At 48.1% G+C, this 72,089-nt stretch overlaps 1 long non-coding RNA gene across 1 annotated transcript; it reads left to right on the top strand.

The window, feature by feature from the left end:
- Positions 1-30,665: 30,665 nt before the first annotated feature.
- On the top strand, positions 30,666-67,317 carry LOC140409479 (uncharacterized). The gene is made up of 4 exons (XR_011940347.1): positions 30,666-30,797; positions 48,336-48,459; positions 55,812-55,901; positions 67,095-67,317. It is a non-coding gene; the product is annotated as an uncharacterized lncRNA (long non-coding RNA).
- Positions 67,318-72,089: the final 4,772 nt, after the last annotated feature.

Here is a 72,089-nt window from a genome sequence, read left to right as displayed (position 1 = left end):
TAAATGGATTGGTCTCTATTTAATAAATGGTTTTAATGTTAAGATAATTCCGTGCTTGCCTCAGTGGCTTTAGTGCAGGGTGCCCAGGCCAGAACCCGTGCGTGGGCCATTTGTGACCGCACAGAAGTCCAAACCAAAAGCATAAGCAACTGCAGAAAATCCAAACGTGTACTGGCACAAAAATCCAACCCCGCCAGATTAATATCTGAACTCCTGCGGAAAGAAATCTGGAAACGCACAAGACAATAAATGTGAGGAGAAAATAATATTGTCTATACACAACAAAACTAGATCCCATCATCCCAATATCCAAGCTCCTCCTTGGGATGTTGTAATGTGGACTATTGTCATCCCTGGGATCAGTCCCTTACCTGGACCCACCTCCCTACCAGTCAGGTGGCTACAGGGCACCTGTTCTGAACATGAAAGTGCTGCTGCTGTGGTAATGAAATGTGACTTTTCAATTGGGATCTAGCCTCCCTCCAGCGGAACTTGGTGACCAGGTTGAGCGACTCATGCCAGGATAAAGAAAAATCCCACTTTGCACTGCCAGGCGATTCCGTCTTGACTTATTGCAAGAATCCTTCTCCGAACATAGATAAATGTCACAAATCCGCCCCCCCACCCGCCGACCCCCATCCGTATCTGGGAGCACCAGATGTGCATTATTTTTGTGGAAGTTCCCTCTTGCAATTTGACCAATAACCCCAACATTAAGCATTTGTAAAGTCAGTGCTGTGGGTGATATACATCACTGTAAGTACACAAAGGGTTAATGTACATACACTACACCTAGCTAGACACTAGAGGGAACACCAGAGACATGACACACAGACATTCAACCAATAGGTCAGTAAGATAGGATACGACCAAAGGGCAGTCACGATACACACAGAGGTGACACTACCACAGGGGGGCATTACACCAACCCATGTAAAAGGACACATCACACATGCTCAGTCTCTTTCCAGTGGAGACTCTCAGTGAGTACAGACACAGGGTTGATTGAACATCACACCCACCACGTGGATTGTAGCAGACTGGTTCATCAGTCTGAGTAGCGATAGAAGGATTAACAGGAAAGTCGAATCCAAGTAGGAGAATTGTTAACAGTAATAAATGTGTTCAAGCTATCTCCAAGTCTGAACCTTCCTTTGTCAGAGAGCACATCAAGGAAGCAGCTTATGCTAAGTCAAGAGCATAACAAAAAAGGTGTATGGATAGAAATACGGTTCATAGAATTCTCTGCCTCACTTCAATTTTCTCGTATGATGAGCAACACCTTTTACATTGTCTGCAAGTGTAAAATGTTGTTGCCCTCGAGTTGTTTAACGTTCTCAGCAGCTGTGAATCATAGAACTTACAGTGCAGAAGGAGGCCATTCGGCTCATTGAGTCTGCACCAGTCCTTGGAAAGAGCACCCCACTTAAGCCCACACTTGTGACCTATCCCTGTAACCCCACCCAACCTTTTTGGACATCAAGGGCAATTTACCATGGCCAATCCACCTAACCTGCACATCTTTGGACTGTGGGAGAAAACCCAGACTCTGCACAGACAGTGACTCAAGCCAGGAATTGAACCTGGGACCCTGGAGCTGTGAAGCAACTTTGCTAACCACTGTGCTACTGTGCTGCCCTTTGCAAAATCTCTCATCAGTTTTGAATAGGGTGCTCCTAGTTAAACTGATTATTATAAATGCTGAGCTGAATACTGAAATCTCTGAGGTAAATATCTACAAAGGTTTCTAGCCCTCTTATAGCAAGACATCTGGAAGAACCGGTGCCATATTTATGAAGACCTTTGCCAGGATTATCAAGGTCCAACTATTCGTTTGAGCCTATTTTGGGCCCAGACTTGGTGCTGCACAGCCAACAATCTGAAGCAAGGTCCGAAGGATCGCTGGTCTCCGAGTGTCATCAATGTTCTTCAATGACCATGCCTCCAATGGAAGCCCACTCCATTGAAGACATGAATATTGAGCTTGCTGTCTCACCGGCCCTTTGTTATGCCCTGGGATTGAAGGTGGGCTAATCAAGGCTCCTGTAGCTCCCCCTCACTCAACAAGATGTTCTGGTTAAGAAAAAGGATTATTTTAAACTTTTTTTCAGTTCATTCTTTTTGCAAGATATGGGCTTCGCTGACTAGGTGAGCATTTGTTGCCCATTTCTAATTGTCCTTGAGAAGGTAGATGATCAGCTGCCTTCTTGAACCGATGCTGTCCGTATGACATAGGTACATCCACTGTACTTGAAGCTGGTCGGCCTAGGTGCCATTGAAGAGTCCTGCATTGGACCTGTCCCACTTGTCAGTGAGTGCATTTAAATAGAGTCCTTTGACAATTGGTAGGCCTCTAACTCATAGATTTAAGAGACCCAACACTAATTTTAGGCATCCACCTGAGACAGGGGTTGGCACGGTGGCACAGTGGTTAACACTGCTGCCTCACAGGGCCAAGGACCCAGATTCGATTCCAAACTCGGATGACTGCCTGTGTGGCATTTGCACGATCTCCCCGTGTCTGTGTGGGTTTCCTCCGGATGTTTCGGTTTCCTCCCAAAGATAATCAGGTTAGGTGGATTGGCCATGCTAAATTGCCCCTTTGTATTCAAAGGTTAGGTGGGGTTCTACGGGGTAGGCCAGGGGAGTGGGCCTAGGTAGATTGCTCTTTTGGCAGGTTGGTGCAGACCCGATGGGCCGAATGGCCTTCTTCTGAGCTGTCGGGATTCTATGAACTCTCCTTGTATGTACATCAAAAATAGGGGTCCACGGATTTAGCAGTGGACCAGTGCAAAATACTATCCCTTGCTAAACTAGTGTCATTTGCACTCATTGAAAAACAGCTGCAGTAACTAATTTCTATACCAGTACACAACCACAGAAAGTAGCACAGGGTCAGGTCTTCCAGATTCTGATGCTGTAGTCTTCATTGGTAGCGACGGCTGAAGTACCTGACCCATTCTGCTTCTCTGACAGTCATTCCAAACTGTGACTGATTGCTCAATGTCACCCACTTGCGACAGTAAGGGATCGAATTGAGAGGTGATGCAGAAAAACGAGCCAGCTTTTCTTTTTCAATTTTTGTTTGTTACGACTCGCAACCTGGTGCACCTGGACTGACAACCGCAAGAGACACATGTCAGCCTCCATTGAAGCAGAGATCAATACTGCCTCACAGCCTGGGATAAAAGATCCTTGGCTTCAGAACCTTTCATTATCAACGTGAAGAGAGAGAGAGAAAATGAGTGAAAAGAAGAGAAGAAAAGCTGTAAATAGGACTCGATTTACGGACAGCAGACAGAAGTCTTATTTCATGGAACTTCTGCCGAAGATTACAGAAGAACATGAAAGAGTGACAACGTGTTGTCAGAGCTCTGGCTGACATGTTTGCCAGTGAAGCTAAGGAGGAAGAATGATCCATCTTGGAATTTGCTGCAGCTTTAAAAGGCAACAACATAAGTTCTTTTCGAAAACATTTGCATGTTTAGATCACGATGGCTCCTTTAACCCATTGAGCTCTGCAGTTTTCAGTGTTATCTAACATGTGTGAGGTACCCTCAATAATGACGCTTAGAGTGTAAACGGTAAAGAAGGCTTTAATAGACTAAGAACTATGCTAGAGCTGAGACGTGGCTCACAGATGGGCAGAGCCAGAGGCGGAGTCCCCAGGGTTCCAAGCCCGGTCTTAAAGGGGACATCAACTTACACGATGACAAGGCAGTAACCGTTCATCACATTCACCCCCTGTTTAAAAAAAAGTCCGGCGGGGGTGAAGTGCCATCATAGGTCCATCCGTCTCGGTGGCCGGATCGTCCTCATCGACCTCCTCAGTTCGGGCAGTGGTGCGGCGGGCACAGACGTCCCGGTTGAGGGTACATCCGGGAGCACAGCGGTCGGAGCTTCGGTCCGGGTCGGGGCAGGGGGATTAGGCAGGGCCGGGGTAGCGGTGCCGGTGCCGGCGGGGTGTGTAAAGGGGGGGCGCGTGGTAGGTGCTCACCAACGGGGGGTAGGGCCGGAAGGGGGTGTGTTGTAGGGGGCGCCGGGTCCTGCAGGGGAGCAGCGCGGGAAGGGGGATCCAGCGGGTGCCAGATCCCGGAGGGAAACCGTATCTTGCCTGCCGTCGGGGTACTCAATGTAGGCGTAACTGGGGTTGGCGTGGCGCAGTCGGACCTTTTCAACCAGGGGGTCCGTTTTATGGCTCCTCGCGTGCCTCCAGAGAAGAACAGGTCCCGGAGCCATCAGCCAAGGTGGAAGCGAGACCCCGGAGGTAGACTTCCTCGGGAAGACAAACAATCGGTTGTGAGGGGTCTCATTCGTGGCCGTGCAGAGGGGTGACCTAATGGAGTGTAGGGCATCGGGTAGGACCTCCTGCCAGCGGGCAGTTGGGAGACTTCTCGACCGCAGGGCCAGAAGGACAGCCTTCCACACTGTCGCGTTCTCCCTCTCCACTTGCCCGTTTCCCCGCGGGTTACAACTGGTCGTTCTGCTCGAGGCGATGTCTTTGCTGAGCAGATACTGACGCAGTTCGTCGCTCATGAACGATGTACCCCGGTCGCTGTGGATATAAGCGGGGAAACCGAACAGAGTGAAGATGCTGTGCAGTGCCTTAATCATGGTGGCTGAGGTCATGTCGGGGCAGGGAATGGCGAATGGGAAACGGGAGAACTCATCGATAACGGTGAGAAAATAGGCAGAACGATTGGTGGACGGGAGGGGCCCCTCGTAGTCCACGCTCAGTCGCTCAAAGGGACCCAAGGCCTTCACGAGCCGAATTTTGTCTGGCCGATAGAAGTGCGGTTTGCACTCCGCACAGATCTGGCAGGCCCTGACCATGGCCTTGACCTCCTTGGTTGAGTAAGGTAGGTTGCGGGACTTGATAAAATGGATGAGCCGGGTAACCCCCGGGTGGCAGAGGTCATTGTGGATGGCATGCAGGCGGCCGTCCTGCACGTTGGCACATGTGCCGCGGGACAGGGCATCTGGGGGCTCGTTGAGCTCCCCTGGACGATACTTGATATCGTACGTGTAGGTGGAGAGTTCGACCCTCCATCTCAAAATTTTATCATTTTTTATTTTGCCCCGTTGCGTGTTATCGAACATATAGGCGACTGACTGTTGGTCGGTGACGAGGGTAAAACTCCTACCGGCGAGGTAGTGTCTCCAGCACCGCACAGCCTCCACAATGGCTTGTGCCTCCTTTTCGACTGCAGAGTGTCAAACCTTGGAGGCGGTGAGGGTTCGGGAGAAGAACGCTACTGGTCTGCCTGCCTGACTGAGGGTAGCAGCCAGGGCGATGTCTGATGCATCGCTCTCTACCTGGAAAGGAATGGTTTCGTCGACCGCGTGCATAGTGGCCTTGATGATGTCAGCCTTGATGCGGTTGAAGGCCAATTGAGTCTCAGCCGAGAGGGGAAAAATGGTGGTCTTTATGAGTGGGCAGGCTTTGTCCGCATACTTGGGGACCCACTGGGTGTAATAGGAGAAAAGCCCCAAGCATCGTTTGAGGGCCTTGAGGCTGCGGGGGAGAGGGAGTTCCTTAAGGGGGTGCATGCGGTCGGGGTCGGAACCTAGGACCTCGTCTTCCACGACATAGCCGAGGATGGCTAGCCAGGTGGTGTGGAAAATGCATTTTTCCTCGTTGTAGGTCAGTTAAGGGCTCGGGCGGTCTGGAGGAACTTTTCGAGGTTAGCGTCATGGTCCTGCTGGTCATGGCCGCAGATGGTGACATTGTCCAAGTACGGGTATGTAGCCCGCAAACCGTACTGGTCCACCATTTGGTCCATCGCCCTTTGAAAGACGGAGACCCCATTTGTGACACTGAAGGGGACCCTGAGGAAGTGGAAGAGCCGGCCGGCTGCTTTGAAGGCAGTATAGGGGCGGTCTTTTGGTCGGATGGGGAGCTGGTGGTAGGCGGATTTGAGGTCGACCGTGGAAAAGACTCGGTATTGGGCGATCCGATTTACCATTTCCGTGATGCGAGGAAGGGGGTAGGCATCAAGCTGCGTGAATCGGTTTATGGTCTGGCTATAATCCACGACCATCCGTTTCTTCTCCCCGGACCGGACTACCACCACTTGCGCTCTCCAAGGGCTGTTGCTAGCCTCGATGACCCCCTCTCCCAGTAAACGCTGGACCTCTGACTTGATGAAAGTCATATCTTGGGCACAGTAGCGCCGGCTCCTGGTGGCGACTGGCTTACAGTCGGGAGTGAGATTCGCGAATAGCGAGGGGGGTGCAACTTTCAGTGTCGCAAGGCAGCATACCGTGAGAAGGGGCAAGGGTCCGCTGAACTTCAGTGTCAGGCTTCGGTGGCTGCACTGGAAATCCAGTCCGAGCAGCAGGGGGGCACAGAGGTGAGGGAAGATATAAAATTTGAAACGGGTGTATTTGGCGCCCTGGATCGAGATATCCGCAATACAGTACCCCTTGATTTGTACCGAGTGGGACCCAGATGCGAGGGCTATGGGTTGGAATGCGGAATGGGTGCGTAGGGAGCAGCGCCTTACCGTTTCAGGATGGATAAAGCTCTCCGTGCTCCCGGAGTCGAAGAGGCATGCAGTGTCGCGCCCATTGACCTGGACCTGCCTCATAGAGTTCTGCAGGTGTTTTGGCCGAGTTTGGTTGAGGGTGATCGCACCCACTCGCGGGTAGTCCGCGTCCTCAACTGAGTCGGACTCGTAAAATGGCCGCCGCCGTCGGTCGCATGTGTCGGGTCGAGAAGATGGCTGCCAACAAAGATGGCCGCTCCCATGATTCGCATGAGGCTGATGACGCGTCAGAAGGGGGCGTGTCGGGCCGGTGCGCCGCCGCATTGCGAGGCCTGCAGGCCTGAGAGCCTGATTTTCAGGCCGGTTGTTCTTTGTTTTTCTGGCCCCTGGGTCTGGCCAGGCAGACCCTCGCAAAATGCCCCTTCTTCCCGCAGTCGCTGCAGATCGCAGAGCGGGCTGGGCAGCGTGGGCGTGGATGCTGGCCCTGTCCGCAGAAGTAGCAAGGTGTGCCCCCATGGTGAGCGGGTCAGCGCGGGGCGCAGGCCTGTAATACGGCTGAGTCTGAGGAAGTCCGGGGGGGGCTCGCAGAGTCCGCGGGGTACGTACCCAAATTATGTCGACCACCTCCAGCGAGGAGGCGAGCGTTAGCGTGTCCTGGAGGTCTTTTGTCCCATTTTCGAGCAGCCGCTGCCGGATGTAGGTCGAGCGGATGCCGGACACAAAAGTGTCTCTGATGTGCAGGTTCATATGAACTTCCCCTGTCACATCCTGATGGTCACAGTCCCTGGCAAGCGCGGTGAGTTTCTCGACGAATTTGTCTAGCGATTGCCCCGAGCGATGCCGGCAGGTAGAGAGCAGATGCCTGGCGTGTACCTCGTTGATGTGTTTGACAAACCGCTTGTGCAGTAACTCGACCGCCTCTTCATAAGTCGTCGCCTTTTCGAGCGTGGCGGAGATTCTGTGACTCACCTGGGCGTGGAGTAGGCTCAGCTTGCGTGGCCCCAGGATGGGAATCTCTGCGGAGTCCAGGTAGGCCTCGAAGCACCGCAGCCAGTATTTAAAAATTTCCTTTGCCTCCGGTGTCCGTGCTTCCAGATTGAGCTTCTCTGGTTTTAGGCCTGCGTCCATCCTGATCTAGTTTAGTCTATTAAATTGAGGCACCCTCAATAATGACGCTTAGAGTGTAAACGGTAAAGAAGTCTTTAATAAACTAAGAACTATGCTGGAGCTGAGACATGTGCTAACTGCTGCTCAGCCCACAAGGCAGCCCCTTATATATGGCTCACAGATGGGCGGAGCCAGAGGCGGAATCCCCAGGGTTCCAAGCCCGGTCTTAAAGGGGACATCATCTTACATGATGACAAGGCAGTAACCGTTCATCACAATGTGTATTAACTGGAATTTAAAAATTTGGAGATAAAGAAATATTGGTGTTCAATGAACCTTTACTGTGGACACTGCCATAGCAGTTGAATGACGAATGCCCTTGTTTAAACATTTGTTATTGGCATGTAGTCGTCGCTGGCTCGGTCAGCATTTGTTATCCATCCGTAATGACCCTTGAGAAGGTGGTGGTGAGCTACCGACTTGAACCGCTGCAGTCCATGTGGTGTAGGTACGCCCACAGTGCTGTTAGAAAGGATGTCCCAGGAACTTGATCCAACGACCCTGGCTAGAATCCATCACGTTACATGAGATTTGTGAGCAGAGACAGCATTGATGGCCCACATTTTAGCCCCATTCCTCCTGAACTCACTGCAAGAGCCTAAAGGAAACATCACTTAACCCCTTCAGTGTCCCCTGGCTATGTTGGTGATCTTTCCCCCCACACCCCACCCTGATGCCAGCATATGAGTCGAGTATCACTGGACATCTTGTTGTAATGTGTCCCCACCTACACTCTGAGAAACCTTGGGTGATATTCTCCATCCACAGGACGCCCAGAATGCATTTCCCGATGGGAGGGCGAATCGGGCGTTGGGGCAAAATCGGGAGCAGCACCCGGCGCCGACCCGAACGCCATGATCCAACCCCTCACTGGCGGCATGAACGACTTCCTCACCGCCTGCCAGCGGAGGAATGGAAATCAATGTAAATGGGTGGTAATTACCTATTTACATGTATTTAGCAGTCCCGGCAGCCTCTGCTCCACCCACCCGTGATTCTCTGGCCCCCGCAGCCGGGAATCATGTGGATGCGGTTCACTTGTGGTCTCTACAATCGTGATCCTGACATGTTGGACCATGCGGTGGGCCAAGGGGGCAACCGTTACCCCCTTGTGTCTGGGTGAGTTTCCCTCGGGTGTTCTGGTTTCCTCCCACGGTCCAAAGATGTGGAGGTAGATGGATTAGCCATTCTAAATTGCCCCTTAGTGAAAAAGGTTAGGTGGGGTTACTGGGTTATGGGGATAGGGTGGAGGTGTGGCTTAAGTAGCGTGCTCTTTCCAAGGGCCGCTGTAGACTGGATGGGCCGAATGGCCTCCTTCTGCACTGTAAATTCTATGATTCTATGCTCATTGCATTTCAACAAGCAGGCACTAAGTCCCAGTAAGATTATTCAAATATCGGAGAGCTTAAATAGTATAAGTCGGTCTGCTGTGAAATTTATGCAGCAAAGGGGATTAAACAGATGATTCTGGGAGTTCTAGCTATAAACTAAAATCCACAGGAGGTCATGAGAGATTAAAACATGGCAGACCAGCATGGGGAAGAAGACTCCATCCAATAAGAGGTTAAAGGAGGCTACCAAAAAAAGGTTGCTTCATTGTTTAACTTGCTCTTTGAAGCAGACAGTTCATTTTCACACCAACAGTTACTGCTTTGTGGGCAGGGCTTCAGCAGGCCAGGAACCCAGATAGAGAGCTTAACAGCACCATAATTGTAGTCACACAACAACCTATGACTAGCCAAGAAGGTGGTCGTTTAAGGTACTGCAACTCAGGGCTGTGAAAAGCCGGAATAGTTGTTCCAAAAACTCATAGTAACCATACAGAAAGGTTGACCACAAAATTCCCAACACTCAATTGGAAGGCAACAGACCTCGTATCTGAGTTTAATTTTTTCCGTTAACGCAATGGGGCTGTGTTTTCTGGACCTCAGTATTTCCAAAGCAGATTTACAAGCCATTAAGATTGAAACGGCTGCAGGCAATGAAGGCCTTTTCAGACCTTGTAAAAATCCAAAAACATGTCAACATTTGAAGATCAATAATGACTGAAGTTGAACTTCTCAATGCACAGCCTGGAATTCATGAGCTTTAGACAAGCGACAGCGACCATTGACCAACACCGAGACAAGGACCGTGATTGTGACTTTATGGCATCAGAGTTTGCCGACTAAATAATGGAGCTGGTGATAGGATCTAGTGCAGAGTGAACCAATCCAAAAAGACGCGTACACCAACCCAAAGATTACAGTGTGGGAGTACTACTGCAAAGAGGGCACAAATATAAAGCCATACTACTATACTGACAGCTACGCAAACTCCATTCACCATTGGCACGATAGCCAATACAGACAAGTCCAGTAAGCAATGTGGGTGGAGCAACCTCATAGACACACCCAGAAAGCTTTTAATGTTGTATGAAAGGCAGGTGGCACCAGCGGACATTGGAAGTGCCAAAGCAGAAAACAAAGGCCAAACAAGTGGCTCAATGTCATGAGGAGCTAGAACCAAAGGCCAGAGAGGTACCATATTCCAAACAGCCAAGAGTGCATATCAAACTGTCAAGGCAGGGTCCACAAAATATCTAGCCAAGCTACATGGACAAATGATGAGGATGACTGGCACTTTCAGTACAGTGAGCATTGTGAGGATCCTCCTGCTTAAACCCTGTCTATTCCCTTTGTCTCCTTTTAACTTCTGTTATTTTTTGGGCGATTTAAAATGTTGTATATGGCCAATTAATGTACCTATGCCTTTAAGATGGACGTCACCTTTAATTCGAGTGGCTGGTAAACTTAGGGTTGATCTATGACCCTAAGGAAGGGTGTGTTACAAGAAGCTGTTTATGTTTCAGATCAGCAGATTCCAGGGAGACCAGTGCTGACACACCTTGGTGGACTTGGCTGTCAGCCAATGGACTGTTTTGAATTGCCAGGCCTTGTCAATGGATCATGCTGTTTGGTCAATTTTTTTCTCTGGAATGTACTTTCCTCTGAGCATGTTTTGTCTTTTAGTTTCATTCCTGGATCAGAGACAGGAGCAGATATTGTGATTCTCTTTCTGATATTTTGAACCTCATTGAAACACCCAGTTGGACACTCTGTTTTCTCTTCAGTAAAGATGGAGAACATTCTAGTGAGACTGGAAACCAAGTAAGACTAAAAGTCAGGCTGAGGACTGCGTTTGAGGGGAGACAAAGACCATCTTAAGGATTAAACAGGCCTGAGGTGGATTCTTTGAGTGAAAGCCCAGGTTAATAGAAGTTAAAGTGACGCCCCAGAGGAAATCCTACAGCCTGGAAGTACTGACTCTATGTTACTGCTAGAGTATCTCCACCAGCAGTACACCGGTGGCTTAAATCACTCCACGTCCTGGGAGACAGCCTGCTCAAGGACTCCAACATCAGAAGCAAGGGCACTCACCTTTTATTTCATATTAATCATTTTTATTTTCACCCTTTCTCTCCCTCTGTGTGTGTCTGTCTTGTGTGTGTTTGGGTAGAGGGTGAGATGGTAGAAGGGAACTAGCTGCCTGTTATTCCATTATAATTACTGCATATTTCCGGTTTGAATAAAGTTATTCTGTTCAATTTACAAACCTATAGCCTTTCGAAATGGCGCCCCGATCTGCGAGGAGCCTTCCAGTTCACCAATTGGAAATCCCACTAAATCCGGCCTCGGACGGAGAAACTCCCCAAGGCCAAAAAAAAGGCAAAGTTCCATTTGGTAGCAGCCGCAAAGAAACATCCCGCTAAACACACTGTTCAGAGGACTTTAACTTCAGCCCGCTGAATTGCGCCAGTAGCCTTTTCCCATTTTGTGTTTGCTAAAACGTGACATAGCTTTTTAACTGCGTTAAATATTGTCATCAGCCCTGTTGATAAAGAATAAATGATACACCGACAATCTTCCTGCTTGGGCAGAACATGCACCAAATGACTTTTATTCATGCAGGACATACCCTTCAAAATGCTTTGACTTGTCAGAACTTTGATAACAAAGCTCTGAAGAGAAGAAGGTCCACTCTCAGATACAACGCAAATTGCTCATGGTCAGTAGGTACAGATAAAAGCATGTTAAACAAGCAGCGAGAGTAGTCAACCTGATGATAAACTGTGTGTAAAGAATTCATCATTGAAGCACTTACTACGCAGTCAGAGACAGTCCCACTGGTAACATCATGCTGTTCTGTAATTAGCATTTCAAGATTTATTTTCTCAGCTCTATACTGTGGAAGACTTTTTTTTTTTGCCGCTTATCCTATAATCTGAGGTACAGCACAGATTTTTTTAAAAGATAAATTTGTGGACTCAGACAGGACAACGTTGTTACACACACTCATTGTGGGAAACTAGCAAAAATAAACAGAGGCACTCATTCACAGCCAAAGGGCACTTGGGGCGGGATTCACTGTTGTGAGTCTGCCTCGCTAGTGCTACCAGTGGGACGGAGAATTTGGCACTCAGCCAAATCTCCATTTACTTCAGCGGGAACGGAGAATCCGGCTGACGTGAAAGAATGGAGAATAAGAATGGAGAATCAAAGTCTTCGTCTACATTGAGCTGCACACATGGACCTAAATCGCCTCCGACTAAGAGACTGCCAATGTTTGAAATCTGAATTAAGAAAACAATGTGCAACAGAGTTGGGTGTTGGCTGTTGACTTTTGGGGTTGGGCAAGGGTTGAAGCCCCAGATCTGGAGAACAACACAGGAGAAAACATTTGAGAAGAACGTTAAACTTACCTACAATTCTCCTGGCCTTTGTTCCAGTCTGCAGCTGGTTTGGGCTGGTGAGGAACCAGCAGGCTAACCCCCACCCCTCCCCTTGCAGGAGCTTGCAGAACTAAGGAGTTATTGTTTACAAATAAAGGGTCACCCATTTAAAACGGAGATAACATGATTTTTAAAACATTTTATTTAGAAGGATGTGAGTCTTTGGAACTCTCTTCCTGAAAAGGTGGTGGAAGTAGAGTCTTTGAAAAGGGATAGATTCTTGGTAAGCAAGGGGGTGATAGGTTATCTGGGAAAGGTGCAATGCAGATTTGAGGTTACCATCAGGATCAGCCATGGCCTTCTATGGTCGGCACAGTTGCACAGTGGTTAGCACTGTTGCTTCACAGTTCGATTCCCGGCTTGGATCACTGACTGTGTGGAGTCTGCACCTTCTCCCCATGTCTGCATGGGTTTCCACCGGTTTCCTCCCACAAGTCCTGAAAGACGTACTTTTAGGTGATTTGGACATTCTGAATTCTCCCTCAGTGTACCCGAACAGATGCCGGAATGTGGCAACTCGGGGATTTTCACAGTAACTTCATTGCAGTGTTAATTTAAGCCTACTTGACACTAATAAAGATTATTATCAAGTGGTGGAGCAGGCTCAAGGGGCTGAATGGCCCACTCCTGCTTTTTGTTCGCATGTTCGTGCTGTACTGTTCTATGTTCATAACATTATTCCCCTCGACCCCTCATCACGTGTTCTCTTCCATTATCATTATGGGAGGTGCTATTTACACAGACTCACACATTAACCCTTACAAACCCTAATACCACAGCACCCCCCCCCCCCCCCCAATGAAGAGGATAACCTCAACAGCACCAAAAAAAACAACACACGGTTAGCCCCTCGATTTAGGTGCTACAGATAATTATTGAAACATTCCTCAGAAGAGGCGAGAGAAAGTATGCCAGAATGGGGACCAATGGGCAGAAATTAGACCAGCATTCAGATTAATTACCCAACAAACGATCGGATTGGATTTGTTTATTGCCACATGTACTGAGGTACAGTGAAAAGTATTTTTCTGTGAGCAGCTCAACAGATCATTAAGTACATGAAAAGAAAAGGAAATAAAAGAAAATACATAACAGGGCAACACAAGGTACACAATGTAACTACATAACACCGGCATCGGGTGAAGCAGGGGTGTAGTGTTAATGAGGTCAGTCCATTAGAGGGTCATTTAGGAGTCTGGTAGCAGTGGGGAAGAAGCTGTTTTTGAGTCTGTCCATGTGTGTTCTCAGTGTACCTTTTGCTAAACTGAACGAACACCAGCAAGTGTGTAAGACAACAGATAAAAATGTCAGCGGCTATTTATGTATAAAATATACCCAATTGATTTAATTCAAACTACAACGTGCAATAGTTGTCTTTAACACAGAGATTATTCTATTAATAGAACAATCCGATATCCTCTTGGTGATTGTATTTTCTGCTTCCAGGAATTTCCACCCATACCAAAAATCTACAGCACGGGCTTTAAGCAGCAAAAGGAAAATCGCCTGGCGTAAAGGATAGCTGAACTCATCATAAACACAAAGTAAAGACCCCATCGCTTCAAAATGACTATTGCTGATATAAGCTGACAACACTTTTGTCTGCTTTTTATTCAGAGTCATTAAGTTAAACAAATGAATGTCTGCATTAAAGTAACAGACAGCAGAATATTCTATGAACGTGTTAAGCATTCCACATTTGATTGATTTTTACATTTAATTCGTTCATGCATCATTTGATTGTGGATCAGTGATCATGGTGGTGAATGGTGCAAAGAATCACCATCATGAAGAGCAATGGCGACAAGAACAATGTCCAACATCATGGGCACGATTTAATGGCCGCATTGCGCTTAAGCGAGACCGCGATGAAGCCGTTAAATCACGGGAGAGGACAAAATCGAGCACCTCGCCAGACGCCTATCTGTTTGCGATCTAACCGGCCCGCTCTTTTTGGTGAAATCAGGATCCCCGTCTTAGCATGGGGAGAAACAAATAATCATCACTTAAGCCCAATCTCCATAAATTTAATGGGAGAGAACCCCTATCTAACCCCGCCCCCCCCCCCACCCCCCCCCCCCCCCACCCCGGTGATCTAACAGCATCACCAGCAAGTGGTCACGTGGGCGCCGATTAGTGCTCATTTTTAAAAATGTGAAGTTGGCGGAAGGGCTGCTTTGGGGATCCGAGGAGGTGAGTGGCCATCTTCCATCCTGGACAATGAGCCTGGGGGCACGAGGGTTGCTGCCCCGGTGATCGGAGGAGGGGTAGGGGAGACACCGGGAGGCGAGCCTCAGTTGGGATGGAGGGTGGGAGGTGCAAAGAGGGGTGGCTGCCTATGGCCTGTGCTGGACAGGTGGGAGGGAGGTGTGGGGAGATGGGTGGTTCAACTCCTGTGGGTCCACCATGCCAACCCCTGGATCATGTGGCAATCCAACCCCTTGTCCGCCAGCCCCCCAACCATCCATAACTCCCACTGACCGCGGAGGCCTCTGGCCGTGCGGCTGAAGGCTATTGTTAATTGTGAATTGGCAATTGTAGTTAAGTGAGCACTTCACACATCCCAAGTAAGTGAATCCCCATGGGTAGGCGTGCCATGTAGCATGTAGGAGGTATTGCCTAGTATCCCAATCAGACCGTGATGCCTGAACACTGCGGGGGCAATACCACAGATGCAGCAGCCATGCAGCCACCCGTGCTGTCTTTGAGCAGTGCATCGGACTCCTCAATATAAGGTTCCGATGCCTCAACCACTCGGGTGGTGCCCTGCAGTACACCCCCCCGGAGGTGTACTGCTTTGTCGTGGTCTGCTGCGTCCTCCACAACTTGGCACAGCAGCGGGGCGACGTGTTGGAGATGGAGGAGGGTGAACATGAGTCCACCTCTGAGGAGGAGGACGACGAAGCGTCAGAGCAGGAAAGGCTGGAAGAGAAGCCCGGGTGGGCCCACAGGACCAGCCGTGGGCTGGAGGACAGGCGGCAGCGGCAAGCGTCCAGCAAACCCTGAGGGCCAGGGAGGCATTCATCCTCGCCCGTTTCACATAGGACACGGCCTAGTCCATCATTCCCCCTCTTCCCAACCCTCCCTCCCCCCATCCCTCAGCTTACCCACCCACCCCTGCCCCCACATTCCCCACCCTCACAGGGTCTGTGTAACTGCACTCCAGGGTGATTGGACCGTGTCAGTCATGTCAGCAGGTCACTGTCAAGGGCAGTGGGGCGATGATAAGCCGCTCAGAGCTGAGCACTGGTGTACCTCAGTCAATGCCATAGTCTGACCCCTGCCCGTCTGTTGAATGCTCACCACACCCATGTGGTGTGTCGGGTGGGGGGAGGGGATGCTGGGGGGACAGGGGAAGGGAAGAGGCATCCAAGACCTCCGTGTCTGGGCAGATGGGACATGGGATTGTTGCTCGGCCCGCATTGCGGAGGAAAGTGCCAGCGGCGCCATACTGGTCGAGGTCAATGATTTCTATTAATTAACACATGTCCCCAACTGCCCCAACCCCCGGATTTTGCAGCACCCCTATTTTACACCTCCCAGACCCTGCCACTTCCCCACACAACGCACTCAACCCCCTTATCACCTTCCCAACTCCCTGCCCCCATGTCCTCTCAGTTCTTCTCGACCCATTTCATGCTCTACTGCAGCATCTAGGTGCATCCCCAGGATGCACATGAGAGGTGGAGGCAGCCCACTGCATACCACGGGCAGAGGCCTTCGATGTCAATGGTTGGCATCCTCTGGGGTCTCTGGGGCCGCAGTGCCACCCTATTCTGGGTGCTGACTCCAGCCATCATTGCCACTCCAGAAGGTGGCTCCTGGTTGGCACCCAGTGCCCCCTCCTACTGGTTGTTGCGCACAGTCCCTTGGGTTCACCTCAGGACGGAGGGGCAGCAGGATTGAGCTCCGGCAGCATCTGGCTGTGCCAGCTCTGGCAGCTCCCCAATGTCTGCAGCACAGTGTCAACGCCCTCGGCGATGCTCCTCAGAAACTGTTATATGCTCTGGAGCACCCTGGCAATGCCTACCTGCGACTGAGACACTTCCCACAGCGACTAGGACATGCTGTGCAGCACCTCGGCTATGTCCACCTGAGACTGGGAGACATCCCCTCGTGACCAGGATGTACTCTGGAGGGCCTCATCAACTTCGGCCTGATACTGCTCAGTCTCCCAAGTGACTGCGACCCTCTGTCGAGGTGCTCAGCCATGGCCATCACTGACTGAGCTATGCCTTGGACACCTCCACTCGTGCTGCTGATGTTGTGCACCAGGTTCTCCACTGCGATCGCCAGCCGAGTAGTGTTGGCCTCGATGCCACACATTGCCGGCACCATCTCCTGTGCCATAGCCTCTGGGACTCCTTCGATTGGCTGTGGACCTACTCGAGGGTCGCTAACATCCCCCTCTGAATCTCACGGCTGCCCCCTAACGCCTGCATCAGCCTGTTCCAGAGGCTCAGCATCTGACTGAGACCCAGCTGGGTCCTGGGATCCACAGACCTCTGACTGCTGTCTCACCTGGGTGTTCCTGTCTCTACCTGATGTGCATCAGCAACTGTGTGGTGCTCACCAGAATGTGCCCCAGAAGCCTGTCCATTACCATTGCCCACCTTGGTGTGTGGAGGGTGGGGATGACAGCTGGTGGAGGGTGGGGTTGACAGTCTTGGCGGTGGCATCCTCCAAGCTCTTCTCCGAGGTATTCTCAAGGGAGGGGGGGTGGGGGGGGTGGAACACCCCGGATGAGCCAGCGTCGTCAGATGGATATCCTGCGGGAGAATGGACATGTGGTCAGTGGGAAGGTTGGGTCAGTCTGTATGACATTAACAACTCACATATGACAGGTCATCGGGGTGAATACTAACCTCTGCGCCGTACACCAACCTCTAACTTGGTTACAGATCTGTCCTCAGCCACCCCAGCGAATTCCAGGACCCATTCCTAATAGTGGGTGAGGACTCTGATGTCTGGCACTCCATTGCCAATCTAAGCCCTCTCCCATCTGTTGTGGACCAACTTCTCCTATCAGAACACAGAGGGGGGCACCATTAGCCGTACACATCATTCATCATGGGGGTGGGCTGGTGGGCATGGGGTGGGCGGAACCCGGGGGGGCGGGGTAGGGCCTGTCCAGCAAGAAGGGGCGGGGGTTGGGGAGGCGGCCTGTATGTGGGGGAGGAACGGGGAGTATTGGGGGGTGGCGGGCTGTGGCGCGGGCAGCACTGCTGTACATGGGTAGTCTGGGTCATGGAACGGTGCTAGTTGGGCTGGTACCTGGCACCCTGGCAGTGCCACATGGGAGTGAGCCCGGCACTGCTAAGCTGCCAAGCTGCCATTTTTGCATGGAAGCGATTGGGCTGAGGGTGTGTGCAGGTGTTGGGGGATGGGGCGCAGGGAGGCCGGGGTCAGTCCGATAGTGAGTTGGGGCTTGACGGGAGTGTCGGGATTGACTTTGGTGTCTCCAGAGATTGGAACGCCATTTTTAAATGGCATCCTGATCTCTGGCTACAGTGAAGAGTTCCGGCGAGCGGAGCTCCTCAGTGCATAAAAAGGGGCTGTTTGTGGCCTCGGCCGCACGTTCCCCGCTGAGCCCCCCAGTCTAACCCGAGTGCCGTTTTATAGCGTTGTTCTTCTCAGCCCTGCGAGCACCAAGAAACACATGGCTAAACATGTTCACTGTGGGACCTTGTTCCCATTTAGTTAAATCTAGCCCTATATGTATTTTCATGCTTTCCGCAAACTACTTATTAATGCTTCATAGAATTTACAGTGCAGAAGGAGGCCATTCGGCCCATCGAGTCTGCACCTGTGGGGGAAAGACCGAGGTTCAGTGCTCTTGGAAAGAGCCCCCTACCCAAGGTCCACATTCCACCCTATCCCCATAACCCAGTAACCCCACCCAACACTAAGGGCAATTTTGGACACTATGGACAATTTAGCATGGCCAATCCACCTAACCCGCACATCTTTGGACTGTGTGAGGAAACCGGAGCACCCGGAGGAAACCCACGCACACACGGGGAGAATGTGCAGACTCCGCACAGACAGTGACCCAAGCCGGGAATTGAACCTGGGACCCTGGAGCTGTGAAGCAATTGTGCTATCCACAATGCTACCGTCCTGCTTGACTGAGAAGTATTTCACGTTGCAATTCATTAGTTAGCTATAGGAAAAACTTAGCTTACCCCATATTAATACACACATTTCATTACAAGTGTGTGATCTGAGGTTTCTGTTAACATTAACCGCATTGAAATCGCTCAGGTGGCATCTAATTTTGTGCAGGAGGGAGTCACTTTGCTGAGTGGCCGCTGATGGAATGCAGCCTCACCCACCAAGAGCACATCTTAGAAAATCATTGACATCTAGCCCCTGATTTCCCAAGGCAAGTTCAAAGGGCAAAGCGTCATGTCAAGAAGGCTCTATCAGTAAACGGGACCTCAGTGTCAGGGTTGCTGATGTATCGTGATTGCCACAATGAAGGATTAACCCTGATGATTAACAGTTAATTGCAGGACAGGAAAGTAGTACATTCAGTATCATGTGACATTGTGTATTATTAGAACGTAGGAATGGGAGTAGGACATGGAACTGTTTGAGAATAGTGTGGTCCATTTCATTATTTGAAAAACAATATATATTAATTTATCTATAATACCTCTCAAACACACTGGCCTCAATATTAACTCCGCAGTGAAACCGAGGCCCATTTTATCAGAGTGATGAAAGGTCAGCGGGACTCATCTGAATGAAAATTCAGTTCCTACAGCTGCTTTGTCATTTGGGAATGCCGGAGGCAGGATTCTCCGGTCGCCGACTAAATCGGAGGCGGAGCCGCTTTGACGAAGCTCCGCCTCCTCCAAAGTGGAGTATCGACGGCTTGTTGCCTGAGTCCCACATCCGATGCTCCGCCCCCAACCGGCCGAGTTCCCGATGGCGTGGGTCTCTCATGGACTCACCCGCCGGGAACTCAGTGTGGCGGCTGCAAACTCAGTCCAGCGCCGCCACAGTCGCGGAAGGGCCGATCCACGAGCAGGGGGGCCATTGTCAGGGGCTGGGGGCACTGTTGGGGGGTGGTCCGGTGCTCGTGAGCTGCCCAAAAAGGGAACACTATTTTGCAGGCCGGGTCCGCGTGCGGCCCGCGTCATGTTGTACAGCGCGGCCGCCGCCATGCACATGCTCGGCCACGGACCCGGCAATTCTTCGGGCTGTATCGGCAGCTAGAGCTGGGTGCTCTACGCCGTTTGGCTGCTAGCCCCCAGCCAAAAGGAGGATCGGTGACCGTTTTGCGTCGAATATTTGGGCGTAAAACGCCACCATTCCCATGCCGGCTTGAGGACATAGCCTCACAATTAGAGAATCCAGCCCCTGGTGTGAGACCAGCGAGTTCTGAGTTCTGGCAGAGAAGCTCACAATGCCTTGGAGCCAAGAATTGGACATTTTTGTGGGGGAAAGACCGAGGTTCAGTGGAGGCAACCATATGTTTTTGAGAGAGCTGCAGATGGCCACCTGAGAGGAAAGCACTAGAGCATAGTTTCATAGAATTTACAGTGCCGAAGGAGGCCATTCGGCCCATCGAGTCTGCATCGGCTCTTGGAAAGAGCACCCTACCCAAGACCACACCTCCACCCTATCCCCATAACCCAGTAACCCCACCCACCACGAAGGGCAATTTTGGACACTAAGGGCAATTTATCATGGCCAATCCACCTAACCTGCACACCTTTGGACTGTGGGAGGAAACCGGAGCACCCGGAGGAAACCCACGCACACACGGGGAGAACATGCAGACTTTGCACAGACAGTGACGCAAGCCAGGAATCGAACCTGGGACCCTGGAGCTGTGAAGCAATTGTGCTAACCGCTGTGCTACCGTGCTACCGAGCAGTTGAGATTGCAAAGACCACCTAAAAGGGCTGTAGACAGAGGCTCAGCTTCCTGGGCCAGTTGGAGAAACAGGCTGAGATTGTCACATCAGGGAGTTGCAGACATGTGTAACCTGCTGTCCTTTACAGTGGCTGTAAAAATTACCATTTCACCCAATTTCTTTGCCTGCAGTTCAGGCTTTGGGACTCTGTGAGAGTTCCAGCACTGGCTGCTCCATTTGTACCTGTGAAGTGCAGACCGGCCTAGCGGAAGAGGAGGCAGCAGGAAGTGTGCTGTTTGTGGAAGGTAAAGGAGGTGTGCAAACTCTATGAAAGGAGCTCATGCTTCCATTCCCTTATTACCTTCCCACCGACCCCACCTCCAGACACTCCAACTACCATGGCAGCACGGTAGCACAGTGGGGGCGGCACGGTAGCACAGTGGTTAGCACAGTTGCTTCACAGCTCCAGGGTCCCAGGTTCGATTCCCGACTTGGGTCACTGTCTGTGCGGAGCCTGCATAGTCTCCCCGTGTCTGTGTGGGTTTCCTCCAGGTGCTCCGGTTTCCCCCCACAGTCCAACGATGTGCAGGTTAAGTTTATTGGCCATGATAAATTGCCCTTAGTGTCCAGAAAGGTTGGGTAGGGTTGCGGGGTTAGGGTGGAGGCGTGGGCTTAAGTGGGGTGATTTTTCCAGGGGCTGGTACAGACTCGATGGGCCGAATGGCCTCCTTCTGCACTGTAAATTCTATGATTAAACTTCCTGGGCCAGCAACATATCATTCAGGCCTCGGTGTGGGAGGACAACTTGGAGGAGAAAAGTGACATCTTGGAAGCCACGCCTAATCTCGAAGACAGTATAATAAGGCATCCTTGGTAAAATTGAACATTCACACATGCTGTAGGAGATTGTGCGTTTGTCATCTGCTGTTCCTGACTTATGCCACTATCAGGGCCTTTATCTTCCCAATATCGATCCAATTCATTCTGAATTTGCCAACACAGTCAACTCGCACTGTTTCCTTGTTTCACGTGCTCAGCACCCTGTTAAGACATTTACTCCACATTTTCTGTTCCAGGTATTTCTGAATGTAGCTTGTTCTGTGACCACTTGAAGAGATTTTGAATATGTCAGACATTATTGCGATTCAATTCATCGACATTTCTAATTACCTTGACTATCTGAGAATAATATTCCCACTAAGCTTCACAGCGGCATGGCTGTGCAGCAACCTGGAAGTTCCTGCATGGACCGTGCACAAGGTATCTATGTTTATTTTTAAAATATATTTATTCAAAATTTTCAACAATTTTCAACCAAACACTCCAGAAAGAAAGAAAGAAAAAACAAAATTGTACATGGGAAACTAAACAAGGATACATTAACCCCATTTAACCAATAAAACAAGGTATCTATGTTATCACATGCACGGCTGCAAAACATTTAATGGGACTGGCCATGCACTGAAATCACCCCTGCAAAAAAAAAACAGAGGGTAGTAAAGTCTCGGCCATACTTTCTCCCATATAAACGTTCCTAGTTTGCTTAGGCTCTCCTCCTGGCGCAGGTAGTGCCCTCTAGTGCTAGGACGTCCCCCTGGTGACAAAACTGTATATATTCATCCCTGAAGGGCTGGGCCAATGGCAATAACATTTCAGGTTTTCCACCTTACAACAGTGACTGCAGGAAAATTACTTAATTGGCTATAAAGCATTTTGGAACGCACAAAGTTCATGTAAATGCAAGTCTTTCTTTTAATTTCATATATAAATGTTTTTCAGCCAAGCCATCATATTGACACAGGCTTCTGAGCATGCCGCTAGTGCCCACGCAAACATATACACTGATTTACGCCAAAGGATCTCTTCCATCTGGGAAAAAAAACCTATGATGTTGTTCAGCCCTAGTGTGATGAATGTATGAATTTCAGATAATTTGTATTACATGTAGTTGGTGCAGTAAGAGATTAAAAACACCTGGGTCAGTATGGGACTGCTGCAGTCTTGTTTTTAAAAATCCTGGTTTGAAAGTCAGCTAGATGTTTTTGAGGCAGAGGTGCAATTAAAGCATTGTAAAAGTAAGATCATAATTCATTCCAGCTATGGATATTGATTGCTGAAGTTGAGCTAATGGAATTTTGTTTATATTAAGAGGGTTCCCCGGGGCATAGACAATTTGAGATCTTGTGTTCAGCTTTGTAAGATGATGTAGTCAATGGGAGGACCAGGGACTGAAGCAGTTTTTGGAGTTTTAGCTTTTCTCAAAGCAGTTCAGATAAAGAATTGAGTGTGTACAGAACAATAGTTTCTGAAAAGGCTGGCAGGTAAAAACGTAGTTTGAGACAGGCAGGAATCTGCAAGCTGGTTCTTTGAGGATCTCTCTTCCAAAGAAGTGGTTTATCCAAATCATCTATTTACAGCAAGTATTTCTGGGTTGGTTAATTGGAGTTTAAAAGTGGATTTTGACCTGAGATGAGGTTTAGCTTGAGTGGAGATAAAATATAGCAGTTAGGAATTAGCGTTTCATTCTGTTGTTAAGCTTTGTTTAACTAGTAATTGTAAGCTATTGCCTTCATGATATTCAAGTTAGCAATACTGTGTTAGTATTAAAGTTTGTTTTAATATACCATATCCCTATTTGTGTGTGGAATCACTCCTGGAGCGAAGTATCCTTTCCTCACAATCTTACAAATCAAATCAAATATTGGGGGTTCTGCCCAGTATCCTAGCAACTGTTGGGTCTGGTCTGGGATCATAATACTAGTAAGAGAACAGAAAATTTAAACCTTTGAAAATACAAGCCGAACCGATGTGTTTTAAATATCTCTTCTGTTTCCTTCTTTCCTGCTGATCAGCCGCTGTTGTGACGCATCTGTGCTGCTTGTTTCCTCCGCTGTGATATAAATGGAAGTTTGCTGTCCACCACTGTGAGCTGAACATAGCAATTCTGTCCATTACTGTGGCCCAGGTGTGAAACAACTTGCCCGCAGCTGTGAACTAAACGTAAAAGGTGAATGATAAAAGGGGAATGGTAAAAGGTGAATGCCGGGAAAGCAACGTGCAATTTGACACTCATAATGGTGAATTGTCTGAGTCTCCTTTATTGGTGACCAAGTCTAAAATCTGAACTCGCAACGGTTTAGGTAGGGTGGGGATGAAGTGGCTGCAGGGATGGGGGGAGGAAGCGGGAGAAGCAATCAAATAAATCCAAATGATCCATTTAAAAACAAATTCTTGCATATTTAAGGTTTTGTTTATTGGTAATGCTGATGCGTGAAATGCTGATGTTTTTCCAGAGCCTTTAAGCACAGTTGGATGTTGAAGAGTTCGAACAATTTTCAAGATCACTGATACCCATGTGTAGGGACACCATCCATCATTGTTGTGTTCTTCTTCCTTGGCAAAGGGATAAACTAAAAAAAAAAATCTAATTTACAGGGCTTTGATCAAACTAAGCCTCTGCCAGATTGGTTCTGATTTATTTTCAACTCGACGGTACATATCAAATAGTTACAATCCAGGAATGTTTTATATCTATAGTGTCAAGGACAACTTTAAGGTGTTACCTTGTATTGCCTGTGATAATTTATGGGTGCAATGTAACTAAAAAGAAATAGAGTCAGTTCTGGGCGGAATTAGCAGCACCGGGATCGACCAGGCTATCTAACAGCACTCAGTTTTCTTAGTGCTCCGGCGGGGAACATCCAACCTCCACGCCGCACCCCCCCCCCCGCCCCCCCCCCCCCCCACCAGCACGAGGCGACACCCAGTGTCATTTCCTGCACGCCGGAATTCCTCAGTGAAGGAAGAGATTGGGTTGGGACGTCATTTTTAAATGAAGCCCCAATCACTCGACCACCCCCCCCCCCCCAACCACGCCCCCCCACCCCCACCACGCCCCCCCCCCCCCAGATCCCTCCAACGCCCAAACTCACCGATTAGGGTGTCATCGACCCCCATGCACCCTACGTCACACGGGCAGGGCACCCCATGCGGGCCCGAATCCAACGTGTGCAAAATGTCAGCCTAGCACCTTGACACTACCAGCCTGGTAGTGCCAGGGTGCCAGGAGGCTGACCCTTCTGGGGTCTCCAATTGCTTAATAGATCCCCCAGGTATTTTTCCGTCTGGTCCCCATCTGTGGGGGCAAGTACTGAACGGCACCCGGCTGGGGTCTCCTTAGCGAGGCCGGTAGATGCCGGGTGGCCATTCGGCAGGAGCACGGCTATGTCAGTTCTTATACTCACTTTGCCGTGCGAGATTGGAACCCACCCACAAGATCTGGTTAGATCATGCAAGGAGTAACGGCCATCCGGAATCCAGGGGAAGGCCTCTCCCGAGATCTACCGGTTGTGAAGCATCCCGGTTCTGGCAGGACGCAGCCGGTAGATCGCGTCCAATATTTCTGTGCGAAATGTGGTATTTTTCGTACCATTTATTTTTCACATCCTTGCCCGAGCATTTACGAAAGAAGCTACATATCACTCACATTCACACACAAAATTAGGTACAGGTGAAGATACAAAGAACACTTATTAAAAAAAGGGAATGGATAGAGTCATAGAATTTACAGTGCAGAAGGAGGCTATTTGGCCAATCAAGTCTACAACGGTCCCTGGAAAGAGCACCCTATATAAGCCCACACCTCCATCCTATCACCGTAACCTAGTAACCCCACCTAACCTGTTGGACACTAAGGGGAAATTTAGCATGGCCAATCCACCTAACCTGCAAATCTTTAGACTGTGGAAGAAGGCCGACACAGACACAGAGAGAAAGTGTAAACTCCACACAGGCAGTCACCCGAGGCCGGAATTGAACCCAGTACGCTGGAGCTAACAGTAGCAGCAGTGCTAACCACTGTGGCACCGTGCCGCCCCCATTCCATCGCTCCGTCTCCATTCCAATGCAGGTATTTCATTGTCGAGTTGTTACATTGTGGGAATTGAAGGTTTTGAAATTGCGGAGATGTCTCAGCAGTTGTGATGGCTCCTTTCGTTGATCAGCCGGAGGTTGATTTCACAGGAAAACTTGATAAGAAACCAGGCAGGGAGAAAGAGAGGAGGTTTGTTATTTATCTTTCGAGGAAGTGCAGAGTCGCCTTTGTTTAGCCTGGTTGATTACAGCACTTCGATGACTGTGCTTGTTGGAACCTCTCTCTCTTTGTGATGAAGTTCTATGTTAAAGTTCTGTCTGGGAGTTCTGACTAGGTTTGTAGCAGTTTGCTATATTTTAACAGGGAGCAAAGGTGACTGCTGTATCATGTGACCCTGCAATAAATGCCAAGTGATCTTCTAAATAAGGCAACGAGATCATTTAAAGTAGCACTTTTCCATATTTAGTTTTTGTGCTGGCTGAGGCATAATTTACATCCTTACAACAAAGCATTGAAAATCGTCATTAACTTGTGGACAAGAGCATAGTGAACCATAATTATACTAAAAGGTGTCTTTGGATCAGAACATCCATGGGGAGATGGAAGGTCCAGCCATTTTCAAGCCAGAGAGAAAGAAGGTTTGGCCCGCAGATTAGTATTTGGTTGGGGTGGGGGCGTTCCAGCACTCAGCAGGTGGCACTCGGGGAGAACAGACACTTAAGGGGGTCAGGCAATTGGCGGGGGGGGGGGTGTTGGGTCAGATACTCAGGAGGGCCGGGCACTCAAGGGGTTGGACACTTGACGGGGTCGGGTATTCAGGGGAGTCAGCCATTTGGAGGGGGGGTTAGCATCGGAAGGTAGTGGGGTAGGTTCAGGCATGCAGGGGGGGGTGAACAGTTGGGGGAGCAGAAGGGTCGAGCAGTCGGCAGAGGGAGATCGGGTCAAGTCTGAAGAGGTAGTTGGGGGAAGTCCCATGGAGGAGTAGTCATGGGTTTGGGGAAAGCAACAGGTGGTGAAGTCCTTTGCTGGGGGAGTATTCAGGGGATGGAGGAACTCCCATGAGGAGTGTGGTCAGGATGTGGGGTGGTCTCCTGTGGGTTTGGGGGGTGTGAGGGGAGTTCGTTGGTAGGGTGGGGTTGGATGGGGCTGTACAAGGTAGAAGTGGTTTTAATTACTCTAACTTTTTCTGGGAAACTACTGTTGTAAGACAATTGGCACCAAATGAAGTTTGCGGTTTAAATCGCCCTTTCAGATGAATTCCAGTGCAGGCCAGCGGTTGATTAAAAATTGGCACTTCTCGGGCAATTGATGTAAAGTCCTTACTTGGGAGCATCCGAGGGCGGGCAGAGGGTTGATGGGGCGTTCCCCAGCGCATATTTGGTATACTGCACAAGTATACTGCCCTGGAGCTCAGAAGTTTGATCCTTTATCTTCTCAAATGATAAACAAAGAATGATCCACACATCTATCTGGTAGTTTGGAGCCATCTTGATATTCTGTCTTGTTAAAAATCAGGTCAAGGTTTTTAAATGTAATGTTAAATAAAAGATTTTAAAGATTTGAGATACACCTGCCTGCACAGCGTGAGAATAGCAAAACTTCCTGTATGGACATGCAAATGTGGTTGCAAACAATTCCAACTAAAATAAAATTGAAGTAAACAACCATGGGGTGAACTTTAATGTCAGGCTTCGAGTGGGTGAGGACCGAACATCTGCTCAATCCTGCCAGCAAAGGGTCGGATGGTGGGCATTCAATCATTAATCAGAAACGTTGGGGTTGGGGGTGTGGTGAATGTATAATTACTGATAATTCACCAGTGCACTGTGTAATGTTATTAACCCTGTGGGCTCCACCTATGGGCCATTGTGTGGCTTCACCCACAGGGGATATGTTGGGGCATGTCTAGGACCTCGCGCCCGCAGGCTCCAACACCTCTCCCACTACTGCATCCCCCACACTATGTCCCGTCCAACCTCCCAGGTTCAGCACCCCCACCCCTATATGGTTCCCGCGCTCCCTCCCACCCGCCGCACCGGTCCACAGGACTGAAGCTCCGGAAGAGCCGCTCCCGCAGTCCACGCCTGTGCCCACTCCGGACCCACTTCCACAGCCACCCGAAGCAGCTGCAACACCAGTGCTTTGGCGGTCGCAACGTACAGTCCGGGCACCGGACCGACTTAATCTATGAGCCCGTCACCCCCGCCGGACTTCATTTTTAAACAGGGGGTGAATGTGGTGAATGTATAATTACTGATAATTCACCAGTGCACTGTGTTATGTTATTAACCCTGTGGGCTCTACCTATGGGCCATTGTGTGGTTTCACCCACAGGGGATATGTTGGGGCATGTACGGGCTCCACCCATGGCTCCACCCCCTTTACAAGAAGTATAACAGCTGCTGGCCTGTGGGGCCGCCTTCAGTGTTGTACCGGTCACAGGCAGGCTCAGTTCTAAGCTGATTAAAACCACGGTTTACTTCTCCACGTGTCTTCGAGTGAATTGATAGTCGCACCGGGGGGGGGTTGTGGAGGTGGTTGGAGAAAGGGACTGGGGAGGGGAGTGCAGAGAGGAGATTCAGGATCAGCAGAGCCTCAGATTGTTTTTGTGACGTGCACACAACAAGAATACCTTTACTCACAATCTTGCGTGCGTAACAAGCACTCTGCCCAGTTGTTCCCCTAACTTTTATCGGTGTGCTACATATGCCATAAGTACCTATTTCTAGACAGCAATTAAACTGTCTTCTGTTTCAGGCAGGTCCTTAGGCCACCCAGCAGAAGGACCCAGAAGGCAGCAGAGCAGTATGTTGCAGTAAACAGCAGCCAGCAATTTTAACTCCAAAACTGCCCCATTCCCACTGCTCAGATGGAGTTTAAATTGATCCTTACGGATGTTACAAGTCTGGTGGTTTTGGCTTTTGAACAGGACAATTTCCAGAACTACAGATACACAAGTGCAAGGAACGTATTCTGCCAGTCACGAGGAATGTTGCCAGTAATGTTCCCTTTTAAATGTAACTGTCGTGCAAGACCATTTATTTCAATGCATGGCAATTGTTTTGCATGGCGGCACTCAAGCAGAATTAACACAAAAAGAGACCAGCACAGTATCTCCCTGGCTTGTTGTATTTTCACAGAAACATGGATTACCAGCCGTATGAATCCACATCCAAATAAAAATGAATTCCCACGTTCAAAGGGCCCAACAGCACAACTAGGGGTGCGTGCTGGGTGGGCGGGGGGGGGGGGGTGGCGGGCGAGGGGCAGGGGTGCCTCCCTCAGTAGCCCCCTTCTAACTTTGATACACACACACCCCACTCCCTTATGGTCTGGTCGCCATCATAAAACACAGGGGGGCAGAATATCCCACCCTTAGTTTTTGTTCCAATGCCACTAACTGGGAGAAAACCTCTTATTATTAGCACGATGTGTGCAAAGCTATTTGCCTCTGACATCTACTGTGGAAGCACAATGGGATGACATAAATATATAAAAAGGCAACCAATACAATAACCACGTAAAATAAGTAAATATATTGCTATTCGCTCACTAACATTTGAATTTCCAGCAACCATACAACTCAACTTTATTTCTTCAGTTGTATACCCTGTATTGAAATACAATGTATAAACATTGGAACTAGGAGCAGTAGTAGCCCCCTCGGCCCTTCGAGCCTGCTCTGCCATTCCAGAAGATCATGGTTGACCTGATTGTAACCTCCCGCCTATACCGGAAACCATTCACCCCCTTGTTTATCAAGAAATATCTACCTCCGTCTTAAAAGCATTGAAAGACTCTGCATCCACTGCCTTCTGAGGAAGGGAGTTCCCTGCCCCGTGCCCGACCACTCTGGGGTTCCAATGTACTCCGAGTCACACTGCCCCCCCCCTCCCCTCGCCCGGCGTGGCCATTATGTCTGGTTTCCCTTTTTGGAGACCAGTATTAATTCCTGCCGGTGTTCGGCCTCACCAGTGTGGACAGTAAATCCCAGGAGTCTCCAGCCTCGAATGGACTGCGCATATTTGAATGAGTTTAATGACTCATTTAAATATGCTGATCTGGATCGCTCCTAGCAAGGACGAGTTCCCAATTTCATCAGGCGTAGCGGGTCGGGTGCACCGCGCGTGAATTGGCGTCCGGCAAGGAACACATTTTTGGCCTCTCGCGTTATGCACCTGATGTAACGGGACCAGCACCGGGTGCAACACAGTGGGAAAATCATGCCCATAGTTTCACCAATATCCGATGCAACTGAAGCATAGCCTCCCTACTTTTACATTCAATTCCCCGTGCAATAAACTATAGCATTCTATTTGATTTCCTAATGACTTGCTTTTCCTGCAGAGACTTCTGTGATTCATGCACAAGGACAACGTTTTTCAAACTTTTTTAGCCGGGGCACACTTTTGCTAATCGGCCGACCTTCAGGACCCATGAAGGCCAAACCTTGCGACCCACGCCTGCCAACATTTGAGACACATGCCACATCATCTTCATCTTTGTGAGAACGGAAAATCCAACTTTGCACATGTAGGTTATCGTGAGGGGAAATAGCAGCAAAATGCTTATTTTACTCAGCACTGGATGCTCCTGGGAGATGCTGGCAGCCTCATCAGCTTTTGGCGCGTTTTTAATGTTCTGTCACAGGCCAGGACAGCAGCTTCGTCTTCATTTTGAGTCAACTGTAAGTTAATAACTCACTCTGGGTTTCAACCTCAAAAGGAATTTTTCACCCACCACTTCTCTTTCAAAATCTGAAACTTCTCCTCTCATTTGCCAGTCTTTTCCTGTATATTACATCGTTATTTGCATTGGCACAATTGACAAAACTATACCTCAGGAAATCATCTTTACACTGCTTTCTATCCGAGTTAAGTTTCATCTTTTTAGGCTGTTAATGAGAGGCCCTGGAGCTCTGTACAGAGCCAACACTAGAACTGCTTTGTCCTGCATGGATTATTATTTCCCCAGCCTAACGTCCTGTTGGACCAACACTCACTTTATTAGATTTTTCTTGTTTAAGTATCTATGGAAACTATACCTTCCATCTTCATAGTTCGAGCTAGCTTTCACTCATACTTTAATTTTCTCCTTATTAATTAATTTTGTCATTCTTTGCTGTTCTTTATATTCTGTTCAACCTTCTGACCTGCCACCCTTGTTTATGGTATGTAATTCCACATACACAACATATATATGATGATCAGTATAAGGAATAATGCCTAAGCTATGCCCACAGATGCAATTAAATTTATTGTTAAGTATGCTGCTACACTTGTGCACTGTAACATGCAATTTGGAACAGTTTGATAAACTGAAGGACATGACTTTTTAAGTTCCTACTTGCAGTGTCACATGGCACAGAAATAAAAAGAAATTGGTCCACAGGCACTTTGGCTTATTTAGCAACACCTCAAAAATTAGGTTTTTAGAATTAATTTAAGGGATGTGGGTGTCGCTGGCTAAGCCAGCATTTATTGCCCCTACCTCAGAGCCATTCAGAACATGGCGGTGAGCTGACTTGAACTACTGCAGTCCACGTAGTGTAGGTACAGTCATAGTGCTAGAATTCCAGGATTTTGACCCAGCGACAGTGAAGGAACAGCAATATATTTCCAAGTCAGCATGGTGAGTGACTTGGGGGGAACGTCCAGGTGGCAGTGTTCCCAGATATCCGCCGCCCTTGTCCTTCTAGATGGTAGCAGTCGTGGGTTTGGAAGGCACTGCCTAAGGAACCTTGGTATATTCCTGCAGTGCATCTTGCAGGTGGCACACACGGCTGCCACGGTGTGCCAGTGGTGGAGAGATTGAATGTTTGCGAAAGGGATAACAATCAAGAGGACTGCTTTGTCCTGGCTAGTTTCAAAATTCTTGAGAGTTTGCGGAGCAGCATTCATCCAGGCAGGTGAAGAGTATTCCATCACGCTCCTCACTTGAGCCTTCTGGATGGTGGACAGGCTTTGCAGAGTCAGTTACTTGCCGCTGGATTCCGAGCCTTTGTGTTTAAAATGGCATTTCTCCTATAAACCTGTCTCTTCCAGCCAGACAGACTTAAAAGGTGGTAACTCAACCAAAATAAAAGGAAGAAACAATGTGGTGGATGTTATCGCCTGAGTGGGAAGGAGGTCCAGTAAGTGGTTGGCCCACTGGGGAGCAACTGAGAGAGATTCAGTTGCAATTATTGGCCGGGCTTCATTAATGAAATGAAATGAAAATTGCTTATTGTCGCAAGTAGGCTTCAATGAAGTTACTGTGAAAAGCCCCTAGTCGTCACATTCAGGCGCCTGTTTGGGGAGACTGGTATGGGAACTGAACCGCGTTGCTGGCTTGCCTTGGTCGGCTTTCAAAGCCAGCAATTTAGCCCTGCGCTAAACAGCCCCTAGGATGTACCATCGGAGGAATTCCTGATCAGAATAAACAGGTGATCGGGAGAACGCAACTCTCCATCCATTAAAATAAAGTGGCTCGGAGGCTGCAAGATGGGCCCAAGGCACACGGAGGATCAGGAGCCCCTGGGTAAATAATGAGGGGTGGGAGGGCAGGAAGCCACTGTATACGGGGCCATTTCAACAGACCCAGCTACCAGGTTGTGTATGCCCTTCGATATCTCAGCTGTTACTCATCTTAGAGTCATAAAGGGTTAACTGCATGATTGTTTGTGCCGTTTCAGCACACATTCAATTCACAGTGTGAGAGCATGTGTGCTATAATTACTCCACACTCAGGGAGCCAGAGAAATGGTATCATCTGTAACAATCCCGTCCAGCACCTTTTTAAAGTGCTAAACGGCCACTTTAGTTTTGGAAATAGGATGTGACTCGTTTTAATTGTTGAAAACGAACATAAGAATGCAAAGCAAGTACCAATGGAGCACATGAGAGGCTGCGAGGCAGGCAATCAGGAAATACATTGCAGCTGGATTTTCAATCGCCCCCTGGGGGCAAGGTCAGGTGCGGCCGTGCTCTGAAAATAGCACAATCAAATGGTGTGTCGACGCCTCCAGGATGTGCCAGAATTTTTAAAGGGAGCACAGGGGAAAGGGGAGCTGGCAACTCGCACGCCTCCAATTAACTTACTGTTTAAGCTCGTTGATCAGCTTGTTAACAGGCTGGAGAGGGACAGAATAAATTAAACTGACAACGGGAAGAGTGAATGGCCTGCCACTTGTTAGGGCCCAGCTGTTGGGAGAACACAAGGAAGCCAGTATTGATTGTGGCAGATCATAGAGGCCTACAGCACAGAAAAGGCCTTTCAGCCCATCGCATCTGCACCAATCAAAAACAACCACCTAAGTATTCTAATCCCATTTTCCAGCACTTGGCCCATAGCCTTGTATGCCTTGGCATCACAAGTGCACATCTAAATACTTATTTGATGTTATGAGGGTCTCTGCCTCCATCACCCTCTCAGACAGTGAGTTACTGACTCCCATCACCCTCTGGGTGAAAAGGTTTTCTTGAGATCCCCTCTCAACCTCCTGCCCCTTACCTAAATCTATGACCCCCTGGTCATGGTCCCTCTACCAAGGGGGATACTTTATTACTTGATATCTAAAAAGATTGCTTTCTTCTTTGAGGTGGAGAGCTGACTTAACCTGAGGATCACCACACCTCGGGCAAGGTTGAGCAGGTAGGGCCTTCATGAATAACCTCAGCTGATATGGGAATTGAACCTGCACCACTTGTGCATTGCTCTGCAGCATGGATCAGCTGTCTAGCCAAGTGAGCTAAACCAGCCCGTTACTCTATCTATACCCCTCATATTTGTATTCATCTCAATCATGTTCCCCCTCAGTCCCCTCTGCTCCAAGGAAAGCAACCTATCCAATCTCCCACCATAGCTGAAACTCTTAAGCCCAGGCAACATCCAGATAAATTGCCTCTGCACCCTTTCCAGTGCTGTCACGTCCCTGCTATAATGTGGATTCCAGAACTGCACACAATACTCTAGCTGCGGCCTAATCAATGTTTCATACAGTTCCAGCATAGCCTAAATAAAAGCAAATTACTGTGAATGCTAGAATCTGAAACAAAAACAGTACTATTACAGCAAGACAGTGATGAAACTGGAGGCCAATTGCTTATGCTTCTAGGTCACTGACTGACACAGAGTGTAGATACGCTCAACATTCTTTGTTGAAACAAATCATAGACCGCTAGTAGCAATTATAAAGAAAAACTTGAATGCAATGTCACTGCGAATACAGAGAATGATGGTGAAACTCCAGAGATACGACTACAATCTCATTTATACTCCAGGAAAACATATCGTAGTCACTGACGCACTCTCACGAGCTACAGATATGGTGGAAGGATGATGCATGGATGAGGATGTCCAAGCACACATATATCTTGTGATGGAGATACTTCCAGTGCCCGATGCGAAATCAAAGTTGATCAAAGAAGAAACCAAGAAGGATGAAGTGCTACAAAGGTTCATAAAACATCTCAGGGAGAGATGGCCAAAAGGATCCTCTTCCAAATATCGCAACATTCAAGCAGCACTAAGTGCAGCCAATGGGTTTTTGCACAGGCAAAACAGGATTGTCATACCACAATCTCTAAGATCTATGATTCTACAGAAGATTCTTAAGGGACACTGAGACATTGAAAAATGCAAACAAAGAGCTAGAGACACGGTATACAGGCCAGGCATAAATAAAGACATTCAGATAATGGGAGAAAACTGTGCAACTTGTCAGAAGTTTCAGTGCAAGCAACAAAAAGAACCAATGTAACTGGGTGAAATAATAACGATTTCATGGCAGAAAGAGGGAATAGATTTTTTTCTATCCAGCAGGAAAAGAATACCTGTTAGTGATCGATTATTTCTCTAACTTTCTGGAAGTGGTACAACTATCCCTCTCGTTATCCAGGTGTGTTATCAAACATACCAAGGATATTTTTGTTTGTCATGGCATACCACAAGGTGTCATGAGCGACAATGGCCCATGTTGTAGCAGCCATGAATGAACATAGTTCGCACAGGGCCATGATTTCCAACACATCACATCTAGTCCTGTTTATCCGCAATCCAATGGGAAGGCTGAAAAAAGTGTTCATATTCTGAAGCAGCTTCTCAAAAAACAATGGACAGCGGGAAGATCTATATCTCGCGTTACTTAGCTATGGAGCAGCACCATTAATTAATGGGTTATCACCTTCACAACTGTTAATGAATTGACAGCTCCGAGCCACCTTACCATTTATTTACCAGGAGCCAGCCAATCAGAAACTCGTGAAGGAGCTCAAATTTCAAAAAAAGAGGCAGAAAAAATATTATGATAGATCTACAAGATGTCTGCAACCATTAGCAAAGAATGACACAGTCAGGATAGAAGCTCCTGATGGATGTTTGAAGTGTGCAAAGGTAATACAACCATCAGCTCCGCAGTCATACATCATCGTCATGGGTCAAGGGCAAGTTTTACGAAGAAACAGGAGAGCCTTGCTGAAGGTTCAGTAACCCATTGTTTCAGAACCACCAGATGATGTAGAGAGCAATCTCAGGACAACTTGAACAAACACTACCTCAACACATAAAAACAGGACAAGCTGAAGACGTGCAAAGCAGAAAGACATAACAAAAACCATCTTCAGAAACATCTGAATGCCACTCAAATTCACAAGTTCAACCAGTGCCTAGAAGGTCGACAAGGCACGGAAGAAAGCCAGACAGATTGAATTTGTGATGGACATTGAATATAATAATAATAATAACCTTTTATTGTCACAAGTATGAAGTTATTGTGAAAAGCCCCCAGTCGCCACATTCCGGCACCTGTTCGGGTAAGCTGGTTCGGGAATTAAGCCCACGCTGCTGGCCTTGTTCTTCACAAACCAGCTACCTAGCCCACTGAGAATATGTAAATAATTGAAATATTATGCCTATCATATGTATTGTGTATTGAATTTAAATAATGCATGTAAATATTGTTCCTTTCCAAAGGAAAGGGGAGGTAATGATATGCATAAGCAGTTATGTAAATATTAACAAATACGACCTCCAACCAGCAGGTGGCAGTAAAGAACAATTATGTGACACTGCAACCTTGCGGAGTCTGGAGATAGTCGTCGTAGTGGATAGTTGCATTTGTAGTAGCTCTTGGATAATTGTATAATAGTTAGTGGTTTTAGTAGTTTTCATATTGTTATCTGGCCCACGTAATTGTTAATCAATAAGCATTCAACTAGTCACGAACTAGACATTCTCTAGTGCATTAATTCCGCCTGGCCAAGCACCAGAACCTAACACCAGTCATGGCTGCCATTTGCTTTTTAAAATGCCCTCCATAGCTAGTTCTTGTCTCCTGCCTCCTGCCCGGGTTGTATCCATAACAGGTCTCTGAGCCAATTATGGGCTTTCCTTTACAATTCGTACCTCACTTAGTGCTGCCACGGTGTGGGGTTGGGATGACATGGGGGCCATCGGGTTCACCATTGAAAACCAACATTAATGAAGTCACTGATACACCAAGCATGGGCTGAGATGAATCTATGTGACAAACCCGGCTTGGGAGTACATCTGCACAGAGATGTCTAATCTGAGGAAAATGCAAGGGTAAATTATGAACAGCAAAATGCGTAATATAATTATGTATTTCAGCCAAAAGTGTCAAGTGGATGATCCACCTTGGTCTCCACTGGAAGGCCTCAGTATCTCAGATGCCAGTCTTCAGCCAATTCGATTCACGTGATATCAAGAAATGGTTGAAGACACTTGGATACTGCAAAGGTTATTCCAGCACAAGCCCTGAAGACTTGTGCTCCAGAACATGCCGCACCACTCTCCAAGCTGTTCCAGTACAGCTACAGCACTGGCATCTACCCAGCAATGTGGCAAATTGTCCAGGTATGTCCCATACACAAAAACAGGACCAATCAAACCCGGCCAATTACCGCCCCATCAGTAAATCAGTAAAGTGATGGAAGGGGTCATTAACAGTGCAATCAAGTGGAACTTGCTTAGCAATAACCTGCTCACTGACAATCAGTTTGGATTCCACCAGGGCCACTCAGTTCCTGACCTGATTACAGCCTTGGATCAAACATGGACAAAAGATTTGAACTGCAAAGGTGAGCTAAGAGTGACCGCCTCTGACATCAAGGCAGCATTTGACTGAGTGTGGCATTAAGGAGCCCTTAACTGTAGTAATTTAGATTCATGAATCTTGAATCAGTTAAGATTTTTGGCTTGTTTTATTGGGGACGGGCTGAATCGAAAGGTGTCATGGTGGCACAGTGGTTAGCACTGCTGCCTCACAGCTCCAGGGTCCCAGGATCAATTCTGGCCTCGGGTCACTGTCTGTGTGGAGTTTGCACTTTCTCCCCGTGTCTGCGTGGGTTTCTTCCGGGTGCTCCGGTTTCCTCCCACTGTCCAGAGATATGCAGGTTGGGTGGATTGGCCACGCTAAATTGCCCCTTAGTGTCCAAAAGATTAGGTGATGTTTCTGGGTTACGGGGATAGGGTGGAGGCGTGGACTTAAGTAGGGTGCTCTTACCAAGGGCCGGTGCAGACTCGATGGGCCGAATGGCATCCTTCCGCACTGTGAATTCTATGATGCTATGATTCTATGAATCAGGGGGCAAACTCTCCACCTGTTGGAGTCATATCTAGCACAAAGGAAGATGATTGTGCTCTATGGAGGTTGGTCCAGGACATCACTGCAGGAGTTTCTCAGGGTAGAATCCGAGGCCCAATCATCTTCAGCTGCTTCATCAATGATCTTCCTTCAAACATAAGGTCAGATGTGGGGTGGTCACTGATCATTGCACAATGTTCAGAACCATTTATGACTCCTCAGATACTGAAGCAGTCCATGTCCAATTGCAACAAGACCTGGACAAAATCCAGTCTGATGAGAGTCACTGTCTGACAAGTGGCAAGTTGTATTAATGCCATACAAGTGGCAGGCAATGACCATCTCTAAATAAGAGAGAATCTAACCATCACCCCTTGACATTCAATGGCATTACTATCACTGAATCCCCCACTATCAGCATCCTGGCGGTTACCCTTGACCAGAAACTGAACTGGACTAGCCATATAAATACTGTGGCTACAAGAAGAGATCTGGGACTAGTGATGTGTTAGGCAGGTAGGTTCGATCTGGACTGCACTCAATGCAGGGAAGCTAGAAACAGACGTCTATCACTGGAGAAGGTCCAACACTGTTTTATTCAACGATAGAACTGATATACATATTCAGCTGTGGGTCAACACTATACTGAACTGACTGGAGACCTTTTAGTAGCCTGACCAGACTCAGTAGCTACTGCATGGTGTTTGCACTTGCTAGCTCGTGGACTCTGATTGTCTCAGTGGCTGGGTCCTGAAAGAGTGGGAAACCTAGTGCCCTCTAGCTTTGTAGTGGTAGTGTTCTGTCTGGTGATTGGCTGCACTGTGCTGTGTGCTTACTGGTCATCCTGTGTGTCAATCACTGCCTGTCTGCATCTCATTATATACATGAGTGGATATAATGACAACTAGGACTCCTGCAGTGAGTAACTCACTGCCTGACTTCCCAAATCTGTCCACAATCAACAAGTCAGGAATGCGTTGGAATACTCTCCCTTTGCCTGGATGAGTGCAGCTCCAACAGTACTTAACAAGCTTGACACAATCCAGGACAAAATAGCCCACAAACATTCAGTCCCTCCGCTACCGATGAACAGTGGCAGCCATGTGTACCATCGACAAACTGCACTGCAGGAACTCACCAAGGCTCCTTAGGCGGCGCCTCCCAAATCCACAACCAGTACCATGGAGAAGGACATGGGTGGCAAACACATGAGAACCCCACCACCTGGAACTTCCCTCCAAGTTCACTCACCATCCTGACTTGGAAATCTACTGCGGCTCCTTCACTGTCGCTGGGTCAAAATCCTGGAACTCCCTCTCTAACAGCACTGTGTGTGTACCTACACCACATGGACTGCAGCGTTTGAAGAAGGCAGCTCACCACTGCCTTCTCAAAGGCAATTAGGGATGGGCAATGAATGCTGGCCTCGCCTGCAATGCACACATCCCGTAAATGAGCTTTAAAAATATATGTTGGCACAAAGAAAGTCAATATTTCTCCATTACTGTCTGGCTAATTTACAAGAATGGAAAAATAACAAACAGGAAGAGATACAATGCTTAAGTAATTGTGTAAATAGAAAGGGAATCAATTGCATTGATATAGTATATATAGTATATCAGTGGTTTTGGTGGAGGGAGGCCTCCCCTGTTTTACTTTAAATGATACCATGGGACCTTTTGCATCCATCTAAGATGAGGCCTGAAGCAGTATACTGATGTGTCAGCTTAGATTATGTGCTGAATTCTCCAGAGTGGTACTTGAAACCAAAACCTTTCAACTCACAAAACAGTGCTACCACTGAGTGCTAGTGTTCCTGTTAGAAAAGTATACAAATAAGGCAGACTGACAGTGACTCTCATCAGATTCAATGTTCTATATGTTTTACCTAACATGGATTAAAGCTGAATAGCGTCTTGCCTTGTGTTCAAAAGAACTTGGGCAGATTGAAGTACATGCATAAGACACAGAGATCTGGACGGGAACTGAATCAAAAGTCAATATGGAAGCCAACGTGAAGAATACGTAAGCCACCAGATCACTTAAGGGAATAAGTGACAGCATTGAACCTGAGTAGATATATAACGTAGGTTGCAATTCATATTGCAGGCTGGAAATAAACAACAGGAACACCATTGGGAGTGTGGAAGTCAGTGGGGATCATGGTAAGTAAAGTTATATTTATGTCATATAATACTCTCCAACTGAGGAACAGGAGCTCAAGCTGATCAATATCACAGAGAATATTTCATTGACATTTTCTGACATTTGCCTTCCATTTTTTTTTATAGAAATGGGGGAATAGAGCCATAAAACAGAAAGTGTCTCTGAGGAAACCCACAGATCATCCTGCATCAAAAACCATCCATAACCTCAAACTGCACATACAGATGCTGAAGATCATAAAGTAGGAAGATTGCCCTCAGCTCAGGGTTCCTGTCAAACTTTTATTGCTTTTTCTACTCATTCTATTCTCTCGTTTACTCACTGCAACAAACACATACTGAAGCACTTAACCGAGTCAGTCTTCCACTTAACCTTTCTTCGTTTTCTCTGATTGTCAAAGAAATCTGAAACAGGCCTCAGGGCCACCAAGAACACCCGCACGTCACTTACTTCATTCATCCCAAATACCATGCCAGCGCATCAGTTCCTGAGGGATTTACGAAGTGACCTAAAGGGGAATGGACCTTGTGAGGCTTATAGCACAAAAGAGAAGGGGATGGCAGCAGGAAGTAAGATGGTAGCCTACTTCCTAGAGGTTACAGCTGATGAGTGGGGAGATCTGATCGCATGGGACCTGTTTTTAAAAGGGCTGCATGGTAGCACAGGGGGTAGCACTGTTGCTTCACAGCTCCAGGCTCTCAGGTTCGATCCACGGCTTGGGTCACTGCCTGTGCGGAATCTGCACGTTCTCCCCGCGTCTGTGTGGGTTTCCTTCGAGTGCTCCTGTTTCTTCCCACAAGCCCTGAATGACATGCTGTTGGGTAATTTGGACATTCTAAATTCTCCCTCTGTGTACCCGAACAGGCGCCGGAATGTGGCGACTAGGGGCTTTTCACAGTGACTTCATTGCAGTGTTAATGTGAGCCTACTTGTGACAATAAAGATTATTATGAAAAAGGAGTGTGTTTTTAAACGTGCGTTAATGCAAGACTGTGGACTAAGAATTCTAGAATTTACAGTGCAGAAGGAGGCCATTCGGCTCATCGAATCTGTACCGGACCTTGGAAAGAGCACCCCACCTAAGCCCACACCCCCACCCTATCCCCGTAACCGAGTAACATCACCTTTTTAAAAATAAATTGAGAGTACTCAATTCATTTTTTGCAATTAAGGGGCAATTTAGCATGGCCAATCCACATGGCCTGCACATCTTTGGGTTGTGGAGGTGAAACCCACGCAAACATGAGGAAAATGTGCAAACAGGGGCGACAACACTCTTGACCACTGCTACTCAAAATCAAGGGTGCCTACCGTTCCATCCGCCGACCGCATTTCGGAAAATCAGACCATAAGACGGTGCTCCTTCTCCCAGCATACAAGCAGAAACTCAAGCGGGAGAATCCAGCTAAGAAGGTCATGCAGTGCTGGTCTAAGGAAACAGAAGAGCTCCTACGTGACTGCTTAGAGACAGTGGACTGGTCCATATTTAAGAACCAACTGAAATGAGTATGCCACCACCGTCACAGACTTCATCAGCAAATGTGTGGATGACTGCATGCCAAAGAAAGCAGTACGTACATTCCCCAACTGGAAACCATGGCTCAGTCGTGAGATTGACTCCCTACTGAAGGACAGATCTGAGGCGTTCAAGTCAGAAGACCCTGACCTATACAAGAAATCCAGGTACGACCTCCGCAAAGCCATCCAAGAGGCCAAGAGAGAATATCAAACCAAACTAGAGTCACAGACAGGCTCTCAGCGGTTGTGCCAAGGACGAAACAACATAACGGACTACAAAGCGAAGCTGAGCAGTATCTCCGGCAGCAGCGCACCGCTCCCCGATGAACTCAATGCATTCTATGCTCGGTTTGAGCAGGAAACCAACAATCTGCTGTCGAGTGCCCCAGCAGCCCATAACTCACCCATACCCACCATCACAGCTTCTGAAGTCAGATCGGCCTTCCTGAAAGTGAACCCTCGAAAGGCGATGGGCCCGGACGGGATCCCTGGTCATGCACTCAGAGCCTGCACGGACCAACTGGCAGATGTGTTCGCGGACATCTTTAACCTGTCCCTACTCCACTCCGAGGTCCCCACCTGCTTCAAGAAGACCATCATCATACCGGTGGTCTTGATGGTGCCTCAATGACTACCATCCAGTGGCCCTGACTTCAGTCGTAATGAAGTGCTTCGCGAGGTTGGTCATGAAGCGCATCACCTCCATACTCCCAGAACGCCTTGATCGACTGCAATTCGCATACCGCTGCAACCGGTCCACAGCAGACGCCATTTCCCTGGCCCTACACTCATCCCTAGAGCATCTCAACAACAAGGACGCCTACATCAGACTCCTATTTATTGACTACAGCTCCGCCTTCAACATCATCATCCCAGCCAAGCTCATATCAAAGCTCCAAAACCTAGGACTTGGCTCCTCATTCTCCAACTGGATTCTCGACTTTCTGACCCACAGATCACAATCAGTAAGAACAAACAACAACACCTCCTCCACAATAGTCCTCAATACCGGGGCCCCGCAAGACTGCGTACTTAGCCCCCTACTCTACTCCCTGTACACACACGACTGCGTGGCAAAATTTGGTTCCAACTCCATCTATAAGTTTGCTGACGATACGACCATAGCGGACCTGATCTCGAATAATGAGTCAGAATACAGGAGGGAGATAAAGAACCTAGTGGAGTGGTGCAGCGACAACAATCCCTCCCTCAAAACTAGGGAGCGAAACTAAAGAGCTGGTCATTGACTTCAGGAAGCACAGTACTGTACACACCCCTGTCAGCATCAACGGGGCTGAGGTGGAGATGGTTAGCAGTTTCAAATTCCTAGGGGTACACATCTCCAAAAATCTGTCCTGGTCCACCCACGACGACGCTACCGCCAAGAAAGCACAACAGCGCCTATACTTCCTCAGGAAATTAAGGAAATTTGGCATGTCCACATTAACTCTTACCAACTTTTACAGATGCACCATAGAAGAATCCTATCTGGCTGCATCACAGCCTGGTATGACAACTGCTCGGCCCAGGACCCCAAGAAACTTCAGAGAGTCGTAAACACCGCCCAGTCCATCACACAAACCTGCCTCCCATCCATTGATTCCATCTACACCTCCCGCTGCCTGGGGAAAGCGGGCAGCATAATCAAAGACCCCTCCCACCTGGCTTACTCACTCTTCCAACTTCTTCCATCAGGCAGGAGATACAGAAGTCTGAGAACACACACGAACAGACTCAAAAACAGCTTCTTCCCCGCTGTTACCAGACTCCTAAATGACCGTCTTATGGGCTGACCTCATTAACACTACACCCTTGTATGCTTCATCCGATGCCTTAAGACAAACTTAAAGGCTCTGTGCCTTAATGCACGGAGCAGTTGCAATAAAGTGGATGAACTAATCGCGCAGATAGATATAAATGGGTATGATATAATTAGGATTACGGAGACATGGCTGCAGGGTGAACAGGGATGGGAACTGAATGTACCAGGGTTTTCAGTATTTAGGAAGGACAGGCATAAAAGAAAAGGTGGTGGTGTGGCACTGCTGGTTAAAGAGGAAATTAACACAATAGTGAGAAAGGATATTAGCTCTGACAATGTGGAATCTGTATGAGTAGAGTTGAGAAATACCAAGGGACAAAAAACATTAGTGGGTGTCATATATAGACCCCCAAACTGCACTGGTGAGGTTGAGAATGGCATTAAACAAGAAATTAGAGATGCATGTAATAAGGGAATATCGGTGATCATGGGTGATTTGAATCTTCACATAGATTGGGCAAATCAAATTAGCCACAATGCCGTAGAGGAGAAATTCCTGGAGTGTATACTGGATGGTTTTCTTGACCAATATGTGGAGGTACCAACTAAAGAGCAAGCCATCTTAGACTGGGTACTGTGTAATGAGAAGGGAATCATTGGCAATCTGGCTGTACGAGACCCATTGGGGATGAACGACCATAACATGATAGAATTTTTTATCAAGATGGAGAGTGAAGCAGTTGATTCGGAGACTAGGGTGCTGAATCTTAATAAAGGGAACTATGAGGATATGAGGCGTGAGTTGGCCTTGATAGATTGGGGAGAGTTACTTAAAGGGATGACAGTGGGTAGACAATGGCAAACATTCAAGGAACGCATGGAGGAACTACAGCAACTGTTCACTCATGTCTGGCACAAAAGCAAAGGGGCTAAGAGGGCCAATCCATGGTTTACAAAAGAAATTAGAAATAGTATCTGATACAAGGAAGAAGCGTACAGATTGGCCAAGAAAAATAATAGTTCTGAGGATTGGGAGCAGTTTAGAATTCAGCAAAGAAGGACGAAGGGATTGATTAAGAAGGGGAAAGTACAGTACGAAGGGAAGCTTGCAGGGAACATAAAGACTGACACAGAGTTTCTACAGATATGTGAAGACAAAGAGATTGTTAACGAGAAAAGTAGGCCTCCTACAGACAGAAACAGGGGAATGCATAATAAGGGAAAAGAAATGGCTGAGCAATTGAATATATACTTTGGTTCTGCCTTCACAAATGAGGACACAAATCAGATCCCAGAAATGTTGGAGAATGAAAGGTTTAGTGAGAGGGAAGAACTGAGGGAGATCAACATTAGTAGAGAAACGGTGCTGGGAAAACTGATGAGATTGAAGGCGGATAAATCCCCAGGGCCTGAGAATCTGCATCCCAGAGTGTTTAAGGAGTTGGCTCTGGAAATAGTGGATGCATTGGTGGTCATCTTCTGGGATTCTATAGACTCTGGAGCTGTCCCTGCAGATTGGAGGGTAGCTCACATCACCCCGATATTCAAAAAGGGAGGTAGAGAGAAAGCAGGGAATTATAGATCAGTAAGCCTAACATCGGTAGTGAGGAAAATGCTTGAATCCATTTTCAAGGACTTTATAGCGTAACATTTAGAAAGCAGCGGCAAGCTCAGTCAGGGTCAGCATGGATTTATGAAGGGAAAATCATGCTTGACAAATCTGTTGGGATTCTTTGAAGAGGTAACCAGTACAGTCAACAAGGGGGAGCCAGTCGATGTGGTATATTTGGACCTTCAGAAGGCGTTTGACAAAGTCCCGCATAAGAGATTATTGTGCAAAATTAAAGCACATGGGATTGGGGGAAATATATTGAGGTGGATAGAAAACTGGTTGGCAGAGAGGAAACAAAGAGTAGGGATTAATGGGTCCTTTTAAAATTGGCAGGCAGTAACCAGTGGGGCACCACAGGGATCGGTGCTGGAACCCCAGCTATTCACAATATATATTAATGACTTGGATGGGGGAACAAAATGTAACATCTCAAAGTTTGCAGATGATATCAAATTAGGTGGGAGGGTGAATTGTGATGAGGATGCAGGGACCCTACAGCAAGATCTGGACAGGTTGGGCGAGTGGGCAAACTAATGGCAGATGCAGTATAATTTGGATAGGTGTGAGGTTATTCATTTTGGAAGCAAAAACAGGAAGGCAGATTACTACCTGAATGGTTGTAAATTGGGAGAGGGGAGTGTACAGCGGGACCTGGGTGTCCTTGTGCACCATTCGCTGAAGGTAAGCATGCAGGTGCAGCAGGCGGTAAAGAAGGCTAATGGTATGTTGGCCTTCATTGCAAGAGGTTTCGAGTATAGAAGCAGGGATGTGTTGCTGCAATTGTACAGGGCTTTGGTGAGGCCACACTTGGAGTATTGTGTGCAGTTTTGGTCTCCTTCTCTGAGGAAGGATGTTCTTGCTCTCGAGGGAGTGCAGCGAAGGTTTACCAGACTGATTCCAGGGATAGCGGGACTGTCACATGAGGAGAGATTTATGAGGTTGGGATTGTTCTCGCTGGAGTTCAGAAGAATGAGGGGGGATCTCATGGAGATTTATAAAATTCTAACAGGACTAGACAGGGGAGATGCAGGGAAGATGTTACCAATGATGGGTGTGTCCAGAACCAGGGATCACAGCCTGAGGATTCAGGGTAAACCATTTCGGACAGAGATAAGGAGACATTTCTTCACACAAAGAGTGGTGAGCCTGTGGAATTCATTACCAAAGGAAGTAGTTGATGCTAAAACCTTGAATATATTCAAGAGGCGGCTGGATATAGCACTTGGGGAGAATGGGATCAAAGGTTATGGGAAGAAAGCAGGATTAGGCTATTGAGTTGGATGATCAGCCATGATCGTGATGACTGCCGGAGCAGGCTCGAAGGGATAAAAAGGCCTCCTCCTGCTCCTATCTTCTATGTAGCTATGTATCTATGTCGGTGCTTATGTAGTTACATTGTGTACCTTGTGTTGCCCTATTATGTATTTACTTTTATTTCCTTTTCTTTTCATGTACTTAATGATCTGTTGAGCTGCTCGCAGAAAAATACTTTTCACTGTACCTCAGTACACGTGACAATAAACAAATCCAATCCAATCCAATCCAAACTCCACACAGCCAGTGAGCCAGGGCCGGGATCAAACCTGGGACCTTGGCGCTAACCACTGTGCCACCGTGCTGCCCCAGTAACCCCACCTAACCTTTTTGGACGCTAAGGGCAATTTATCAAGGCCAATCCACCTGACCTGTACATCTTAGGACTGTGGGAGGAAAACGGAGTGCCCGGAAGAAACCCACGCAGACACGGAGAGGACGTGCAGACACCGCACAGACAGTGACCCAAGCCGAGAATCGAACCTGGGACCCGGGAGCTGTGAAGCAACTGTGCTAACCGCTGTGCTACCGTGCCGCCCTTCTGTGCGAGCAATGTATCAAAATGGTAGCTCATGTGGATAATTCCATAATCACACACGTGTGCAGCTTTGCAGGACGGATTTGCCCCATTGCAATGCAATATGAAGCACATGGCAATTCCAAGAATACATACATATGGCAGAGGAGCTGACACCAGTTGTTGCATCTGCGGTGCATGCTCAGACTACCCCTGAACAGGCTTGGGGGATCCAATGAGAGAACTGTGAGTTAGACATTTGCTGATCTTATTGGCAGCATCAGATCTGCTGTCATAGCAATCAGCGGCCAAGATGTGGCAATGCTAATCAATAGGAGCCCGACACCACGTCAGCGTCTCTCAAGGTGGCAGCACAGCTAGACCTCCATCAACCAATCTAAATGCCCATACTTAGAACAAATAACATCGAATACATGCCATCTATGTAGTTGTAGAAGCGTTAGAGATGAAAAGTAGCCAATTTCAGACCCAAGACTGGGGTGGCTTCGACGGGAATTCCCATTGACAGCAGAGAATCCCGGCACCAGCGAACGGCGCACTGCCTCCTGCCGCTGAGAAACACACAGCTGGGAGGCCAGGGAATCCTGCCCCTGATGTTGCGTGATCTTAATTTTATGTTCCGTTGGAGTACTGGTCACTGTATCTTTGGTATTCCTCTGCGATCCATGGCTGAGAGTGTAGCAAGTGCTCAAGTTCTTCCACATAGCCCAACTTACAATATTTCTTCCCAAAAATAATGGAGGCATTGTGGATTGCCTTAAAAATGTGTGTGCCTTCCTTGGGAATTAGGTATTGGTAGTGGACTTGTTTACTTACTGCACATTGAGCAAAGCTCTTGCAATGCATTGTACTCGTGGACCCAAAAAACATTTTGGATGCAATCTGTGACTCTTGATCCATTTGGGAGATCATCAGTGCAGCTGAAAAGCGCTCCCCCTTACTGTTCTTATTACGCTGAATAACATTGTTGGCATTGCAGCATGAGGTATCTATCGCCTCAGTGATGGATGTGTGTGCACCGCATTGTTTGACACTGCACACACTAGTGCTTGCTTAGAATAATTCAAGGCATAACATCTCAGGGAAGTACTGATATATGATTGAATCATCAGATTTTTGTTCAGCAGGTGGCTCAACTCAGTCTCAGCACCTTTCCTTCGAGACCTTGAGGCATAGCATCTCCAACATTTTCAGAGTAGTTCCATGAGGGGCATGTACCCCAAGTGACAGAAGCTAAGCATGCACCTTCTGTGCCAGTGTAAATGCTGTCTTCTACCGTCCCTTTACCAGCTCTTCAGCCAATGACCCTATAAGAAGGCCAGCATTTTTATTTTGACACTCACGACACAGAATTGGACAATGATGTTGGCACCGGTTGGCAATTGTCGCATCTTTACAGCAGAAGGCTGTGGAGGCCAAATCACTGAGTGTCTTTAAAACAGAGATAGATAGGTTTTTGATCTATAAGGGGATCAGGGGTTATGGGGAGAAGGCTGGAGAATGGGGATGAGAAAAATATCGGCCATGATTGAATGGAGGAGCAGACGCGATGGGCCGAGTGGCTTAATTCTGCTCCTATGTCTTATGGTCTTATGGTCTTATCTTCCCAATTTACTACTTGCATGATTTTTTAGACATCATTTCCCAGCATTCACTTCAAACATGCCAAGCTGTGGAACGTAAAAGATGAAAGCTTCCTTTTATCTTTCTTCAACAGTATCAAAGTATTTACTGACATGTCCTCCTAACGTTCCATGATCAAAAACAACTCGCAGAGCCGGCTGCAGGTGCTAGTTCAGCATTCTCAGTACTTGCAAAATGATTAACTGGAAGATTATGCAAACTAGATTGAAATAGCAATTAAGTCAGTACGAAAAAGCTCAACAGCACAACCACATGGTGACGAATTAGTCCTAAATAGCCGCTTTATATCTGGTGTACCCCACGATAAATCAGGTCCCAAGAAATGACTCACCTGTGACAAATACAAAATGCACACGCTAAAAGCAGAGAGCTGAGTAATTAGCACATCATCAGTACTAAAGGTCACTGGAGTCTAATCATCATTTGTTACCCACTTAATTTTTCCAGTGCTTTCAATTTTTTATGCACAGCGTTTTAAATTAGACTGGAGATCACTATGATATAGGGATTTGTAGCATAAATCAAATGGAAAGTTTAGTTGCACTACAGCACTCAGGGAGTCTGACCTGAGAGGAATAGATGGTTATTCTTTGGGACATCAATCAATAGATGAGATACATTGGCTAAAGCAACCAGGGTATATTTATTTATTTATTGCCACTGTCGGCTGTCTCAATACTTGTTCTGCTGTCTCCTTCAGTTTGTGACTCTCAGCACTGAAAATCAATAGAGTGACTAAGTGGGAAGTGCTCTTGGAATCAGTCACGCATTATAGTGTTTGATTATGTATTTGCCACCTAACCTTGAAAGCTTGATCTGCTATATCGAACACCTCCTTCTAAGATCACTGTCTGCCCTGCCTACCTGCTTAAACATCCCCCCCTCGCCCCCAATCTGCCAAGCTAATGGGGGTCATTTGTTGTTGCGAGTACAAGTATGTTCTTCAATCTTTGTTTCAAACGCCCAGCCATCCATTGAATGCCAGGACTCTGTTCCTATCGACATCTGAATCATAGTTCTTTTGAACACAGGTATCTGGATTTTCAAGTGGGGCCGTGAACCCAATGTCTGGATAAAGGCCCTGAAGTCGTGACGTGACAGGTGTTCGCGGAGGGACTGGGTGAAAGAGAGGACCTGCAGGGGCTGGACCATATGGTAAGGGAAGGGGTTGGGGAATGGGGGAAACAGGAGCATGCCCAATGTCATAAGGAGGCTTCTGATGGAGGCATTTCCATCCCCACTTCCTGCCCAAGGCCTGAACAGGGTTCATTTTCAGCAATCCCCACCCCACCCCACCCCCAAACTCCTCCCACCCCCAGCCTGAAATTTGAGGATGAGCAGGAAACGGTCTTTAAAGTGGTCTTTAAAGTGGTAAATAATCAGTCACTTATGGGCACAACTGGGGCAAGGGAGGACAGGCTGGCCTCGGACTCAACCATCCAAGCATAAAAATATGGAGGGGTTGGGGCAGGGGGGCTCCGTTGCAAGGCCATCCGATAAATCCTGCGGTCACCCTGGATTCCTGAGATCTATACCCTTGGGTTCCTTTATTGGCTCCCTTCATACGTCCCCACGCCCATCTCCACTCCTGCTGCACAGTGCGGAACAAGGGAGCTGGGTTTTTCGTCAGCCATGTCCAGCTCCTTTGGTTATTGGTGTCTGTGCCTCACACCTTGTTAAGCCCCCTGTCTAATTAGACACATCCTCCTTCGTGGATGGATCTAACCTGGCGCTTGAATGGGCATGTTGCCATATTGCAGTCCATGAATCAGGCAGAAGGAATGGATTCTCTGGAGGTTCCAAGTCACTATCAGATCCTTTATTCACTGCAGTGTTAATGTAAGCCTATTGTGACAATAAAGATTATTATTATTATTCATGTATTTGACCAGAACCTGTAAGGGTTACTATGGATATTCATTTCAAAAGGAAGTCTTCTTTACCATGATTCAAAGGCTGTGAAATGATTGAGGTCTTTCAATTAACTAGAACCTCTGAAGACATTCACGGTTCCTAGTATGGAAGGTGATCCTTCGCATGACCAATCTGAACCTGGCAGCTCTCCTGAAACTCCTCCATCCACGAGAAGTGTTTAAGTTCTGGAGAACTGCCCTTTCATCTTGACCTAAGAGCCTGATGGTTGATATTCCATCAAACTTGACAGTTCTCTGCTGCTAATTAATGGAAACAATTTCCTTCGTAATGATAACAAAGATATCGAAAGGCTGGTATTTAATTCCAAAGTTAATTTCAGATGCTGCTCTGGAGGAGTGCTTCCAATGGGCAGAGGGAATGTCAGTAGTTTGGGGTTAAATTCTCCACCTTGCATCACCGCAAACGTGAACTGCGATCGGGCGGAGAATCAGGCGGCCGTCCAAAATTGAGGTCCGCGCCAGGCGCTGAATTGGATGCCATGCTCCGGTCCTTCCCTGGTGGCGATAACAAGGTTCATGCCCCACACCGGCAGCAGCATGCAAAACGTGCATTTGCATTCATTTAAATGTCATTAACAGGTTTGACCCACTATGCTCTGGGCCACCGTGATGCTCCGGACCTCTCAGGTGGAAGTCACGGGGGCGCGGTTTACTACAGGTACTTACAAGTGGGGACTGGGCATCATGGCTGATGAGGGGGAGACAGAAGGTACAGAAAGTTTGCAGAAATATTTAAAATTGTACCGCTTGTTGGGGGTGGCTGACAGGGTGGAGGGTGTCGCAGGGATCGACTTGCTGACAGCTCTGTGGATGCGGGTGCCCCCTCGAGATCGGGGTGGCCTGGCTCAGACCACCATGGCTGCAGCATTTGTTTTAAATGTACCCATGTTACAGGCCCCTAGCTGCTCACCCTGCTGGCTGCTCACTGTGCCCTGTAAATGGTCACAGAGCCTCTGGTCATTTGGGAGCCCACCCAGGCCACCACTCTGGAAACCCTCAGACCCCAGCTGATCCATCTATGGTATGGGCGTGGCCAAGCTCAATCAGCTGCCACTCCCTCAGTTCACTCATCAGAATCTCAGCCTCACTGCAGGGATAGCAGGGGAATAGCAGCGCTTTTGGCACCTCCGGGGCACACTGCCCCTCTCAGGAGGTGCAGGTGAATGCAGCGCTGAGACGTCGGTGTCATCCCTGGACTGATCCTCCAGGGTGTGCTGGGGTTGTGGCGGAGGGGTGGAAGGGGGGGGGGCCGTACCCCAGGGGGGTCGGCTTGGCCTGTTAGTGATCTTGCGATGCAAGACAAATGATAAGACACATGGTGAGATCTTGGGAAGGAGTGGTCTGGGGAGAGGGGTGACTCACTTGCTATAGGAACATTATTTTGCATTAGGGGGTCACTTCGTTGTTACACGTCAACCTTTGCCTCTGAGATAGCTCTCTCCTTCACCTCCCTGGATAAGGCCGTCACCCTCTGCTTGACTGTAATGAGAACCCAGATCTGGGTCTCCCCATCCGGTCTTTTCCTATTGCTTTTGTTATGGGCCGTCTTTTCCCAGGGAACTCACAAAGGATATGGTGAGGTGCATGGAGGCGAGTTACACGGGCGGGGGCTGGGGTGGGGGTGGGGGGGTGGGGGGGGGGGGGGTGGGGGGGGGGGGTCTGCTGCTGGTGACATGTGTGTGCAAGGCACCTGGCCAGGGAGGGCAATACAGGCGTTGGGGTTTGGTGCAAGGTGGGAAGTGAGGGAGATGCTCACTGTGCCCTGTAAATGGTCACAGAGCCTCTAGTCATTTGGGAGCCCACCCAGCGCAAGGTGGGAGCGTGAGAGACTCACGTTTGGTATGTTGCCTCCCAGGTGCAAGGGTACGTGACGTCTCGGATCGTGTTTTCCGGGTCCTTAGGGGGGAGGCGGAGCAGCCCCAAGTCGTGGTCCACATTGGCACTAACGACATAGGTAGGAAAGGGAACAAGGATGTCAGGCAGGCTTTCAGGGAGCTAGGATGGAAGCTCAGAACTAGAACAAACAGAGTTGTTATCTCTGGGTTGTTGCCCGTGCCACGTGATAGTGAGATGAGGAATAGGGAGAGAGAGCATTTAAACACGTGGCTACAGGGATGGTGCAGGCGGGAGGGATTCAGATTTCTGGATAATTGGGGCTCTTTCTGGGGAAGGTGGGACCTCTACAGACAGGATGGTCTACATCTGAACCTGAGGGGCACAAATATCCTGGGGGGGAGATTTGTTAGTGCTCTTTGGGGGGGTTTAAACTAATGCAGCAGGGGCATGGGAACCTGGATTGTAGTTTTAGGGTAAGGGAGAATGAGAGTATAGAGGTCAGGAGCACAGATTTGACGTAGCAGGAGGGGGCCAGTGTTCAGGTAGGTGGTTTGAAGTGTGTCTACTTCAATGCCAGGAGTATACGAAACAAGGTAGGGGAACTGGCAGCATGGGTTGGTACCTGGGACTTCGATGTTGTGGCCATTTCGGAGACATGGATAGAGCAGGGACAGGAATGGATGTTGCAGGTTCCGGGGGTTAGGTGTTTTAGTAAGCTCAGAGAAGGAGGCAAAAGAGGGGGAGGTGTGGCGCTGCTAGTCAAGAGCAGTATTACGGTGGCGGAGAGGATGCTAGATGGGGACTCTTCTTCCGAGGTAGTATGGGCTGAAGTTAGAAACAGGAAAGGAGAGGTCACCCTGTTGGGAGTTTTTTATAGGCCTCCTAATAGTTCTGGGGATGTAGAGGAAAGGATGGCGAAGATGATTCTGGATAAGAGCGAAAGTAACAGGGTAGTTATTATGGGAGACTTTAACTTTCCAAATATTGACTGGAAAAGATATAGTTCGAGTACAATAGATGGGTCGTTTTTTGTACAGTGTGTGCAGGAGGGTTTCCTGAAACAATATGTTGACAGGCCAACAAGAGGCGAGGCCACGTTGGATTTGGTTTTGGGTAATGAACCAGGCCAGGTGTTGGATTTGGAGGTAGGAGAGCACTTTGGGGACAGTGACCACAATTCGGTGACGTTTACGTTAATGATGGAAAGGGATAAGTATACACCGCAGGGCAAGAGTTATAACTGGGGGAAGGGTAATTATAATGCCATTAGACGTGACTTGGGGGGGATAAGGTGGAGAAGTAGGCTTCAAGTGTTGGGCACACTGGATAAGTGGGGCTTGTTCAAGGATCAGCTACTGCGTGTTTTTGATAAGTATATACCGATCAGGCAGGGAGGAAGGCGTTGAGCGAGGGAACCGTGGTTTACCAAGGAAGTGGAATCTCTTGTTAAGAGGAAGAAGGAGGCCTATGTGAAGATGAGGTATGAAGTTTCAGTTGGGGCGATGGATAGTTACAAGGTAGCGAGGAAGGATCTAAAGAGAGAGCTAAGACGAGCAAGGAGGGGACATGAGAAGTATTTGGCAGGAAGGATCAAGGAAAACCCAAAAGCTTTCTATAGGTATGTCAGGAATAAGCGAATGACTAGGGAAAGTGTAGGACCAGTCAAGGACAGGGATGGGAAATTGTGTGTGGAGTCTGAAGAGATAGGCGAAATACTAAATGAATATTTTTCGTCAGTATTCACTCAGGAAAAAGATAATGTTGTGGAGGAGAATGCTGAGCCCCAGGCTAATAGAATAGATGGCACTGAGGTACGTAGGGAAGAGGTGTTGGCAATTCTGGACAGGCTGAAAATAGATAAGTCCCCGGGACCTGATGGGATTTATCCTAGGATTCTCTGGGAGGCCAGGGAAGAGATTGCTGGACCTTTGGCTTTGATTTTTATGTCATCATTGGCTACAGGAATAGTGCCAGAGGACTGGAGGACAGCAAATGTGGTCCCTTTGTTCAAAAAGGGGAGCAGAGACAACCCCGGCAACTATAGACCAGTGAGCCTCACGTCTGTAGTGGGTAAAGTCTTGGAGGGGATTATAAGAGACAAGATTTATAATCATCTAGATAGGAATAATATGATCAGGGATAGTCAGCATGGCTTTGTGAAGGGTAGGTCATGCCTCACAAACCTTATTGAGTTCTTTGAGAAGGTGACTGAACAGGTAGATGAGGGTAGAGCAGTTGATGTGGTGTATATGGATTTCAGCAAAGCGTTTGATAAGGTTCCCCACGGTAGGCTATTGCAGAAAATATGGAGGCTGGGGATTGAGGGTGATTTAGAGATGTGGATCAGAAATTGGCTAGCTGAAAGAAGACAGAGGGTGGTGGTTGATGGGAAATGTTCAGAATGGAGTATAGTCACAAGTGGAGTACCACAAGGATCTGTTCTGGGGCCGTTGCTGTTTATCATTTTTATCAATGACCTAGAGGAAGGCGCAGAAGGGTGGGTGAGTAAATTTGCAGACGATACTAAAGTCGGTGGTGTTGTCGATAGTGTGGAAGGATGTAGCAGGTTACAGAGGGATATAGATAAGCTGCAGAGCTGGGCTGAGAGGTGGCAAATGGAGTTTAATGTAGAGAAGTGTGAGGTGATTCACTTTGGAAGGAATAACAGGAATGCGGAATATTTGGCTAATGGTAAAGTTCTTGAAAGTGTGGATGAGCAGAGGGATCTAGGTGTCCATGTACATAGATCCCTGAAAGTTGCCACCCAGGTTGATAGGGTTGTGAAGAAGGCCTATGGAGTGTTGGCCTTTATTGGTAGAGGGATTGAGTTCCGGAGTCGGGAGGTCATGTTGCAGCTGTACAGAACTCTGGTATGGCCGCATTTGGAGTATTGCGTACAGTTCTGGTCACCACATTATAGGAAGGACGTGGAGGCTTTGGAGCGGGTGCAGAGGAGATTTACCAGGATGTTGCCTGGTATGGAGGGAAAATCTTATGAGGAAAGGCTGATGGACTTGAGGTTGTTTTCGTTGGAGAGAAGAAGGTTAAGAGGAGACTTAATAGAGGCATACAAAATGATCAGGGGGTTGGATAGGGTGGACAGTGAGAGCCTTCTCCCGCGGATGGAAATGGCTGGCACGAGGGGACATAACTTTAAACTGAGGGGTAATAGATATAGGACAGAGGTCAGAGGTAGGTTCTTTACGCAAAGAGTAGTGAGGCCGTGGAATGCCCTACCTGCTACAGTAGTGAACTCGCCAACATTGAGGGCATTTAAAAGTTTATTGGATAAACATATGGATGATAATGGCATAGTGTAGGTTAGATGGCTTTTGTTTCGGTGCAACATCGTGGGCCGAAGGGCCTGTACTGCGCTGTATTGTTCTATGTTCTATGTTCTATGCAGGCAGCTGGGCTTTGATTGGCCTCTATGGGAGTGGAGGTGTGATGTGAGGAGTGAGGGACAGGAGTGATGCCAGGGGAACAGAGGTGGTGACTCACCTGAGCTGCCCTAAGGAGGTCATTCACCTTCTTGCGGCAGTGCGTGCCAGTCTACCTGGTGAATCTCATAACATAGACCATCTGGGCCACATTCGCCCAGGCATGGTTATCTCAAAGAGAGGTAATTGCGGTGAAATCACACGCTTGGGTGGTTGGAATGCATTAGTGCTTGGAATGCACTTACATCTTTTTGATGTGGTCAGTGATTACAAACATTGGGGTTTCGCCACTTAGGCCACTAGAGCAAGAAGAATGTGAATGGATCAAAGCAGCAGATGGTTTTTACAAGCTGTCAATCACAGGCCATTTCTCCAACGCCATGAATGGCTTGCAGATAGTGGATTTGTGGGAACCAGACGAAGGCTCCCCTTCGGGGAATGGGCATGTGTTGTTAATGATTATTTTAAAAATTCATAAGTGTCCTTAATTGGCATCCCAAGGAAAGCTACAACAGATTATAAAATAAAAGGTAGAATTTTCTGAAAACTCAACTAAAGCATATTAATAAAGATACATTTATAACTTGAGGATGCCTAGTTGCATAAATGCAACCCAAAGACACTTTAATGTCATGGTTAAAGTCCCTACTGAAGGCAGTGCAGTTTCAAACCTGGAGATTCCAGTTCTGGAATTAAACAGGTTAATCTTTCTTCTCTCATTCAAAATTGTTCCCTGACCTTTATATTTTTAAAGCTGCGCATAAAAGACTGACAACGTATTTTGTGTATAAAGAGATTATTACACTGGAAAAGGTTACACAAGGGGGATCCCCGACTTGTCTGAGGTGCTTTTATTCACAGGTTGTGGGACGCTACTCAAGGAGTCGGAATCATTGATTTTAAAATCGTTTGACCTAATTGTACGCAGCAGTAAAGTGCTTTCTTTCTTCAAACCCTGCCTCGGTTTTTGTGTATTTGTCCCCACTCTATCACTTCCTCAGCTCGACTGGATAGTCTAGATAGCGAGCCTCTAAACAGCTGCAAACAGCTGTAAAAACAGCATTGCTTGCGAGATGCAAGTTTCAAATGAGCCCAACGGATGCTCTTTATGGCACCAGTGCTAACTGTGGAACTGGTCAAAAGAGTTAGGCTTCTCCAACTGGAACTGGCTCTCCCAGTGCCTATTTTTACCGCCCCCTCCATTCCCACCTACCAAAACAGTAGCCCAACTGTGGTTTGTAGGTAGTGCATTAATGAGAGCACTATTGTGCACTAATACTTGTCGATTCTGTCACAGCTGCCAGCTCTATTGAGAACTCAAGGCTTCGCTGCTGAACCTACCGAGGTTATCTGTGGAAAATGTAAATGATTTCTCAAAAATATGAAGGTCAGTTCCTACACTAGTGCAGTTAAGTGCTTCTGATGGCCCATTTTACATTTGCATCTAACAGGAAAAATCATGATCAGATTGCTGACCTCTTATAAATGTGCAATTGCTTCCTGACTGCGATATAAAAGAATTGACTGCTGCACATTTTCTGCTCTTACTGTATGGCTTTCATTGGCATTCATAAATAAAATTGTGTTGCATTGTTAAGCGTATACCAAAGTGACATGAATAACCAAATCTGCCACCAAGCTACTAAAAGGTTCTTAATCAAATGAGAAAGCAGAATAGCAGCTCGTCACAATAAATTATGCAGAGTTTCGGAGATGATCAAAAAGTAGAGCCGAGTTTTTTGGCATTTCTTAAAGATCTAGACGTTTTATTAATTTTCAAGCAATTAAAAAATAAATGACACCTACAATAAGTAATAAGCAAACCGCATAATTTCTTATTCAGATCAAAAGCCCTGGATAAATAATGCATCACAGTTAGGCTTGTATACCTGTCGACGCACTGTTGTTAATGATTATTTAAAAAATTCATAAGTGTCCTTAATTGGCATCCCCAAGGAAAGGTAAAACAGATCTGACTATAAAGAAACCTGATAACGCTAATGAAGAAATGACCTACTGTATGAAAATAGGTGGAATTTTGTACAGCGCAAGTGAACTAATCTTAAGGGAACATGTACTTATTTGTTGTTACATTCGCAGTATATTCTTAAGGGATTATGAAACACACTATCAATGGTGCAAAACATTAGGAGTCTTTCAGTGTTCGTGATTCTTCTGCAAAACGTCAATTTGAAAGTCATTTGTGCTGTTCGAAAAATGACAAGCAAAAATGCTGGTTCAAAACAAAAAATGAATGTCGAGTATTTGCACGCATGAAGGTCAATTGCATATTCCCAAAACATTCAGGACACCAATGCAGCTCGCAATGCAAGTTATGAGAGAAGATATCAGCAAGACAAACATGAGTTGTATTCAGGAGCAGAAATTCCTCAATACAAGTATTCAAATAGTTGGGTTGGAAACGTGCTGTGTTGAGGGCAGAGGTGCGCAGAGGAAATGTCATATTCCATATTGCAAATATTAAAAAACAAGATTTCAAGCCAATTAATCAATATGTGTGATTTCACATTTGTCACAAAATATTGAACTCAATAGTCATGGGTTTCACAAAGAAAACAGGGCATTTGCTGAAATTAACAAAAGAATTCCAATGTATTGAACACAAATGTTGTATAACAAGATGTATAGGAGCCACTTGTAAATTATTTGCTTTCCACTATTTGTCGGACAAAGTCTAGATGCTCAGCATCTGTAAACAGAATATCCTTTCACTTAAATGTTTCCTCAGGATGTAAGAAATGCCGCCCAAAATGTTAATAGGCAAAATAAGAGTTCATGGAGTTGGGAGATGTTAGCATGGATAGAGAATTGGTTAAAAGATAGAAAAGTGACAGAAACGGGGCATTTTCCTAGTTGGCAGGCGTGAATGGTGGATTACCGGAACAATCAGTGCTGTGGCCTGAGTATTTACAATGTATATCAATGAATTCGATGAAGACACATAGGGTAATGTACCAAGGTTTGCTGATAATACCAAACTAGGTGGAATTAGGGGCTGCAGAGAGGCTGCAAAGAGGTATCGCCAGCTTGGGTCAGTGGGCAACAAGGTAGCGAGCAGATTGAGTATGATATAGGGAAGTGTAAAGTTATCCACTTTGGTTGTAAGAATAAAAAAAGCAGAATATTTTTTGAAAAGTGAGAAACTTGAATCATAGAATCATAGAACCCACAGTGCAGAAGGAGTCCATTCAGCCCATCGAGTCTGCACCGGCCCTCGGAAAGAGCTCCCTACTCAAGTGTAAGTGTTAATATTCAAAGGCACTTTGGCCTGCTCGTACAAGCAACACAGAAAGTCAGCGTGCAGGTGCAGTAAGCAATTAGGAAGACAAATAACATGTTGGCCTTTATTGCAAAGAGATTGGAGTGCAGGAGTAAAGCTGTCTTGGGACAATTGTACAGGGATTTGGTGAGACCACATCTGAAATACGTTGTGCAGTTTTGGTCCCCACATTTAAGAGAATATATTGTTCCATTGGAGGTGATGCAGTAAAGGTCACTAAATTAGTCCCTGAGATTAGGGCGTTGGCCTGGGATGAAAGGCTGAGTAAATAGGGGCCAAATTGTCTGGAGTTTAAAAGAATGAGAAGCGATTTCATTGAAAACTACAAAATTCTGATGGGCTTAGGGTAGAAAATAGATTGTTCCCATTAGTCGGAAAATCTAAAACAGTGTCAGGCTAAGGGACCAGACATTTAGGGCTGTGAGATGAGAAGAAATTTCTTCACTCAAAGGGTTGGGAATGTGTGATGTTTCATTGTTGAATACATTTAAGGCTGGGATAGACTGATTTTTGGTTTCTCGGGGAATTAAGTTTTTATGGGAACGGTTGGAGAAGTGAAATTGAAGCAAAAAAACAACCGTGATGGTATTGAAAAGCGGAGCAGCTTTGATGGGCAATGTGGTCTACTACTGCCCCTCTTTCCCATGTTATTATGCTCTTAAGTGGTGCAGTGGGTTTGATGCAAGTCTTGTTTTTATGCCAAGAAGTGAAGATTCAAAACTTGCCCAAGGGAGTTTCCTGTTTCTGCTGTTAAACTCGTCAGTGCAGGAAATGAGGTCAGTGCAGCTTCGGCAGGGCATTCCAGACCAAAACAAACAGAGTACCATTTGATAGGGGGGTCATTCTTGGCACTGCAGGCACCGAGAGAGATGCCGCGATTCATGCCCAAAATGGAACTCTGTTTTTTGCGCATTAAATTGCACCCATTGTGTCATGCTGCTTTAGAAAATTGGATAGAATGATTGGGCAGGGGGAGAAGTGTAAACAGATGGGATGCACTATGTGTGGTGAATGTATAATTACTGATAATTCGCCAGTGCACTGTATTATGTTATGTTATTAACCCTGTGGGCTCCACCTATGGGCCATTGTGTGGCTTCACCCACAGGGGGATATGTTGGGGCATGTACAGGCTCCACCCATGGCTCCACCCCTTTAGAGGAAGTATAAGTGCAGCTGACCTGTGGGGCCGCCTTCAGTATTGTACCGGTCGCAGGCAGGCACAGTTCTAAGCTGATTAAAACCAGGTTCCTTCTCCACGTGTCTTCAAGTGAATTGATGGTCACATCACTATGCATGACAAAGATGGTGATGTACCACTGACATCGGTCAGCAACGTTTACACTCTCAAGAGGGAGTGAAACGGGTTGGAATCATGCCAGGGAGCAATGTGCCTAATCTGTAGCATGGTTAGATGTAGTAGTAATACACAAATATTAAGAAGAACCAGAATATGTCTACAATCTGGCTGTTAACTAAGTCCCTAAATCTCTCCGTCAATGTCAACAAAGAACTGGCCATTGACTTCAGGAAGCAAAGTATCGTACGCACCCCTGTCTGCATCAATGGTGCCGAGGGAGAGATGGTTGAGTGCTTCAAATTCCTAGCTGTGCAAATCACCAACAATCTGTCCTGGTCCACCCACGTCGTCGCTACGACCAAGAAAGCATAACAGCGCTTATACTTTCCAAGGAAACTAAGGAAATTCAGCATGCCCACATTGAGTCTTATCAACTTTTACAGATGCACCATAGAAAGCATCTTATCTGGCTGCATCACAGCCTGGTGTGGTAACTGCACGGCCCAAGACTGAAAGAAACTACAGAGAGTCGTGAACACAGCCCAGTCCATCACACAAATCCTCCTCCCATCAATTGACTCGGTCTACACCTTCTGTTGCCAAGGATAAGCAGGCAGCATAATCAGAGACACCTCCCACCCGGCTTACTCACTCTTCCAACTTCTTTCATCAGATAGAAGATACAAAAGTCTGAGAACATGCACAAACAGATTCAAAAACAGCTTCTTCCCCCCTGTTAGCAGAGTCCTAAACGATTCCCTTATGGACTGATCAGATCTCTTCACACATCTTCTCTGGCTGGGTGGCACAGTAGCATGGTGTTGCACGATCAATAACCTCAGAAACGAGATTGGAGACAATTGAAGGCTTTAATAAGCTAGATGTTTCCCCCAGCAGCGCAGGTACAGAAGAAAGGTGCTGGGGCAGCCCAGGCTCTTATACCCCGCCTTGCAGGGCGGAGCTAACATACAAGCTTAACCAATGGGAACAAGTACATTCTCCACCAATGGCATTCCGGCATTACCAGGTACCGTAATCCTCCTAACACAGACTACCACATTCACCCCCTGTTAAAAAAGAGTCCGGCGGGGGTGGTGGCTTCGTATTACAACGTGGTAAAAGTGGTAGAAGTTACAGTTATGAAGGTACTGTAATGCCTCTGTACAGCGTTTTGCCTCATTACATCTTAACTATTTGCAACAGTAATGTACATTTCAAAATGAAGCAATTAGTCGATCGGGGGCCCTGGTCCTCCTCTGCGATCATCGTAGCTTTGGTGGTGATGTCGGTGGAGGTTCGGGCGTCTGTGACTCCGGGATCGTGGCTTCGGCTTCTGTGGCATCTTCATCACCCGTAGACGGGGCTGGTGGAAGGGTCGACTGACCTGGGAAGGGGGCGGCTGTGGGGTGCGCTGGTGGGCAGGGCCTAGACAGGGCCGGCGGAAGAACCGGTCCACCTGGGAAGGGGGTGGCTTATGGGGTGCGCCGGTGGGAGGGAACATTGGACTGGTGGCGGGGATGTGTGTGGGGATCCAGCGGGCACCAGGTCCCGTAGGGAGACCATATCCTGTCGGCCGTCGGGGTACGCCACGTAGGCGGACTGAGGGTTAACGTGGAGGAGATGGACCCTCTCGACCAATGAGTCCGATTTGTGCGCCAGCACGTGTTTTGGGAGCTGCCGGCCAGGTCGGGAGCGAGGTCCCAGAGGAGGACTTCCTGGGGAAGACAAGGAGACATTCGTGAGGTGCTTGGTTGGTCGTGGTACAGAGCAGTGACCGGATGGAGTGGAGGGTATCCGGGAGCACCTCCTGCCAGCAGGAGACTGGAAGATTCCTGGACCGCAGGGCCAGTAGAGCAGTCTTCCAGACCGTTCCGTTCTCCCTCTCTACCTGTCCGTTTCCCCGGGGGTTGTAACTGGTTGTCCTGCTCGAGTCAATGCCCTTGCTGAGCAGGGATTGACGCAGTTCGTCGCTCATAAAAGAGGACTCCCTATAACTGTGTATGTAGGCGGAGAAACCGAACAGTGTAAAGATACCATGGAGGGCTTTTATGACGGTGGTTGCGGTCATGTTGGGGCAGGGGATGGCGAATGGGAACCGGGTGTATTCGTCAATCACGTTCAGGAAGTTCGTGTTGCGGTCGGTGGAGAGGAGGGGCCCTTTGAAATTCATACTGAGGCATTCAAAGGGACGGGAAGCCTTTATCAGGTGCGCTTTCTCTGGCCTGTAGAAGTGCGGCTTGCACTCCGCGCAGATTTGGCAATTCCTGGTGGCTGTCCTGACCTCCTCGATGGAGTAGGGCAGGTTGTGGGTCTTGATGAAGTGGAAATATCGAGTGACCCCCGGGTGGCAGAGGTCCTCGTGGAGGGCTCGGAGGCGGTCCACTTGTGCGGTGGCACATGTGCCGCGGGACAGGGCATCAGGAGGCTCATTTAGCTTCCCAGAACGATACGAGATCTCATAGTTGCAGGTGGAGAGTTCGATCCTCCACTGTAAGATCTTGTCATTTTTTATCAGCCCCGCTGTGCATTGTCGAACATGAAGGCAACCGACCGTTGGTCAGTGAGGAGAGTGAATCTCCTGTCGGCCAGGTAATGCCTCCAATGCCGCACAGCTTCTACTATGGCCTTGGCCTCCTTTTTGACTGAGGAATGGCGGCTTTCAGAGGCGTGAAGGGTGCGTGAGAAGAAGGCCATGGGTCTGCCCGTTTGGTTGAGGGTGGCCACCAGAGCTATGTCGGACGCGTCGCTCTCGACCTGGAAGGGGAGGGGCTCATCGATGGCGTGCATCATGTCCTTTGCAAGTCTGCTTTGATGCGGCTGAAGGCCTGGTGGGCCTCTATCGACAGGGGAAAAACTGTGGATTGGATCAGTGGACGAACCTTGTCCGCATAGTTGGGGACCCACTGGCATAGAAGGACAAAAAACCTAGACAGCGCTTCAGGGCCTTGGAGCAGTGTGGGAGGGGGAACTCCATAAGGGGGCATATGCGTTCAGGTCGGGGCCTATAACTCCATCATGCACTACGTAGCCGAGGATGGCTAAGCGGTCGGTGCTGAACACGCATTTATCCTTGTTATACGTGAGGTTAAGGATTTTTGCGGTCTTGAGGAACTTTCGGAGGTTGTTGTCGTGGTCCTGCTGGTCGTAGCCGCAGATGGTGACATTATCGAGGGACGGGAATGTGGCACGTAAGACCTACCGGTCAACCATTCGGTCCATCTCTCGTTGGAAGGCCGAGACCCCATTAGTGACACTGAAGGGAACCCTTAAGAAGTGGTAGAGCCACCCATCTGCTTCGAAGGCAGTGTATTTGCGGTCACTAGTGCGGATGGGGAGCTGGTGGTAGGCAGACTTAAGATCCACCGTGGAAAAGACCTTGTATTGTGCGATCCTGTTGACCAGGTTGAATATGCGGGGGGAGAGGGTACGTGTCAAGCTGCGTAAACCTGTTGATGGTCTGACTGTAGTCGATGACCATCCTATGCTTCTCCCCGGTCTTTACAACCACTACTTGAGCTCTCCAGGGGCTGTTGCTAGCCTCAATGACACCTTCCCTCAATAACCGTTGGACCTCTGACCTAATAAAGATCCGGTCCTGGGCACTGTACTGTCTGCTCCTGGTGGCGACTGGTTTGCAATCCGGGGTGAGGTTCGCAAACAGGGAAGGCGGATCGACCTTGAGGGTCGCGAGGCTGCAGACATTGAGGGGGGGTATAGGGCTGCCGAATTTGAAAGTTAGACTTTGGAGGTTGCACTGAAAATCCAACCTTAGGAGTGTGGCCGTGCAGAGGTGGGGCAGGACGTAGAGTCTGTAGTTTTTGAACTCCCTTCCCTGAACCGTGAGGTTAGCTACACAAAACCCCTTAATCTCTACTGAGTGAGATCTGGAGGCCAGGGAGATTTTTTGATTAACGGGATGGACGGGGAGAGAACAGCGTCTTACCGTGTTGGGGTGTATGAAGCTCTCCGTGCTCCCAGAGTCGATTAGGCAGGATGTTTCATGCCCATTGATAAGCACCATCGTCGTAGTAGTCGAGAGTGTTCGGGGCCGAGACTGGTCCAGGGTCAACGAGGCCCTGCCACGAGGCTACTCGTGGCAGCAGTTGAATGTTTTCTTCGGGCGGTGTGTGGTCAGCTGAACTGGTGTCCTTGGACTCCATCCAAGATGGCGGCACCCATTAGTCGCACATGGCTGGGGGTGCACAAAATGGCGGCGCCCATCCATCACACGTGGCACCCGCGGGACAAGATGGCGGTGCCCGGAGGCCGCACGTGGCCCTGGAGGAGGAAGATAGCGGCGCCCGCTGGCTGCACGGGGACCGAGGAGAGGGTTGTGGTGGCGGTCCATATTCGCCTCCGGAGACCGCAGCGATCGCCCGGGCCTGGCATACCACCACGAAGTGGCCCTTTTTACCGCATCCTTGCAGGTGGATGAACGGGCTGGACAGCGCTGTTGGGGGTGCTTGACTTGCCCGCAAAAATAGCAGTGGGGCCCCCCGGGGCTGCCTGGCTATCTCGCAGCACAAGCTTGTGGAGGGATGGGAGATGCCTCTGGGTCGGACGCGGGGGGGGCGGGGGGGGTTCCACGCTGCCCAGGGGGCTGCCGCGTGGTCGGGGACGTAGGTGCGGGCGTTTCGGGAGACCACATCCAGGGAGCCAGCAAGGGCCCGTGCGTCCTTGAGGCCTAGTGTCTCTTTCTCCAGCAGTGGCTGGTGGATTTGGGAGGACAGCATACCTGCAACGAAAGCGTCCCAGATCAAAAGTTCTGTGTGGTCGCTCGCCGAACTTGCGGGCAGCTGCTTTTCTCCCCAACACCAGGAGTGCACTGTAGAATTCTTCCAGTGATTCCCCAGGGATTTGTCGCCTCATCGCTAATAGATGTCGGGCGTAGACCTGGTTTACAGGGCGAATATAATGTCCTTTCAGCAGCTCCATTGCTGCATCAAAATCGTCTGCGTTCTCGATGAGGGTGTAGATTTCTGGACTCACCCTCGAGTGCAGAACTTGTAGTTCCTGTTCTCCTGTGGGTGTGTTTTCGGCTGTTCAGAGATATCCGTTGAAACACGCCAGCTAGTGTTTGAAGGTTGCCGCTGCGTTTGCCGCGTGGGAGCTGAGTTGCAGACACTCTGGCTTGATTCGGAGCTCCATCCTTTAAATCTAGCGTATTAAATTGATGCACGATCAATAACCTCAGAAACGAGATTGGAGACAATTGAAACTTTAATACACTAGATGTTTCCCCCAGCAGCGCAGGTACAGAAGAAAGCTGCTGGGGTGGCACGGGCTCTTATACCCCGCCTTGCAGGGCGGAGCTAACATACAAGCTTAACCAATGGGAACAAGTGCATTCTCCACCAATGGTATTTCGGCATTACCAGGTACCGTAATCCTCCTAACACAGACGACCACACGTGGGCAGCACGGTAGCACAGTGGTTAACACTTCACAGCGCCAGGGACCTGGGTTCGATTCCTGGCTTGGGTCACTGCCTGTGCGGAGTGTGCACGTTCTCCCCGTGTCTGCGTGGATTTCCTCCGGGTGCTCCGGTTTCCTCCCACAAGTCCCGAAAGATGCGCTTGTTCGGTGAATTGGACATTCTGAATTCTCCCTCAGTGTACCCGAACAGGCACTGTATGTAGTGTGGCGACTAGAGGATTTTCACAGTACTTCATTGCAGTGTTAATGGAAGCCTACTTGGGACACTAATAAAGATTATTATTAGTACTACACTCCTGTATGCTTCACCCGATATCTGTGTATTTACATGTGTATTTATGTTTGCCTTATGTTTTGTTTTCCATTTATGGAATGATCTGTCTGGACTATACGCAGAAAAATACTTTTTACTGTACCTCGATACCCATGACAATAAACAAATACAAAAGATCCCAAGCCTAGAATGTAAGCTATAAGGACCATCTCAGGTAGTATCTTCTTCCTTGGTAAAAACAGATGAAAAGTATTAATTTAATACCTCAGCTATTCCCTCTGCCTCCATGCATAAATCCCCTTTTTGGGTGCCTTATTCTTTTTTTAACACGTTTTTACTATTTTTATGCTTTGAGAAAGCTTTGGAAATCCCTTTTATGTTAGGAGTTTCATATTTCCTCATTGCTTCTCTTATTTCCTTTTTCACCTCCCCTCTGAACATTCCATATTCAGCCTGATTCTCAATTGTATTTTCTACCTGACATCAGGCATAAGCACCGATTCTTATTTATCGTAATTTTCAGCTCTTTTGTCATCCAGGGAGATCTACCTTTGTTTGCCCGACCTTTCCCTTTCAACAGAATGTTCCTCGACCATCTCTTCTTTGAAGGAAGCCTGTTGTCCAGCTACCATTTTTCTGCCAAACTTTGACCTTAATTAATTCATCCAAGATCTGTTCTTATCCCCTTGAAGTTGACTTTCCCCCGGTTCTCATTATTCGTATTATTGAAACATCAGACATCAGATGGCTTTTTTGGTGGCCATGGGTGTAAAGTAAGGAAAATGTTCTAATCTCCAGTATCGACATGCTTCACTTTAACAGCATTAAAGTTCCCTCACACTTTTTGTTTGAAGGCCAATAAATCATTGATGAGCGAACACTGCTCTCGGCAATCTGTGGGGAATGAGCACGTTTAGAATGAAAGGCTATGAGCAGACTGTAACTTTAGCAAATAATAAACATGGCAGCAAATATAAATGTGCATTTATTAATGAAATGCATAGGGAAGCCTCCAATGACTTAGACACGTATTGTTGCACATGATAAATACCACAGCACCTGTATTTGGGACTTTGGCAATTTTAGAATAATGTAGAAACATTGACCTTTGTGTTAAGGTTGTTTAGCAGTATTAGCAGGAGTTCATAAATTCCAACACAATATGCACCCCCCTCGCCGAATTGGGAATGTAATATCCAGCTCTGTGCGTTCAGAAGGTGAACAGTGTAAGAGCAGTATGATATATACCATGACAAGAATATTTATCAAGGGCACCACACAAATCCTTAGCCTTTCACATTAACTCTTTGTCATGGAACTTCCTGGGTTTATCATCCAGCTATTTGCATGGGCATGAATGATGCCCGATGTTGGCTTTCCAAAGTGTCTCATTGCAACCAGTTCAGATTATATGAGCATTTACACGATTAACATCCCATCAGAATCTGCATAAACTACTGAGTGAATAAATTAGCCCTTCTTTGCCAATTATTGAAGAAGAAATCAGGCAACAAAGGTGCAAAGTAACAACTGTTAAACGTTAGAATCATAATCTGTAGCATTTGAACATTGAGTACACAATTAGCGAGTGGATAAGGTTGATTGACAAAGTAAATAACAGAGGTAGCTCAATTATGTCTCGGTAATTCAGTTATAACTGCTTGCTGATTGTAAATGTACCATTGTGAGTGCCTGAGATGGTTATAATTTGGACAAATTTAGTATTAATTCTCCTTAGACAGGTTACAAGCTTACCAATTTAAAATGAATGTGTAGTTGACAAATTAATTTCAATATGGATCAGTGCACAGTGCATCATTTTGGAAGGAAGAATAAGGAGGTCACAAGAGATACTTTTTCCAGCCTCGGTATCATTCCAATGATTCACCCCCTCCAAGGCCTACATTCCACACCGGAAGTGACTAATTGTTACAGTTTAAAGTCTTTAATGAAATGCTTAATGACTAAGTGCAATCAGGACCATTTGCAATGAATACAGCACCTCCAATTGTGGATACTCTTGGGGTGGCATTTTCCAGCCGTTCCCGCTAGCAGCGACCCCCGCCACGGGTTCAATGGCACTGGAGTGTACAAACATAACGAAACTCCATTGGCAGTGGTTTGAAAAAGCTGTGGGAATGTTACAAAAATATGATGGCTTGCTATTTCACTCTGTTGACATAAGCCTGAGGATTATCATAACTGCATTTGTGCTGCATGACTAATTGTATAACCTTAACTTATCACACAAAATTCCTTTCCTTTACAGTTTGATTGACAGCTGCAAGTAGTTCTCAACTCTTTGAGGTGGGTCTATGAATTCCTATGTTTGTTTTTATGAGGGATTAACGGTTTAAATAAAATGCTTGTCCTTATAAGAGCTTATGTAGTTATCATATGATATATATTGAAGGATGTGCTTTATGTAATCAATGGGTTTTTACGAATGAGTGATTGTGCTTCAAATAAAGTCTGCAATACTTAGAACATGATCTAATCTCAACTTGGCTCCTGAAGTTTTAATTGGCAAGGTAGGTGTACCTTTACTTTGGACACCCGCATTCTCAAGTCGCCTGTCATCTCTAATGAGATGGCACTTCCAGAGGCAACTTCTCAACTGGCCTCCTGCAGGAAGATTGCACCCGATATCCTGCCACTTGCACATCTGAGTTTGTGAGCCAGTAGTTAGCCGTGTTGGCTCATGATTTGGGTGGGAAAACCTGGCCCATTGGCTGAGTATATGCACAAATCTGCACTGACAGAGACAGGTGTGTAACAGAGAGGTCATGTCGAATGAACCGTAGTTAAATTTTTTTGAGCCGATAGCTACTTTGGTAAGTTAATGATAGAAAAACAGAAAGTGTGGAAAAACTCAGCAGGCCTGGCAGCATCCGTTGGGAGAGAAACAGAGTTAACGTTTCATGTCTGATATGACTCTTATAGTTTGATATGAATCTAAGTCATATCAGCCTCGAAATGTTAACTTTGTTTCTCTCTCCACACTTAGTGGCATTAAACCATACCAAACTATGGCCGGACCTGCTGAGTTTTTCCAGAACTTTCTATTTTTATTTCAGATTCCCAGTATCCACGGTATTTTGCTTTTATTATTATGGTAAGTTTGTGTGTGTCCATGGATATTAGTTATATGGACTTCCAGAAGGCATTCAACAAGGTTTCATATAAGTAACTGTTAACACAGATTGTCAGCATGGGGAGTGTTACCAGGAGAACCGCCACACAGAAGCTCAATGAAATGAAAATGCAAATGAAAATCGCTTATTGTCACAAGTAGGCTTCAATTGAAGTTACTGTGAAAAGCCCCTAGTCGCCACATTCCGGCACCTGTTCGGGGAGGCTGGTACAGGAACGACCTTCACCGGGCCACGCATGTGAGTTGGCATCAGCCTCCTGGCACCAGCCCCGCCAGCCACGCCTTCCCACCTCCGATAATCCTGCGATTGACACAGCACCAACCCTCCCCGACAAGCACAATACCAAGCCTGTCGCACAGCGACACCCTGGCACCCACCCTTGCACCCCGAGATGCATGAAGCATGTGGCTCATGATGCCCTCTCTTTATCCCCACAGGAGAAGTGCCCAGATGGACCACTGGGTGCCGGGCATTGGAGTCCTCTGCCCCTACGAGGAACTGGACCTGGAGGTTGCAAGGGTGGTCAAGGACAGATCGGGTAGCGGCATTGAGATTGGCCTGCGCCACAGAGGTAAGTATCCGCCGGCCGCCACCCAGATGATCTGTCACACTTGAGTTGTTCATGCCAGAATAATGATCCTTCCTTCTCACTGACCACACATTCATTCTCCCACAGGATCACAGGTGCTGGTCCATCCGGGGCCTCCACCCTCCTCCCCCGCCTCCCAAGAGAACACTTCAGATGAGAGCTCCGAAGATGCCATCAGCGAGGCGTCACAGCTGTCATCCCAAACCCCCCTCAACGCGGAGACACACACCTCGGTAGATGAAAGTTATGGATAGGTTTCTGGGGCACAAACTTGTGAGCACCAGACAGTTGCTGATGCATATCAGGTGGAGGCAGGAACATCAAGGGGGAATAGCAGGTGGAGGTCTGGATCCCACCTGGGTCCCAGTCAGATGCTGAGGCCCTGGGCCAGGTTATCGTAGAGCTGATGCAGACACATGGGTGCAGCCTTTAAATTCAGAGAGGGATGTCACTGACACTCCAGCAGGTCCATAGCCGATTGGAGGAGTTCCAAAGGCTACGGGCGCAGGAGATGGTGCCAGCAATGCACGGCACCGAGGCCAACACTGCTAGAGTGGCGACCGCAGTGGAGAGCCTGGTACACAATGACAGCAGCATGAGTGGTGTGTCCAAGGCGTTGCTCAGTCAGTGATGGTGATGGTTGATGGTCACTGGAGGACATGTTGCAGACGCAGGTGTATCTTGCCAAGGCACTGCAGAGCATGCCCCAGTCTCAGGTGGGCATTGCCAAGGCACTGAGGAGCATGTCCCAGTCACTGAGACAGTGTCCCAGTCTCAGATGAGCATTGCCAAGGCACTGAGGAGCATGTCCCAGTCTCTGAGACAGTGTCCCAGTCTCAGGTGGGCATTGCCAAGGCAATGAAGAGCATGTCCCAGTCGCTGAGGGCCATGTCTTAGATGCTGGTGAACATTGGTGAGGTACGGCAGAGAGTGGCCTGGTCACAGAGTGGTATCGTTGAGGGCATTGACATCATGGTGCAGATAATGGGCTGGGCTGGCATAGCCGGAGGCGCAGGGAACTTTGGAGTTCAATCCATCTGCCCCTCCATCCCAAGGTAACACGCAGGGCCCTATGGGCACCATCTGGGAGGAGAAAGCATTGGAGGCCAACGTGGGACCTCCGTTCAGGGAGACCACGGTGGTCACCTTCTCTCCCGAGATCCCCCCTCCTGACAACGGTGCATCTGGGAGTCAGCGGGCGGAACATGGTGGCACGGTGAGGCATGTGCCACCAACAAGTCAGCTGGGGCCCTCCGGCCCCAGGCCCTCCAGAGGATGCCCGCCAGGGGCATCAAAGGCCACAGGGCACGTTAAGCAGCAGACTGTCTCCTGGGGACATACCTTGATGTAGCTGAGCACGGAAGGCTAAAAACATTGAGGATCACTGAGGGGACTCTGGCGGGATGGGGGGCGTGGCACCATCGCAGCCTAGGGACAGTTAGAGTCACAATTGTACACCATTAGCACACGTTACACCGGAAACATGTGAAGCCCCTGTCTTGTTATTCTGCACTGCGGGCCGGCCTGTAGCCCCCTTACCCCATTTGCCCATCGTCTTCCGGCAATGTTGACAGCCTCTCTGGACCTCCAGGCATGCCGCACCCACGCTGTCATTGCCTGTCCTCTGTCCTCCAGCTGCTCCCACAGGTCCTCCCCAAACCCGTCCTCCAGCCCATCCTAGTCCCGTTCCTCCTCGTCCTCCTCCTCTAACGATTCTATGATTCTATCTCTTCGAATAACTAACGGTCTCTGCACACATTGGTCCTTCGTCCTCCACCCCCTCTGGGTACCTGGTATGGGCCAGGGTTTAGAAAACTCCAAAGTATATTATGGAGTTTACCTAACCTACAGCTGTTTATTGATTTTTGGTTATGATGAGCACAAGAACCTGCCTTTCAGGTGTTATTCAACAGAGTTCTTCGGTGCTTTAAATCAAAAAACAAGCTTTATTCTACGAATTTAGTTAACATTTGTATAAACACACACAGTAAGAATTTTTATCAACTACAACCATAAAGACCCCACACAGCTGCAGTTATCTAGGTATAACCCTTAATGAATTCCCCCTTAACTGTTCCAATTCAATAACAAAATCTAAGTTAAACCAGAAACCCCTTTTCAAAGGTGTGACCCAGCACACGGCCTTCTTACTGGTATCAGACTTGTTAGTGATACTCTGTTCCCCTTCTCAAGCAGCAGGTGCGAATTCCTTCCAGAAAGCAATTATCTCTTTTAAGTTATCAAGTAGTCTGGAAACAGCTTTTAAAATGAAGATAGCGAAACACTTCTTTCAACCTGTGCAGATCAAAACCAGTCCAAACTCAAAGCGAAAGTAAAATCCTCAGAGCCACAAACAAGCTCCAAAGCACGATTACATCACTGAAGCCATGTGATAAGACAAAAACATGTCTTAAAGGGACACTCCCATGACAGTCCCTCCCTGGCCAGATGGGTGGCCGGGTCCTCAGGGTGCCCCCTGCACATGAGCTGCCATCGCGAGCTCTGTCGATGCTGCTGCCACTGCCTCCTCCGACGTCTGGCCTCCTGGACTGCCACCACCGCACAAGGGCAACTGCTGCGGGGTACACAATATCATCCATACCGTGATATCTGTAAGGAATTGAAGAGAGTGAGAGACCGACAACCAATTATGGCTTCCACCCCCGTTGCCTCAAATCTCAAGCCTGCCACACCCTTGCGTTTCCTGCCATCTCTCAGGGTGTCAACCAACTAGCCGGTTGTGCTGAGGGACTCCACCCTGCACACGCATCCCCTGTCACAGCAGGGGCCTCTGGGCACTGTACCCCAGACTCCGCCGGAAACAGTACTGGGATCGGGCTCAGGTACCCCCCCCCCCCCCGTTCCACACACCCACCCTCTGGCCGCGGGGGTATTCTTAGTGCTGCGGCCAAGCTCTTGTGTGTTTGATTGTTGGCTTCTGCCCCTGCAATGTTGAAGCCTCCATGTTCAGACAAAGTGTCCAGGCCTCACAGTCTGATTGGGACGCTCGGCATTAAACGCGCCTGCGTCTGCAATGTCTACCCACGGGAATCCACCTGGGAGCTGTGAAGTGCTCACATTACTAACATTGCCAATTCCCTATTAGCAATAGCCTTCAGCTGTACGGCCAGAGGCCGCCACGGTCTGTGGGGTGTTAAAGGGACCTTCACCACATTACCAGGGACCGGGCTCTGTCCTGGGGTGTTCGATGGGATGGACAGACAGGAGATGAATTTGCCCCTGGTGTGGGTATATACAATTCAGTGGGGTGGCATGTCGGACCTGCGGGACAGGAGTCCTTCGCTCCCCAGCCCAGGGGCAACCCCCCCCCCCGCCACCGACGGCGCCCGCCGCCCCACCCCCCACTCCCGACCAGGCCCGTCCCCCGTCCCGCGCCACCCCACCAAGCCCTGGGGCAGCAGCTTCAGAGCCCCGGGGCTGATGGTCCGATTTCCAAGATGGCTCCTCACTTTCTCCGATCCCCACAGCAGCCATTGCGCTAGCTTCACGTTTTTAAATA

The sequence above is a fragment of the Scyliorhinus torazame genome, chromosome 3 (assembly GCF_047496885.1).
Source record: "Scyliorhinus torazame isolate Kashiwa2021f chromosome 3, sScyTor2.1, whole genome shotgun sequence".
Classification (NCBI taxonomy): domain Eukaryota; kingdom Metazoa; phylum Chordata; class Chondrichthyes; order Carcharhiniformes; family Scyliorhinidae; genus Scyliorhinus; species Scyliorhinus torazame.
This window is presented reverse-complemented; position numbering and strand designations above follow the sequence as displayed.